Raw genomic sequence first — 72,089 nt, forward strand, 5'->3', positions numbered from 1 at the left:
ATTTTAATTGGAGGCTGACATGAATCACCCATGGGTATACATGTGTTCCCCATCCTGAAGCCCCCTCACTCTATCAGACATTGTGGAAATTAACAAGCTCTTTAGGGATTATCCTTTCTTCCAACCACCACTACCTTAGTGTAGGATTTCCTTGCTCTTTATTTGGACTAATGTAAAGATTCTTCAGCTTTTCTCCAACCCACATTTATCTTTCTTCATACAGCTATTCTGCTACTGATGTAAATTTTTCTTAAGTTAAATCTGTTCACAAACTATGCCAGTTTATAATCATTAGTTGGCTTCTTCTTATCATGTGTAGTTTAATTTCCAAAGTCTGCCCCATGAAATAATCATCATTGCTCTACAAAAAACAAAAGTATACTCAAAATAAAGTAGGTTTCCTTTGTCTAGTAGATTGGGAAATGCTGTAGATTTAATCTCTTTTAAAAATATTATGTCAAAAGCATTGGAAAATTGACCCATACAGAAACCTACCTGACTCTGATATAAATTTCTAATGACTAGGTCTACATATACTCTTAGCCTCTTCTCTCGTTGCCTCACTGTGGTGTTTTGACAACATACTATATTTGTTATTTAGTCTCTTTAAAAGCTTTTGAGAAAAATACAGTACTCTTAAAAGCAGGGACTATACTGTCTGCATCTCTTTATCTCCATAACCTATAATGCCCACTATACAGTTGATTCTGAATAAATGTGTGATGACGGAATGGGTGAATGGATGATAAACTTCTTCACGGGTAGACTGTCATCTTGTTTTACTTTGGGTAATGGGGCTGAAAAGCTCTACAGCCTAAGTTTGTTTAAAGGAACAGTCAGTGTAGAGTAACAACAGCAAATGTCTATGGCTTTCTCTTCTGTTTTCATTACTTGCCTAAGGGAATATTGACTCTTCACACCTGAGGTTTTCAGTAGTGAATGGATCCACGAGCCTTGAGGAAGTCATTGGGAGCCTTTCCTTTGGAGAAAAAGAAGGAGATAATTCAAGTCTGGTCTTAAACTTTACTCTCTGGAGAACTTTCCTCTGCTTCCTCCTACTCCTTTTTTTTTTTTTTTTTAATTCAAAGATATAAATTCCTCATTTGAGAATATTTCATATTTCCAAGTATTCAAAATAATTCCTTAAACTCAAGGGATTTCTTTTTCTTTGAATTTTTCATATAGCTCTTTGGGTCTTCTAAGGTTATTTATTCCTTATGGGATAAGAATGGCAAAGATGACTATGGATCAGTGAGGATCAGAATAGTCCTTCATTGAAAGAGGTCTCTGAAGCCTGGGAAAGATTGTTGCAAACTTCTTTTCATAACACTCATTTGATAAGTTGGTTTCTTAATTAATATAACAGAGTCAAGGTATTGAGACACTTAACTCAAATAAGTTGTTTTCTCCCATTACTCTCATTATTATAATATTCATTTTTTAAAACTTTGGGGGAATAGAGTATACAATAGATGTTATAGGACATAAAATGGACTGCTATTCATGTATTCATGATAACATCTCCAAAGTCTTCAAGGAGCCCTCATGGAGAAAATTAAAACTGTCTCCATATAAGCAAGCAATGATTCTGATAAATAGGAGATAATATATATATATAATATACAAATATATATTATATATATAATATAATATACAAATATAATAATAATAATATAAATAAACTGCTAAAGTCTAGAACAGCAGAAAAGCTAAATTGGGTCAGGGAGGAGACTGAGTTGGCTATTACATATATTTGCTAAGAATTGACAGTAAAAGGAGGACATTATATGAGTCATAAGAGAACTCTGATATGATTATTAACTGAAGACTTTTTCAGTAGATGATGAATACTCACTTAACTTGCCCATGATTATTAGAGCAGAAACTATTCCTTGGAGTGACAAAAGTCTATAAAGTTGTCCTTATTGTTTTAGGCAAATTAATATTTGATACAACTGATTTTTTTTATAAAAGAAGATTAACTTGGAGGAAAGATGGTTATTAATTTTCACACAACTCAATGATTATTTGTTTGCTTCCCTCATACTTGGGGTTACCTCTTTAGATTTTAAAAGGATACTACTATTATTGCTCCTCCTCCTCCTAATATTTATATTACAAATATTATTTATGTTTTGATTTCAGACAAGAGGATCCCAGAGGTAGTGATTTTCTGAGTGAGCTAACTCAGTGTAAAGATTTCTTTTAGAATAATAACTACTGCCACTTTATTTTACTCTCTCTACTGAGTCATGCACTGCCTAAGTACCCTACAGATATTTCTATTCCTTATAATGATTGTCCATGAGAAGTATTATGAATGAGCCTCATTTATAACTAACCTAAAGCTCAAACTGATTAAGTGGCTTTCACAATGTCATACAACTAGTATGTTCCAGTCTTACTAAAAGTCAATGTTCCACTTTCTAAACAAGATGCATATAATTTTACACTGAGAAATTATCATCCTGCCTCTACCTGTATATTTTCAGGACTGGAAAATGTTCTGTGTACTTTAGTCTGATGAATTATCAGATATTCTGATCAGCAGTTTCTTTATTGCTAATTAAAATTTCAACTTCATGTTTGTTAGATTCAGTGATTATTTCCAAAGTTTCCACTTCCATAGACAACCTATAATTTCCTATGAGGAGTACTAAAAGACTACAATATTAAATAAAGTAAATAAGAATGCAACTATTTTGCTTAAATTATGAACTTGAACAGGCCATGATGCATCTTGCTTCTGCTGCTGCTGCTAAGTCATGTCAGTCGTGTCCTACTCTGTGAGAGCCCATAGACGGCAGCCCACCAGGTTCCCCTGTCTCTAGAACACTGGAGTGGGTTGCCATTTCCTTCTCCAATGCATGAAAGTGAAAATTGGAAGGGAAGTCGCTCAGTCGGGTCCGCCTCTTAGCGACCCGGTGGACTGCAGCCTACCAGGCTCCTCCGCCCATGGGATTTTCCAGGCAAGAGTACTGGAGTGCGGTGCCATTGCCTTCTCCAATGATGCATCTTGCTGCTGCTGCTGCTGCTAAGTCACTTCAGTCGCATCTTAGCCCTCACTTATTGGCTCTTCAGACATAGTTACATGGCAGTAGTGTTATTCACAATGTGAAAATTTTGGCAAGACAAACTCCACAAGTTTTTCTCATACTTGGTACATTTTTATGGGTTAATTGAGGACCAGTCAAGCCCTTGAGCTTGCAAGTGATTTTAATAGGTCATTTCATCAGACATCTCATCTAATTCTTGAGAACTTTCTAGAAATGCCTTACAAGGAATGTAAGGCATTCTACATTAATCTACATTAATCTAATGTAATCTGTGAATCTACATTAACACATGTGCCAAAACCATACAGTATTGATTTTCTAATTTTATAGATGAGGGATTTGAAACAGATTGATGCAGGTTGCACATCTCAGTAGTTTTTGAGCAAGTATTTGAAACTAGATCTAACTGGTTCTTTCTTGTACAACACATTATCTAACAAAACAAAACATAAGCAAATGAAATTGTTGATTGCTTCTGTTACACAGATTCCGAATGAGAGAAGGCTTTTGTTTTCTAAGTTGATGGTTTTGTTTTATTCTCTGTATATCAGTGAGTTGGAATGAATCATTGACTGAGTAACTCCTGAGTGTCTCCAGAGAACTCTGAATGTTTGACTGATAAAATCAACATATAATGGATGAGTTTAGAAATATATTTAGCCTTCTAAAGGAGAATGAATCGTTCCCAAGGTGGAACAAGACTTGACTCATTGGTATTAGCTAAGTAAAGAAAAAAAATATGTCAAGAGAAAATAAGTTGTCAGCAATGGAAACTCAGAAAACTGCAGAGGGAAGAAAACCAGTAATAGCAGTATATATCCGGACACTGTCCAAGGAAGGAAACATTGAATCTGGATGATGTGAGTCTTGTCTCAGGAAAACTCAGTGCTCTTCTTCAGTCCAAGCCCCTCATGTGAGCTATGCCCTTTCCTAGGAAGAGGATTATTACTGGGAGTGGTCAAGTTTGAAAGCAGTGATTTGACCACGTTTCCTTGGAGATATAGCTTTAGTTTAAGAAAAAGTCTTCACCAGAATAAAAGCCTCTTCTATACTTCCTTGAAATCATTTTCTTTGCACAAAGCGAGCAAGACAGTCCTGGGTCTACTGATTTACCTGAATGGGATCAATGTCAAGCTATCTCTAGGCTTTAGGACAAACTATCTCCTTCACTATGGATAGTATGTTCAAAATTATCTGTACTTTGAAATTGAAGTAATATGACCTGAGACTTAGTAATGGTCTAACTAAAAGACCAGAGTAGACCATTCTGCCTACTATGATGCTAAGTTCTACGTTGCTGCTAGCCTTCTACATTAACTAGAATAGTCAAGATTAGGGTGACAAATACTTGTTGTTAGCTCAACATAACAGAAATTTGCTGTTCATATTAAAGCCTGTTTACATCTTGGCAGAAGAAGGTGGTGGCACTATGTATCCATGGATGCGTGTGTTACAGGGGTGACCGCTTCCCTGCCTTGTCATTCATGAACCAAGACTATGGCAGTTCTGACATCTCCAATTTGTAGCACCCAGGATGGACTTTGGAACCATCTTCTTCCCCAAATTGAAAGGAGAAAAACTCATAAAGGAACAAATGGAAAGATTTTATAGTTATAGTTGGCACACATCACTTTTATTCATATTCTATTAGCTATAACTCAATCGCATGACCAATCTAACTGCAAAGGATGATGGGTAAGGTAGTCTGGTTCTGTGCCCAGGAAGAAGAGGAGAAAAGATTTTGCCAATACCATTCACTGCCAGCTATACAAAAGGGTTTCTACTTGTAAAGTAGCTAAGAGCACAGAAGGAGTATGGCGTTGAGTACATTATTTTCTCAGTTACTCCTAAATGATTGTGTGTGTGTGTATGTGGTGTGTCTGTTGTTGTTCCAGCATTTATTTTCTCCTGTACCTCCCTGTTCTTTTCTGATAAAATTTAGTAGAAGAGACACATGTTTTGGAGGGGATGATCTGAAATGGAAGACCAGCTCTTCTACTTTCCATCTATAAAACCACATCAAGTTTTAGTTTCCTCATCAGCAAAATGAGGATAATGTCCAGGATGTTTGAGGCTGGTCTGGAACGAGATTGGATGCTGGGTAATTCTGTATTTTGGACACATTGTCTCAGGATAGAACAATCTGGTCATTAGAAACATGGGGAATCATCTTTTTGGTCTTGATTGAAAAGAATCACTTGAAATGCCCATTTTTGCTTGTTTGTTTTATTTCTTGATTTTTTTTTCCTTTCATTAGCTTTATTATGATATACTTTATGTATAATGCAATCAGCAATTTTAAGCATATGATTTGATAAAGTTTGACAAATATATACAGTAGTGTGACAGCAATCATTAAGAGAAAATATTTACATTTATTTCCAAATGCTCCCTTATGCTCCACTGCATTCAGTACCTTCCCTTTCCACCTCTGAACCCTGACAACCATTGATCTGACTTCTGTCATTATGGCTTTTCCTTTTCTAGACTGTCATATTAAATCATAAAGTTTGTTTTTATGTCTGGCCTCTTTTACTTGACAAAATAGTTTTGAGATTTATCTACATTTTGTGCAAAGCAATAGTTCACCCCTTTGTTGCTAAGTAGTATTCTATTGTATAGAAATACCAAGTTTATTTATGAACTCTATTCATAAATTGATGAAAATCTGTGTTACTTTTGAGTCTGCTTAATATGAGTACATCTGCTCTGAAGAGTGGAGTGTAAGTCTCTGTGTGGACGCAAGTCTTGATTTCTCTTAGGTAAATGCCTAGGAATATGCCTGCAGTGTCAGTCTTGCTTTGTATCGATGCTGGCTAATTTATATGTGTTTCTTAATCTGGCTTCCTTTATGATTCATTGTTGGGGAGGAAACTGCTTTGTGCAAAAGGAAATAAATTTTGATCACTGAAATGGGGTAAACCTTTATTTAATACCTTGTTTGCTTTATACATACAGCAATCTCTAAAGTCTGGTCAAGTCTGATGGAGAAATAGCAATATAATAGCTATACTTAGCTAAGTTTCTTCCATTTACTAAACACGAAGCTATGGTTGTAACAACAGCAATAAGTATTTAAGCCTTAAGTATTTAACTCTACTACTTATATATTTTCACATCATTTTTTGACATGCAGAAACTAAGATACAAAAATGATTAAGTTTGCCCAAGATCATCAGTTAAAAAGGGGTGCAGACTGGAATTCAAATCCAGATCTACCTGATTTCCAATCCTATACATTTCCCATTTGTCTTAGTATGAATATCATGGACTGGGTGGCTTATATAACAGACATTTCTTTCTCATAGTTCTGGAAACTAGGTAGTCTAAAATCAAGGTGTCAACAGATTTGCTGTCCTGTGAGGTATCACTTCCCAGTTCATAGACAGACTTCCTTTTACTGTGTCATCACGTGTAGGAAATGGGTAAATGCTACCCCTGGAGTATTTTTTATAGGGATGTTGATCCCATGCAGAGCCTTCATGACCTAATCATCTCCTGTAGGCCTTACTTTTAAATATTTTAATATCAGTATTCAGTTTCAAATATGAATCTGCAGGAGACACATTCAGTCCATAGGATTACTGCTCTGTATATTTGAATTTGTAAAACTAAAGGACAACTTTTGACAATGGACATCCACTTACAGCTCTGTCTGTGAGAAGAGCCATCAGCGTGCCTGGCTCTTCTCTTCCTAACAGGTGTCCCCTACCTATGACAGACACGCACGGCAAGTATTGCCCAGAATCACTTTCTGTATTACATAAGGGTCCATTTGGATCTTTGAGAGTGGTTTTCATAAGATTCTTTCTTAATACAAGATTAAAAACAAAAACAGATAAATTTGGTGCTTTAAATAAATACTATTATAGTTTTCCTGGCATTAGAGAAGTTTCCTAAAAGTTAATCACCACTCGAACAAGGCAAGAGTATGTCTTCCAATAGACAAACTCCTCGGCAACAGAAAACAATCCCTAAGACTGCTCCTAATTCTTTTTTTCCCCTTCCTTGTACATATATCATATCAAACCGATTCTCCAACACTTAGCCTCAAGAGCGTTTCAGTATCTATGCAATGACAAAAAGACAATAATGGGAATACTGTGTATCTTTTAAAGTGTCTGATCTTTATAAAAAACATTAAAATCTTTTGGCTATTTTATTTATGCCTTTCATACAAGCCCAAAATAGTGTTTTTTCCCATGAAGAGTTTTCCAATAAGTACTTGTTCTAGAGCACAAGGTCAATTTGTCATTTTTTCTTCCATTAATTTGAATGACACCATCCCAGAATTATGCAATTATTTTCTGTCAGTAAGAACATTTTGTTGCAGCCAATGGCTGAGAGAGAGATTCTGCACAGGTATAATCTGAAATAGTATCATCTAGTCATTTCATAAAATAGATTCAACTTTAAAATATTCCATTAAGTTATTCAATATGTGATTTTTTTATTAAGCAGAGTGGGTGGTCTAAGCAAGCAAGATTAGACTCATTTGACTGGTACTTGAGGCAAAAGTAAGAGTATATTATGCTTTCCTTACTATTTAATAAGTCAACATGCTTTGCTTCTTCTTCCCTATTCTTTCCTTTCTGGTAAAACTTATCAGAAGAGACACAGTCTTTGGAGGAGGAGGATCTGGGATGCAGGTCAGCTCTTCCACTTTCCATCTACATAATTTCTTCAAATTTAGTTTCCTCATCATCCAGATAAATAGGATAATGATATGTACTTACAGGTCAGTCATGAGAACTGAGTGGCTGTGTATGTCATTCCCAATGGTTGAAAACATAGAAGGAGAACAAGTTTAACTGGGGAATAGAAGCTCATTCCTTTGACCAGTAACCATGGGACAGTCATGAAATACTTAAAGATAGTGGACATGCATAGCCCAGCTGAACAGCCAGATCAGAGGCATCGAGACATGAGAACTATCAGATATGGGTGATTTTGAAATGCAGAAAGAGGTAGCTTTGCCCATGGAGTAGATGTAGAGCCACAAGACTTGGTGGATAGAGCAGGAACCCAGAACATCAGCTTGTCAGGAATGAGCAGCCTCAAAGACAATGTAGAAGAAGATTCCAGAGAGAAAATACATAAACATGGTCTCTTGCATTTTGGAGAACTGGAGCTGTTGTGCTGTGTTATTTTTATGGGGCTTTTGCTCAGACTAAAAAAAAAAAACAAACTTTGAAAAAACATCGGAGAACACCATAGGAAATCTATAATTGCCTAAACATCTAAGTTTTTGAAAATACTGGTGGCAGCTGGTGGAGGAGCCTTTTCTTCTACTTTCCAGTTTGGAGGGAAATGCTGCCCGTGATGTCTTGCTGGCAGAGTGACTGACCTGAATGTTCTTCTTATAGAATAGGCTGCTTTGAGAGCAAATGAGAAAGAGACCACCTAGCCTGTCTGACATTAAAGGCTCCATCCCTTGATTGATCCAGCTTTTCTCCTGACTCCATTCGATGATTCTACTTGCTGAGTACTTATCATGTAATGTACGGGTTGGGCAATTAGGATAAAAATATAATTGAGAAGCAGTCTTTGCCAATGGAAATTGTACAAACTGGTATAAGATAAAGCCAAGCTAATTCATGAAGATAATGCAAAACAGAATGCCTAACACCAACTGTCACTTCAAATTTCCTTATATTTTTTTTTACACATTTTCATTCTGTTTCAGGCAATATTTCATTTGCATCTACATTGTGATAAAGGTATGATTATCTCTATTTGCCAATGAGCAAATCAAGCAATGTTAATTTAACTAGCCTGGAACCACAAAGTCAAAAACCAGTGATGACGAAATATTTGCTGGTTTTGCAAAGGCTGGTTCTTCACATGACATCTTATGCTCTCATTGCCATTAAAAATGCAGGAACACTTCATCACAAAATGTTAAATGGGAATGCACTGTTCACCTCTGAAATTCAAGAGAGATAGAGAGTAGGGATAGAGAAGGGAAGAAGTCATGGAAGGAAGGACAAAAGGGAGTGAGAGTGAAATGTAGAAGGAAAGAGGGAGAGAACATGTAGATGGAGTGAAGGAGGGAAGAAAAAGGAACTAAGAGACACAGACAACAATGCTTGCTTGAGCTAAACAACCCTTCCCAGCCCATAATATTTTTAAGAATATTAAAATATTCATCCTCCAGAAAGTGAAAGAAGATTATTACACATTGGGACTTCTCCAAAGGGTGACTAATCTACAATAATTAAGTAAAGCAGGAGAAAACTCCAATGGAAAATTCAACCAAAGATAAAAAGCAAATGATATTACTAACAGAAGGGCTTTGAAACAAACACACAAATGAAAAATACATACATACATATATATATATATGTGTGTGTGTGTATATATATATATATAGGTAAGTCCCCACATTTGAATTCAGGTCCTGCTATTTAATACACAGCAAGCTATTTCACTTCTCTAAGCATCATCCCCTTATCTGTAAAACAGGGTAATAACAGTACCCAACTTACGAGGGGGTTATAGGGATAGTTTGAGAGCATGCGCATCATGTGCCTTGCAGAGTACCCAGTAAGCAGCAAGCTTGCAATAAATGCTATTTGATGACTGTGATGATGATGATGGCAATGGTGCTCTAGAGACAACGCCAGTGACTAAAATGATGCCTTAGGTGGTGAAGATGTAATGCCATTTGGGAAGCCTTCCCTCCCTGCTTCCTGATCCCTGGAGATAGGAATGCCCTCCTCTATGTCACTATATGATTTTTGAACACCTCGCACTATAGATTTGATTACATGTTCCTGTTGCCACTGAATTTTCTGCCTTTCTTTCTCGCTTATCTATGAGCGCCATGAAGTTCTGAGTCTCTTGTATTCCCTCATTGCCTTAGACACATTAGGCTATCAAGGAATATCTGTAAAACAGCTGAATCAATTGAGATAAATCCAGATAGCACACTGTAAACTCTATAGCAGTATAAGAATGCTCACTAGCCTTACTGTGGTTCTTTATATAGATTTTTGCTCCTAGTCAATTATTCTTCCAAATAATAAGCCCTCTGTGTTAGGCAGGTGTCCAATATTACCACACTTGTGACTATGAAAACAGCTGCTCCTTGATATAAAAGCAAAGTAGGAAGAAATCAACTGGAAGCTGGAGGCATTTAACACAACATGAAAGAATAAAAATTCAAACAATATAAACCTTGCTGATGAAATTGTAGTCTTGAAATAATGGCATTAGCATCTCCTGGAGTCTTATTAGAAAAGAAAAATTTCAGGTCCCATCCCAGACCCACAAAATCAGAATCTGCATTTTAAGCAAACCCTCAGGTGATTCCTACACATGTTGCGTTTGAGAAGACCTGCTCTACATCCTTGGGCACACTTGATGGACAGGAAGCAAGCCTTCTTTTTCTGGACTTTCTTTAAGAAAAGGCATGTGATGACGATGAAGGAAACAAATGTTTATAGATCACTTGTTCTGTACCAAGCTCAGAATAGATGTTTTGATATGAAATTTACTTTAATTCCCCCAATAGTTTTGTAGAGTTTGTATTGTTACCTTTCTTTTTTGTTGATGCTCAGAGAGGGTAAATAATGAGCAAGTGGCAAAGTTTGAATTTGACTTGATGACCTTACTTCAAAGCCAGATTTTATAGGAAGCTTGTAGCCAGCTTATCAAGCCCTACTTTGGTCAACTTGTTCTCAAGTCTCCAAAACTCCCTCATAGCACCATTACAAACACATCTTTACCTTTATCTGAAGTCCTGGAGCACCACTTTCTTGAAGGCTAGTCTGAACTTGGGCAGAATTGGTTTAAAATTATAGCTTCCCTTAATTGCTGTGGAACACTGGGATCACCCAGCATTCATTTACCTAAACAGAAATAATACTGTTCAGGAGAAAAAATTTTTCCTCTACCTTTTAGGTTCTTCTGATTGTTCTAAGAGTTAAATTAACATTAGGCAGATTAAAAGGACAGAATAAAACAAAATTCTAATAATATGTATACTTGGGAGAAACCCAGGAGAACTGAATAACTCACCCAAATGGCCAAACCCGTCAACTTAAATGCCCTCTTCAGCTAAAGACAAAACAGGTTTTGTGAGTGGTGTTTTGGAACCTAAAAATGGGAGAAGGCAATTCACACAAAAATACAGAAGCAACTATGTAGTTTAAAATGTTTTCTGTGCCATGCAGAGACAATAGGACACCAAATGGTTATCCATTGTCATCTCTAGTCCTGCTGAGTGTCCCCACCACACCTGGACCATATTCTACGCAAAAAGTAAAAGTGTTAGTCTCTTAGTCATGCCAACTCTTTGTGAGCCCATAAACTATAGCCTGCCAGGCTCTTCTGTCCATAGGATTCTCCAGGCAATGATACTGGCATGGGTAGCATTCCCTTCTCTGGGGGATCTTCCCAACCTGGGGATAAAACCAGGGTCTCCTGCATTGCAGGAAGATTCTCTACTGTCTGAACCATCAGAGAAGCACACAGTCTATGCAGAAGTCTCTGGCAATAGGTTTGCTCCTAGAACAGACCCTTTATCTAAATTTTTAGACAGCTAAAGAGATAAAAAGAAAGACTGCTGAGTCTTTCTGGCCCCTTGGTTGTTTTCAGCTTGAAATAATCCTTGTACCAAAGAGAAATTTTGAGTTTGTAAGTTCTGCTTCCTTACAAAGGGAAGCAAAGGATCTACATCAAAGAACTGCTAAAAGATTTAATATCATGTGCACAGAGCACTTAAAACAGTCTTTGATGTTTGTTAATTGCTCAACAAATGCTAGGTGCTGCTCCAAATAAATTTTTGTCATATAATATTCAATATAAATAACACCCCCAAAAAAGTCTCCCAAAGTATTACTTACTCACTCCTATGTCCTTATAAATAGCCCTTAATTATTTACAAAAACTTGGATATTTTGAGTGCCTCAAGTCAAATACTCAATATCTAATTCCAAACTCATGATTCTCCCCTGCCCTATCCCACTACAGTTGAGACATCTTTGCCATATTAATTATTACACTTGTTAATTTTTACTTGCATTGAAGTATGACTTCCTTAATATTAAAGGCTGCATATCACTTATCTTTTGAATTCCTAGCCCCTAACACAGTGCTTTGCATGTTGAAAAATTACATGATTTCTATATTTGTCTAGACATGTTTTGTTAACCAAACTTTAGTGAGATCAGAGAAACACCATTGTTAGTTGTCCCAAGAGGATTTGTCATATTTACTTTAGATCTTGAAGTCAGTAACTTTACAAACTCTTAATTTGGGAAGCTAGACTATCCACCTCAGAGTCTGGATTTATTATTAATGATGCTGTATTTATAAAATTCTTTTTTAAGACTGAAAAACAAAGTTCCCACTTGTAGAATATTTCTGGTTTCCAGGCCACAGGAAAACAAAAAGACCCACTGTGAATCTGGCTGTTTGGCATGGAGAAGAGTTAGCATAAGGTAAAGGAGAAGCTGCCATTCTCAGGCGGCACAGTGGTGAAGAATCCAACTGCCAATGCAGGAGATGCAGAGACTTGGGTTCAATCCCTGAATCAGAAGATTACCCTGGAGTAGGAAATGGCAACCCACTCCAGTATTCTGCCTGGAAAATTCCATGGGCAGAGAAGCCTGGCAGACTACAGTCCATGGGGTTGCAAAATGTCAGACACGATTGAGCACACACGCAAGCCAGTGAGCACAGGCGCAAGCCATTATGTTAACGGAAATATCAGTTCTTTTGCAAGAAATTCATATCCAACGTTTATTTGACAAGGATTATAGTTTGCCTATTTGTTTCTATTAGTTCATTAATAGTATAGTGTGAAGTGTATTAGTTTGGTTAGTCTCTGAGTAGAGCTTATGTTATAAATCTTGCGGAGGTGGCTCTCTGCTCTGAGTTCATGATTTAGCCCAGAGTCTTCTATTCCACATGGGGGTTACACTCAGTATGTATGAAGGTTCAACATATCTTATTATCAAACAGAAATGGAGACTCTTCGGACTACAAAATTCAAACTGAGGATCTCAACACTTAAGAGTGTTGGTTTGTGTTTTCTAAAAGGAAGAATATCATACACATTCACAAGCATTACTATTCAACTGTCCTAGGGTTTGAATCCCAGATCAAATACTTTCTAATTGTGTGAAGTTAAAAAATTCTGTAACTTGCTTAATTCACTCTTTAATCTGTAAAACTAACACAACAATCTAACTTTCAGGGCTATTGTGAAAATTAAAATGAGGTAGCATGCTTCATAAGTAAAAGGTGTTCCTAAATGGTAACTATTCTACTTTTTTCAAAGTGAATCTCTAGACTCTGGTCAAATTTGATACACTATAAAAGAACATCAATATACAGCATAAGTTCACATTGGGAGCTCTATTTTCTCTCTGTCTTGGATATATAATAAATATAATTCTCTTATTATTAGGTGATACATTTCCCTCTGAGATTTAGGTTTGCAAAATCTATACATAACGTTTTAGATTAGAAGTTGCCTTAAAGGATAGAATTCCACCCAAATTAAATCAGGAAAGTAGAACCTGGAAATTTAATAACAATATACCTAAAATTAAAACTTTACATGATGATCATGATGAAAATGGTGGTAATAGCCATTGTTTATTGAATACCAATTTTGTACTAGGCTCTCTAGTAACTATCTTATATACATTATCTCTAAGTTTTGAAACTGCTTATAAAAAGTAAAAAGTGTTAGTTGCTCAGTCATGTCCGACTCTTTGCAGCCCCATGAACTGTGGCTCACCAGGCTCTGTCCATGAAATTCTCCAGACAAGAATACTGGAGCGAGTAGTCATTCCCTTCTCCAGGGGATCTTATGACTCAGGGATCAAACCTGGGTCTCCTGCATTGAAGACAGATTCTTTACCATCTGAGCCAGAAAATGTCTATAAAAGAGATGTTGTTATAATCCCTGTTCTACAGAAACTGAAGCTCAGGGAGCTTAAATGGCTTGCTTGGAGTCAAACAACTAATAACTGGCAGAACAGTGACTACAATTCAGGTAGTCTCTGACTCTACAGCCGGTAGTAGTAATAGACTACAACTCTACTCGAATGGGAAAAAAATGTAACAAAAATATTCTTCCAAGAAATTACCAAAAGGAAATGCAAATATTAACAAGAAAATCACCAGAACACCTCCAACATTATTCAGAAGAAATTTCAGTGCCCTGACAAACTGGCACAAGTATTTTGGTCACTTTGCAGGTGATCCCTATGTGGATCCAGGTGCAGCTGGCAAACATGAATTTTTCATTATCAAAAATAAACTTGGTTGCTATGACTCAAATATTCATGAATTTAATCATCATTGGATATTCTGGCCAAGTCTCTGGATTCACAGAGTTGAATTTAGTCTCAAGATCATGTTATCCCCGTCAGACTGGTACTATATTGAGCCCACTGTCATTAAATCCATGCTAGAACACTTAGCTGATTTTCAGCTACAACATTACTATATTTTTATGAAATAACATCTCAAAACCAAATGACTAACGGGGGAAGGTTGGGGGGTGGTAAGTTGGGAATTTGGGATTGACATATGCACATTGTTATTGTCACTGTTTAGTCGCTAAATCGTGTCTGACTCTTTGGGTACCCCAGGGGCTGTAGCCCACAACGCTTCTCTGTCCATGGGGTTTTCCAGGCAAGAAAGCTGCAGTGGGTTGCCATTTCCTTCTCTAGAGGATCTTCCTCACCCAGATATCGAACTCCCATCTCATGCACGCATCTTCTGCATTGCAGATGGATTCCTTACCACACAGCCACCAGGAAAGCCCCATATATACACACTGGGTGTGTGTGCATGCTCAATCATTCAGTCCTGTCCTTCTCTCTGAGACTCCATGGACTGTAACCTGCCAGGTTCCTTTGCCCATGGGATTTTCCAGACAAGAATACTGGAGTGGGTTGCCATTTTCTTCTCCACGGGATCTTCCCAACCCAGGGATCAAATCAAGGTCTCCCACATTGCGGGCAGACACTTTACCCTCTAAGCCACCAGGGAAGCAGATAATCAACAAAAACGCACGGTAAAGCAGATGGAACTCTTCTCAAAATTCTGTAATAATTTAAACGGGAAAAGAATTTGGGAAAGAATAGATATATGTATATGTATAACTGAATTACTTTCGTATACACCTGAAACTAACACAACATTGTAAATCAACTATAGTTCAATTCAAAAATTTTAAGTGGATTTTATATGGGCATGTTATAACAGACTTTATGACATTTGGCATGTAGGTAAAGTATCCAAATTAAATATCTGGCTGCAGAGAGGATCCATATTTACTTTTCATTTTATTTTTTTTAAATCTCTCTTTATTTCAATAAAAGCAGGGAAAAATTTGCTAAATGACAAATATCATCTTCATAAAAATTAAGTAACTGGAGTCTTTAAACCATTCCTATATGCCCATATTTCATGAACACACTTGGAGAAAACACAGTCACTTCTCCAGAAGGTGACTCAACTTCCAAGTGCCAAGACCTCCTGACAGGTGCTACCAAGCAGCTGCTACCAAAAAGAGATCAGTCCTTGGATGTCTAAACTGGTTGCCAGTCTATTTGTTCATTGAAATGAAGTGTCATGGTGTTATGAGATGAATCTGTCAAGATCCATATGCAAACCCTGGCCCAATTACCAAGTGGCAGGAGGCACCTGGCTGGTGACAGAGGAGAGTGACTGCACACATCAGACAGCCCCACCTCATGAACACTTAGAGGGAACTCACAGGGTGATTCAAAGCAGCAGAATGAATTAGCCCGCTAGGGCTTTCGCCTGGTGGAGTTTTATGTCCTCTGTGCTCTATTCCTGTCCATTAGTTTAATGAAAGCAAATTAAGTTAATTATTTAATAAAAAATTTTCTTTTTAAATGAAATCCATTGCTGATCAAATTAGATAAAAGACACAAAGACAGTTTGAAAGCACAACGCATAATGCACATTGTTATTCTGAAGCCTTGGACTAGGCTCATCTCTGGGATTGCACAGGTGCCCCATGACAGTTTTCATCAACATATAGGCTGTTTTCTGCAGATGGTCCTGGAACCTTGGCAAGAGTTCACAGTACATCACCCTGGATTTATGCACCAAGAAGCAGACACCTTGGTAGTGAAAAAGAGCCAGAGTTCCAGCAGGAGCTGAGTCTGACCTCATAAAAATCAATTACCAGTCTATAATCTTTGCCAAATCACTTCTTTCTCTGAATCTCATATTCCTCATCTCTATAGTGGGTACAAAGGTCTATTTCATACAGTTATAGAAGAAATCACATTGAAGTCTGATATATAATGTTCATTATAGGTTCTTCAATTCCACAAAGTCTACCCTATTCTGCCAGTGTTCTCAGCCCTTTAGATAATTCCAGGCAAGTGGGTTTGGAGCAGTAGTAAAGATCATAGTGGTAAAAGTTCAGAGACCTCCTAATTCAACTTTTTACAAAGAGTGTCCATAAAACGTATGTGCCCCATCCTTCACTCATTTACTCCTTTCATAAAAATAATTTTTAACATGAAAATTATCAAAATAAGTATGAGGTTTCTAGTGATGTATCTGTATAAAGCTTACTAACTCACACCTGTTTTCTCACCCATGTATATTATTCAGGACTTTTCTTCTTTCTGAATGCATTTCAAGAGACAGACAGGAAGACATCCTTGAGTTTTGTTAACTCCTTAGCATCTTGTTCATATTAGGCTTTTGAAAGAAAGATTAAAATTGAAAATATTGCACTTATAAATGGAGAGGTTCGTGCTTTATATTTAAGCTATAGTTTTATTCTTAACTTTTAGTACCAAGCATAATTCCTTTTCTTGCAGAATTGAGCTGAAAGACAGATGCAATTTCAATTCTGCGATTTATTTATTGCGATTATAGGCATGAGTCTCAATCCATATTGAAATATCAATAATAACATATTAAGTTAGTCATAACAATCTAAAGGTCATATATTTTAATTGATCTTTAATAAAAAAGCAGGATAACAATATATCATTTTCTAGAACATTTATTGTGTACTTCCCTAGAATATGAGCTCTTTGAAAGCACAATCTCCAGCACAAAGTCACTTCCTAGCACATATTATGCATTGATTAACATAGTAATGAGCTAATTAACAGGTGAATGAAGAAACTAGTTCATGAATTGTTTAGGTCATTACTTTTTTTTTTTTTTTTAAGTTTGGAAGTTGGCTTTTATTTTAATTATTTATCTATTGGCTGTATCACACAGCCTGTGGGATCCTAGTCCCCTGGGCCCCTGCAACAGGAACATGGAGTCCTAATGACTCATCAGTTCAGTTCAGTTGCTCAGCTGTGTCCAACTCTTTGTGACCCCATGAATTGCAGCATACCAGGCCTCCCTGTCCATCACCAACTCCCGGAGTTCACCCAAACCCATGTCCATCGAGTCAGTGATGCCATCCAACCATCTCATCCTCTGTCATCCCCTTCTCCACCTGCCCTCAATCCCTCGCAGCATCAGGGTCTTTTCCAGTGAGTCAACTCTTTGCATGAGGTGGCCAAAGTATTGGAGTTTCAGCTTTAGCATCAGTTCTTCCAATGAACACCCAGGGCTGATCTCCTTTAGGATGGACTGGTTGGATCTCCTTGCAGTCCAAGGGACTCTCAAGAGTCTTCTCCAACACCACAGTTCAAAAGCATCAATTCTTTGGCACTCAGCTTTCTTCACAGTCCAACTCTCACATCCATACATGACCACTGGAATGACCCATCAGGTCTTTCTAAATCCCTGATCAGGTCTTCCTTGTTAAGGAAATGTAAGCTTTTCATTTTACAAAGTAAATCAGCTGCTAAGTCACTTCAGTCGTGTCCAACTCTGTGCGACCCCATAGACAGCAGCCCACCAGGCTCCCCTGTCCCTGGGAATCTTCAGGCAATAACACTGGAGTGGGTTGCCATTTCCTTCTCCAATGCATGAAAGTGAAAAGTGAAAGTGAAGTTGCTTAGTCGTGCCCGACCCTCAGCGACCCCATGGACTGCAGCCTTCCAGGCTCCTCCATCCATGGGATTTTCCAGGCAAGAGTACTGGAGTGGGGTGCCATTGCCTTCTCCAAGTAAATCAGCAACTTGGTATAAATGAAAAATACAGGATAGAATTTGGAAGTCTATAGTTCTTAATTTCAAATCCATTTGAGACAGCTAGCTTGTAGATAGATTCCAGATAGAGAGATAGAGAAGTAGATAAAGGGAGAAGGGAAGTATTTTGCTCCCAAAGGAATGCTGAATGCCAATAGGTAAACATAGGTGGAATGCTGGAGTTAGAAAATCAGCATTTGTATTCATCAAAGAAAAGAATATCTATCTATCTATTATCTCCAGAGAGATTCATCAAAGGATGCCAAATCTAGAGGAACATTCTGATGAGGAGCAGGGTATTTGCATGGTCTTAAGAAATCTCCCCATAGACTGTGTATTAGTTGCAAGAGAAAAGAAAATAGTAATTATCAGTGGGAGACATTTGTCAACGCTTGGACTAGGTGATCCAAATTAATATCACCAGTAAGAAGGCCACTGTAAGTCTCCAGATGTGATACACTGAGATGGATAAAACATCATGTAGAAGCTGAATCTAATCATGAGGAAACATCAAATAAACCATAAATAGGGAGCACTCTATTTTTTTTCAATAAAAAGATACACCATTTATTAATAAAATGTATTTTATTAAATAAAAAATGTAAATGTCAAAAAAGTAAAGAAAAAAGGCTAGTGGAAATATTCTAGATTAAAGAAGATAAGGAGGCATGATAATTAAACATAATATCAACTCAACTGACTATTGTATTGAAGGGGAAAAATACTATCAAGGACATATTTGGTCAATTAACAAAGCTGGAAAACAGTAGATTGAATAAAATATTGTATCAATATTAAATGTATTGATGTTTTAAAATGTACTGTAGTTGTATCAGAGAATCTTTCTACTTAAAGGAAATATACTGTTGTCAATATATTTAAAGTTCCATAAATTATCTAATTTATCCATAAGTGGTCCAGAAAATGTGCAAAACAAATTAAAGCGTTAACAATAGGTAAACCTATATAGAGTATTGAGTGTTGTACTATTTTTTTCTTGCAACATTTCTATAAGTTTGAAACTATTTCCAAGTAAAAAGATAAAACTTCTTTTTAAAAAATGACTCCATATCAGAGACAAATAATTTTCAACATGGCCTTTTTGGATCAACCTGCTATATGGAGAATAAAGAGGAGGCAGCATGGAAGTACTAGGTGTCAAATTCTTTGCAAGACTTCATAAGTGGTAATATTCTTGTCCCACTAAAATCTTACCTCACATTCTCAGAACATAATTACTTTCACTCCTTTTTCTTCTCCGAGAGTCGAAACTGTAGCTCTCCTGCCTCAGAACCCATGCTTTTTGACCTGATGCCATGCTGTCTCACACAGGATGTCTCCTATCAGAACTTCTTTTGAGACCAGGCAGCAACACAATAAGTGTTCCTCCAGCTCAGAAAGGAGCTGCCCTGGGACCTCCAGACCCTCTTGCCCTGGTGATCTGAAGGAGGGAACCCAGGCCAAACTCAGAGATCTGCCGAAGAAAATCTTGAAGTCTGGGTTACACAGCTCCACCTCAAAAGTCACAGGCATTTTATGCAAAACTGCATCATGAGATTTGTGGCTGCAACTTAAAAATAATATAGATTTTTAAATTCCTTTTGGTGTATAATAGGAGCAGATTGTTCAATTGGAGGAACAGAGGAGGAAATTTTGTTTCTCTTTTTTGCCCCTATTTTGGGAATATCAAATAGTTATTATAAATCACTCAGGCATGACAAGAATGACTGCACTAAAGTTATAAAATAACTTCAATTAAATAAGTAGCAAAACCTGTGTCGTACAGGACACTAGTATATTATAAGAATTGCTCTGCAATTGAGTGTTTAGCATTCAGATCCTCAGTCAGGTGACATAGGGAATTGCTCAAAAACTTGATCTCATAATAATGTCTACTTTCACTGTATAGTATAGAATGTCTAAGTGGAACCATCAAAAATATGGTCATCTCTTTAGCTAAATAGGAAAAAATTGAAATTGAGAAAAATTAGTACCTGTGCTAGAAAAGGCAAACAAATCTGATTCTAATTTCATAGCTCTGCCCTTTATGCCACTTGAACTGGATTGTGACGTGTTCAACTCTAACCCTATGAGGAAACACAGCTACAAAAGAGGGGGAAACACCTATTTTCAGTTGATTTAACTGAGTGAGTACTGGGAGAGGTAAGTCCGGGTCATTGATGAGTTGCTTTTTCTCCTATACTAATCATACTGCCCAGCAATGAGTTGGTTTGTTGAATGAAGTATTAACTGAACACAATGCTATCAGCCCACCAAGCATCTACTCTATAACTACTGTGTGTTAGACACTACCACGGGTTCTACATGATCTGTAAAACTACCATTCAAGGAGCTCACAGTCTACTTGGGACATTATGCATGTAAGCAGATAATTTCAACACAATATGATGACTTCAGCTGTGAAGAGGTAACCGGGAAGATGTTATGAACCTTTCAAATGGAGAAATTAAAAAGAAATAGGCCTCATATATTACAGCCTAAATAAAATCCAGTTCAAGTAGCATACTAGACAGAGGTATGAATTTGTGATTATCATTTTTTTTCAACTGGAACTACAGGGATATAGCATACTCTTCTGTATAAGGATGAGGTAGTCCCCAAAGGAAATAGATATCCCTAAAATCAGTCACTCAAGGAAAAGCTCAATTCTCTGACAGAATATGGGCACTAAGAAGAGAGATGTTATTGGCTAACCTGTGTTCCCATAAACTTCATATGCTGAAGTCCTAATGCCCAGTACTTTAGAATGTGACTGTATTTGGAAGTAGGACTTTTACCATGTAATGAAGGTTAAATGAGGTCATTGGGGTAGACTCTATTCCAATAAGACTGACACTTTTCACAAAAAAAGGAAAATACGACATAGACTGAGGGATGGCCATGTGAGGACAAAGCAACAAAGCAGCCATATGGAACCCAAGAAGAGACATTCAGAAGAAGGCAAACGTGCCAATACCTTGATTTTGTACTTCTGCCCCTAAGAATTGTGAGAAAAAGAATTTCTGTTGTGTAAGCCACTCGGTATGTGAGTTTTTTTATGACCATCTTAAGAAATTCATAGCGAAGGCTTTAGATGAAAAAGAATTAAAATTCTTAAATTTGAATTAAATATGATACTTTCTATGACAGTTTAATAAGTTTTAAAACATGCAGCTGACATGAGACACATAAGGTAATCTGAGTCAAAAATAATTATATTTAGAAAGACAATTATGGTTTTGGTACTCAAAATACTTCATTAAATGTCTGTGAGACACATAGATGGTAAAGACTAGATTTCCTTTTACATCTCTGTAGGGTTGTGCAATCTGAAACTCCTTACATATGTTTTCAGATGATTTGCATCAAATCCTCTTGAAAATAGGCATGTTACTTCTCACATCTACTTTTTGATATATCACTTTCAAATGGACAGAGAATTTACCATCTCTTCTTTAAAGTGCAAACTCAACTTTCTCAAAGTCACACAGTGAAAGAGAAGGAACTTCTGATCAAGTGATCTGTTCTCAAAGTCAAAGTGTTCTCCCTAAGAAAAGCCTCTAGCATCAAGAAAAGTTGAATTCATTTCAGGAAGACATATTCCAATGCTATATTCTGCAACACAACTTCAGAAAGCTAATGTTGTTTTGCCTAATAGTGATTTTCCTTCCTTCATCTATTAATGAATCACTAAATAGTAGTTACTATTTATTTCAATACAAGTATTCCCAGTATAACTCTCTTTTCAAAATTAGACTTAGTTTTAAAATTGCTTTAGATTTATAGAAAATATGTAAAGATAGTAAAGAATGTTCCTATATACCCCACATACAGTCTCTCCTAATGCTAAAATCCTAGATCAGTATGGTATATTTTCTACAACTAATGAATTAATATTTAATAGTGAATAAATAATTAATATTTATTAATAATAGCTAAAATATGTATTTTGTTCAGAGTTCCTTAATTTTTATCCAATTTTTTTTTTTGGTTAATTTGCTTGTTTGGGGGTTGTTTCTGTTTGTTTGTTTTTTCTGTTCCAGGGCCTCATCCAGGACACCAAATTACATTTAGGTTTCTCTTTGGCATGCAAATTTTTCAGCACACCTAATTTTTGATAACTTGGAGAGGTTTATGGAATGCTATCAGATACTTTATAGAAGGTCCCTTGATTTGGATTGTCTGCTATTTTCGCAGCTACACATGAATTATGGGTTTGGGGAAGGAAGACCACAGAGGTAAAGTGCATTCTCATGACATCACATCAAAAAAAGTGAAAATGTTAGGTTCTCAGTCATATTTGATTTTATGACCCCATGGTCTGTAGCCTGCCAGGCTCCTCTGCCCATGGGATTTTCCAGAAAAGATTACTAGAGTGGGTAACAATTCCCTTGTCCAGAGGATCTTCCTGACCCAGGAATTGAGCCCGGGTCTCCTGATTTGCAGACAAATTCTTTACCACCTGAGCCACCAGGGACTCTCGTCATATCAAAGGTACATGTCAATGTGACTTATCACTGTTGATGTTGACCTTGACCACTTGACTGGGGTATTTGCCATATTTTTCCACTGTAAAATGACCCTCCCCTTCATGTCATAATTCCTATACTATTGTAGAGGTATAGAACTAGATTCCCCCAAAATCTGTTCCCATTGTATGAGGATTATTTTGAACTAGAGGTAATCTTCAAGTGCATTGAAGAGAAATGACTGTTCCTCCCTAATTACCTAGAATAATTTTTATTGGGGATGTTTCCCAAAAAGAGTTATTAATGGAGATAAATTTTATCTCAGTAGCCCTATTTATTTGGCAGGGCTAACATCTAATTATCAAACATCTATCACTTATATGTGGAATCTATAAAAAAACACTGATGCAAATGAACTTGTTTACAAAACAGAAATAGACACACAGATTAAAAAAAAAAAAAAAAAAAAGACAACTTATGTTTACCAAAGGGGAAATGGAGGAGAGACAAATTAGGAGTTTGGGATTAATATATACCCAGTACTATATATAAAATAGATAATCAACAAGCACAGGGAACTCAATATTTAATAATGACCTATAAGGGAAAAGAATCTGAAAGTTGGTGTGGGTGTGGGTGTGTGTATGTATTTGTTGCTGTTTAGTGGCCAAGTTATGTCCGACTCTTATGATCCCATAACTGTAGCCTGCAAGGCTCCTCTGTCCATGGGATTTCCCAGGCAAGAATACTGGAGTGGTGGAGTGGGTATATATAAAGGCTTCCTAGTTGACTCAGCAGTAAAGAATGATGGATACATGGGTTCAATCCCTGGGTCAGGAAGATCTCCTGGAGAAGTGAATGGCAACCCACTCCAGTATTCTTGCCTGGAAAATCCCATGGGCAGAAGAGCCTGGAGGGCTTCAGTGCATGGGATTGCAAGAGTTAGACATGACCTAGCAACTAAAACCATCACTATATATATATATATATATATATATATATATCACTTTGCTATACATACATGACTAACACATTGTAAATCAACTATACTTGAATGAAAATAAATACTATCATCACACTCAAAAAATAAGAATCAATCATCTGTTTTTCTTCTTATCATCCTGTGACTAACCTCCTGTTCTTGGAAGCTTTGGCCCTTATTTCATTCCTTAGCTCAGGATGGCATATATACTTCATTTTACCTTTCTGTCTCTGAACCTTTCTTGTATGCAAGAATTCTGTGCATATAGGATTAAATTTTATTTTCTCTTGTTAATCTGTCTCAGGTGTGGGGAATTATTGTACCACTTCCCTGAGCACAGAGTAGTTACTAAAATAAATGGAATTCTTCTGCATGAGATATTTGTGCTGCTTTCTTTTTATGTCTAAATATTCATATAAATGAATTTTCACATGTATTAGAAAATACAAAAAAAAAATTTTGTAGAACCACAAAAATACCTCTTTATCTATTAATGGAGAAAAATGACATTTCAGAAATAGATACACCAGTTTCTTCTGTAGTTTTTGGTTTGAAACACCAGAGTTTGTTACCTTTCTATCTAAAATCCTTTAATATCTTTTTTCATAATCAAGATAGGGCTCAATACCTCTGGCCATACAAGAGGCTTACAATTTCCTTTATACTAACTTCATCGTCTGTTTTACTCTCATGGTATTACATAATATCCATGCTTTGCAGTGTTGTTGTGAAAAGTAGAAATAAATAGCTTATGCAAAATTCCCAGTGTAAAGTAGGTATTAAAAAAAATACAATGATTTTTAAATACTAAAGGAAAGAAGAAAAATATTAATACATTTACTGGTGTATAGTAGGTGAGAATAAAATTCAGGTACCAACTGAAATGGAGAAACGATGTCCAGGAAATGAAAGGAAATAAAGTTACTTTATATACTGATAACATTTTCTAGTTTTGTAGTTGTATAGAGCACCATCTTTATCTTACAAGAGTAATAAGAGCAGTATAATGATGAATATTGTATTGTTCACATAGTCAAGAAATTTTAAATTTATTATATCTTACTTTCTTATAATTAACCAAACAGATAGCCTAATATAAGATCAGAAACCTTATGACTATTGTGTTACTTCCAATCATTAGAACCATGGTTTGGATATGTCACTTTATTATTTATTGAATATTTTCTAAGGAACAAGTGATGTACTCAGCACTGGGGAAGTCAAGGCTGGAGAAGACAATGTCCTTGATTTAGAAAGGTTCATCAACTAATAAAGATAATAGACCTGTAAGTAATTATAGTAAAATGGGATGGTTGTAAAAATAGCAGAAGTATTTGTCTGAGAATAGAAGGAAGCTTCACAGACAACGTGTGCCCTAAGGAGCAGGTGAGATGGGAGTCCAAGAGTTCGGAGGAAAGGAGGGTAGTCTGGACATGCAGAATGGCTTTCATGTGTAGACATGTACAAAAGAGAACTCATAGCCTTATTCAGCCCTTGTCCCCAATGCCATTCCTCTATTTCTTGTGCATTTTTAGCTCCAGAGCTAGGATCATTTTTTGACGTTTGACTAGCTCTGCTATTTTTCAAGCCCACCTCAGGACATATTCATGCTCTTGTTAAATAAAATAATGTTAAATAAATAATGGAAATAGGGAAATATTTTCTGTAAAAATATCATTCTACCAAGAAAGCCGACTCAATAATGGACTAAGTATTTCAGCTCTTTTAGTTGAATTTTTCTGTTCAGATTCTATAATATACAGATGATTATTAAAGTAATAACAATTATGGTCACTTAATAGCATTCCATCCCCCTATTTCTTTGGTGAGGCAATTTATTTTCAAATGCATAAGCTGCAAATGGAGAGTTATTATTATGGTAATGGCCTACCTAAAATACAAAACAAATATAGTCAGGACACATAGAAAAACATTCTTGCAGTGCTACGAAGCAAAGATTTGCACCTCTCTAGATATTAAAAAGGCATGTTCCTTTAACAACATGCCCAGCCATTTATTCCACATGTACTTCCCAGGGTTTCCTGTGTTCTAGCCATTGTGGTACAAGGATGGAGATGCGGGGTTCTTGAGTTCAAGACTCTGAGAGAAGAAAACTAAACACTCTATCTTGGAGCTATTTTTTTTCTTTGTGTATTTATTTATTTTAATTGGAAGATAATTACTTTACAATATCGTGGTGGTTTTTGCCGTACATTGACATGAATCAGCCACGGGTATACATGTGTCCCTTCATCCTGAACCCCCTCCCACCTTTGTCCCCACCCCATCCCTGGGCTTTGAGTGCCCTGCTTCATGCATTGAACTTGTACTGGTCATCTATTTTACATATGGCAATGTACATATTTCAATGATATTCCCTCAAATTATCTCACCCTCGCCTTCTCCCGTTGAGTTCAAAAGTCTGTTCTTTATATCTGTTTCTCCTTCGCTGCCTTGCATGTAGGATCATCATTACTGTCTTTCTAAATTCCATACATATGCATTAGTGTACAGTATTTGTCTTTCTCTCTCTGACTTACTTCACTTTGTATAATAGGCTCCGGCTATTTTTCATCAGACTTCTGCAGAGAGCTATGCCTAGAGGACCCACCTACGTTTGCCAGGTGAGGGTGGAGAGATGAGTAGGAGCTTGCCAGATTTATGGCTGGGAAGATAGCATCCCAGGCAAAGAAAACATCTGCAGAGACAGAGAGCACAGAGGTAGTCCAGCCTGCAGGTTGGTGGGAGTAGCGGGGAGAGGAGAGCTAAAGGGGAGACGGGTTTAGAGAATCAAAATGGAAAGTGAAAGTGAAACAGACAGGTCATTTTTGCAGTTCTGAGGCTGCAAAGCCACAGCTGCAAATTGTGTTCCATTTAGAAACAGGCTTCTTGGAAAACATAATATCCCACTGCTGTGTTTCTATCACATATCTCAAGTTTCAACCTGTCTCCTGAGTTGCTCTTCTCAGTATAAGCAAGAAGCAGCTTTTCCCTGCTGTCTCCCAAGACTGTAAGTTTTGAGAGGGCAAAGATAGCTCCTCCCTCTAGTAACCAGTACAACATCTGGTTCAAAGTCTGTACTTATTGAATATTTGTGGATTGAATGAAGAAAAGAATTACTGGTTATGACCTCATATCACCACAGCTCTGGCAGATATTATCTGTACAACCTCAAGAAAGTGACTTAGCATCTCTGAGCATCATTTTCACCTGGAAAATGTGCTAAACTACTCTTGAAATGTCAGGATTAAATGTGAGAATCTTTTTAATGGTTAATACATGGTACATCCATCCCTTTGTTTTCATTTGTTTTACTCTGATGTAAAAATCCCAAATACCCTATTAAACAACAGAGCTGAAGAAGCAACCCAAACAACAATCTCTTTCTACCCTGCTTGTCTCTCAGACTTCAACCACCTTGGTTTATTTTATCACTCTCCAACACTTCACTGTTGAACATCTGGTAAAAATAATTGACAATGAACTTCTTAAATACCATGCTTCAAATCTTATCGTTCCGTCTTTACCTCCAAAATTCTACTTAGAATTTGTTTTTTTTTAATTATGATGGGACTCCAAATGTCCTAATCCATTCACCTCTTATCAGAACGTCTAACAAGAACATCTTTCTCTCTTTTCATATAAATTTTATTTTTATGACACTTTATCCTCCCAGTCTCTTTCTAGTTCATGAGAAACTGGAAGCTTAGTGTTCCCTCGTCTGTCTGTTCTTAAATATAGACAATTCTTAAAGCAACATCCTCACTCTTTCTTCTCTTCTCCTGACTCCATGTACTTTTGGTTTCATAGTTTTGTTCTCATCCTTCAATAAGTTCAGTTCAGTTCAGCCGCTCAGTCGTGTCCGACTCTTTGCGACCCCGTGAATTGCAGCACGCCAGGCCTCCCTGTCCATCACCAATTCCCGGAGTTCCCTCAGACTCACGTTCATCGAGTCAGTGATGCCATCCAGCCATCTCATCCTCTGTCGTCCCCTTCTCCTCCTTCCCCCAATCCCTCCCACCATCAGAGTCTTTTCCAATGAGTCAACTCTTCACATGAGGTGGCCAAAGTATTGGAGTTTCAGCTTTAGCATCAGTCCTTCCAATGAACACCCAGGACTGATCTCCTTTAGAATGGACTAGTTGGACCTCCTTGCAGTCCAAGAGACTCTCAAGAGTCTTCTCCAACACCACAGTTCAAAAGCATCAATTCTTCAGCGCTCAGCCTTCTTCACAGTCCAACTCTCACATCCATACATGACCACTGGAAAAACCATAGCCTTGACTAGACAGACCTTTGTTGGCAATAATCACTGACAATTAGCCTTGGCATTACCTGTCCAGCTGCCGCTAGGACATCTGTACATCAGTCAGGTTTAAATCATTCTCCTGAAATATGGTGGCTAATTATAGGTCCTTCTCTGCCCATCTTTTCCAATCTGATCTTTCTCCTGTATGCATAAGAAATGCCATTATCTTCTTTTTGGAAACTTTAATCATTTTGTTATTCCCAATACTTTTTAATTTCCATAAACCATTACTCTATGATTCCTGGAATTTGGGGGCTTCCCAGGTGCACTAGTGGTAAAGAATCTGCCTGGAATGCAGGAGACTTGCAGGAGACATGGGTTCAATCAATGGGTTGGGAAGATCCCCTGGAGTAGTCAACCCACTCCAGTATTCTTGACTGGAAAAATTTCACAGGGAGAGGAGCTTGATGGCCTACAGACCACGGGGCTGCAAAGAGTCAGCCATGATTGAGTGACCGAGCACAAACAGCCACAGAAACTCTTTCACATCCTTACTGTAAGGACTACTGCCTCCCTCTAGCCTCATTTTCCCTCTGTTTGATAATTATAAGTTTCCTCATTGTCTTCAATATCTATCTTCTTGAGCTCAGGTTACATTCTATAGCTACAGTTGCTCTGTATTAAGCACAGATATATTCATGTCATATTCACTTGGGCCACTTTTAATTATTCTTGTTATTAAAAAAAGAAAGAAATACAATCAAGGTATTTTATCCCTGGAGCCAAATCTGTGACACCCTTCAGGCAATCTGCTAAAAGTAGAGTAGGAGAAGGCTTGCTTTCTCCTCATCAATCCCCATTTGAAATGTGAGTCACATAGACTGCATTGCTATTCCCAGGGGGTTTCCTTGGCTGACTTGGCTTCTGCTGACTCCATTTCTGCTCTTTCTTCTACCTGGAATGTCATTAGTCTCAACCTGCTCAACTTCTTTCATTTACCTAGGCTCAAATTCTACCTCTCCCCAAATTGTTCCAGTGCCTTGAATGGTATTTCTAATATCCGAAACATAAACCAACTTCTCTTTTCTCAACTTTGAAAAGAGTCTTCCTCATCAGTGTGCGTTAAACTCACACCCAGAAATAATTTAGAGTGATGGCTATCTTTCACTTAGTCTGTTATTTTAGGTCTCTGCATTATCATCATTGTTAGAGGGGGACCGTTGACTTTAGGTGTAAGATTAGGTAGAAGGTTTATGACTCCAAATTAGACCTTCTGATGAGATTCTAATTCTCCCATATAATTATTGCCAGCAAGAAATGATCCAACGCCATACATTTAATTGCAGGTTTCTTTTTTTTTTTTTTTTTGAGGGGGAGGTGGTGGTTGGATGGGGAGTTCGATTCACTGAAGTGAATCAGGTAAACATTATTTAATGCCAGGGGATTTAAAGGTTCATCTGTTTCTATTTATTCCTGTAACTTAAAGAGCCCAATTAAATATAATGGGTTAAAGTATTAAAAATCTGTTTGATTATCACTACGTACTCAGTGAGACACTGATTAAAGCTTAGGGAAGAGACAATTCTATTCATAGAGCTGAGACAGGGAGAAAGATCAGAAATGGTTTATAGGCACTTTTCACCTTATATTCTTCAAGGCCTTTAATGAGGGGAAAATTGGAAAGTCTGTTCTACAAAGGCTGGGTTTAAAAAGTGGAAGATGCAGCAGAAATGCTGTGTTACTATTGAGGATGCGATGGCATTTATTTTCCAATTGTGCTAGCTGTCCTCCCTTCCAGCTTGCCCCATCTATGCGCCCTGAGAGGTGTGATCTCCTACAAAAACTCTTTAAAGCACTATTTTTTTCTTTTCCTTTTTTCCTCCCCATTTGAAATCATTTTAAGCAATAACATCTTCAGTGGAATTAGTTTAAGCAAGATGTCTGTGGAGTGACAGAACAGTATATTGAAAAAAGCACTGATTGTACAGTTATAGAGTTTTGGTCTCAAATCTTAATTGTACCTCATTCTTTCCTTCCTTTTTTTTCATTCAAGAAATGTTTTATAAGCTAGTTATGGGACCTTGGCCAAGTTAATTAACCGCACTAAGATTCAGTTTCCTCTCTGTATAATATAGATATAACCATTATGGCTTACCTCATAGGGTTGTTGTGAAGATCGGAGAATATTATTAAAGTGAAACCACTTGTAAACTTTAAACAGGATGTAAATTCACACATTTTTCCTGACACAAATAGTGCAACAGGGAAGCCTCAAAGGTCTCCCAAAAGTCTCTTGATAGTGCAGTGTTTCACACAGTCCTGGCCAGGAAGTATTTATTCTGGAGTAGGCACACTGGGAGCTGCAGTGATGCAAAGAAGGATTCTGCCATAATTGTTCTCTGAAGGGAAAGGGACAGGAGAGGGAGAGGAGAGGAGGTATCAGGAGGACAGCAATCCAAGGCAGCACAAGCCAAGAGTCAAATGATAGATGCAGCCAGTAATAAATGAGCTCAGAGGGAGGATAATGTGGGGAAGGCTACAATACTGCCTTCCTGGGCTCCTGTGTTTCTGAAAGGGACACATTTCCACAGGGCTCTCACTGGTAGGTTGGTGCAGCCAGTCATTGACTTGGCCTGGGCTGTCTCCCTGGTCTAAGGTACTTCTTCTTACCTTACTGCAAGGTAAGATACAGGAAATAATCATAGTAGAAAATTCTCTGCACTAATAGAGTGAAGAAAACACAGTCTGCTAAGAGGTCAAGATCAGAAGACTCTGTTTTTCCCTGCATTTATAAAACCCATTCCTCCTCTCTATGCTGGGAGAAGGAAATGCCTACCCACTCCAGTATTCTTGCCTGGAGAACCCCGTAGACAGAGGAGCCTGGAGGGCTACACACAGTCCATGGGGTCACAAAGAATCAAACACAACTTAAGACTGAACTCTTCTCTACCCTAATTGCCCCCTCTATCCCCTACCCTCCTTTATCCTCCTTCTTCCTACATCAGCATTTCTTTGCTTTTGTGTATTCTCTGGCTTGGGATTAAAGAGGAGTGTTAGGTAGACAGAAACATAAATAGTTGTGGGTTCTAGCTTTAGACCTAGCTTATTTTACAGCTTACTCTTCTAAACTTGCTACAACATATTGAATAATCCTCTTAAACCCCCTGTATCTCTGTTTTACAATAAGCAGGGTAACATTTACTTGGCTGTAAGACAGACAATGCTTCTAGAAAAGGTGCTTAACAAATTGACACACTCCTTCAACTTATAATAGGTACTCAGTAGATATCTCAATAAATATTACTAGTAACTTGTAGCTCTATTACCCAGACCTTGCTGGGTGGCAGAGAGACAATCCTAAAAGGTTTTACAGTAATATTCTTTTTACATACAAAACTGTTGTACAGCATCTTTTCATGCATGCTAAGTCACTTCAGTCATGTCTGACTCTTTGTGATCCTGTGGACTGTAGGCCACCAGGCTTCCCTGTCTGTGGGATTTCCCAGGCAAGAATACTGGAGTGGCTTGCCATGTCTTCATCCAGGGGATCTTCCGGACCCAGGGATTGAACCCACATCTCTTAAGTCTCCTGTATTGGTAGGTAGGTTCTTTGCCACTAGCGCCATCTAGGAAGCCCCTAGAACTTACCTCACTTCAAAATTCAAAATTTGAATTTTGTATACAAAGTCTAAAGCTGACCAGAATATTTCACACGTTTTATACAAAATCAGTAGAAATTTTATGCAGTAAGTTGCATAACTGGATCATTTCTGGATTCCTAGTGTTTTCTTATTATTATTTTAGTGGACAAGAAAAGGAAACCATTTAGTTTGATGCAAACAGAATAATGACTCACTTTTTAAAATATTTTCTTTTTCCTTCCTTAACTGCTAGGAAGCTCAGAAGCAAACCCATCAACTTCATAAACTATTACCAAATTCCTAGCTTCCTTTTCCTCCTACAATTTTACACACTTTATTAAAATATATACTTTGTATAAGTTGCTTTACACTAGCCCAATATCCTTAAAGGGATCCCCTGTGGATCCTTGGCTATTACTCTCCACTGACAGACCTCTGAAACCCTGAAAAGTTCATTTTATGACTGAAAAGCAGAATGCTGTCATCATAGAAACAGTACAAGCAGCTAATCAGTCTAAATTCAAATAGCATGTATGTATGCAAATGATGCATTGTTTACACGGAAAGGGATGGTTCTGAAATGATTTACCTTGAATATAATTTAGCCATTTAAACTATAATTTTTTTAACCATTTGACTAAGCATACCATATGCCTCTCTAGTTCATAATAGTGCACAGTGCAGAAACTTCAGACCCTTATCAGAATGTACTTATATCTTTATACATACTAATTCACTGACAGAAGCATCATAATTTAAAAGAGCAGTGCCACACACTGGTCCATTTCATCTTGCGAACCACAGTGTGGAAGCTAATTTAAGAATTTGGGATTCACTTTCCATTCCCCCCTACACAAATTAATTAAATGTGCTGTATTTCTCCCTTAATTCAGTTTTAGCATTTGTGAAATAGACTTTGACATAAGATTAGCTTACAGTTAAATCTTGACTCCAGCATTGATTCCTGGGAGGTTTAAAGCATGTCTCCCAAATTCAATGACACTGTTTCTATCAAACAGCGGCCATGTGGATGAACCATGTTCAAAGAAGATTCACCAAATTCCAGGTTAACTATCTCCTCAGAGGTCTAGTGGATGAGAGGCAAGCTGTCTCTACCCTGCTGCTGCTGCTGCTGCTAAGTCACTTCAGTAGTGTCCCACTCTGTGCAACCCCATAGATGGCAGCCCACCAGGCTCCACCATCCCTGGGATTCTCCAGACAAGAACACTGGAGTGGGTTGCCATTTGTGAGTAAATAAATGACTAATGGTATCTTCAGCCATTTGGTTTAAGGTGGTTAGCTATAGAAGATAGTTGGCTGGAACTGTAGAATAGTGTTTTGGTTATTGTGTAGAAATAGCTACCATTATGTTGTTGGGCAACATCAGAAAAATTTCTATAACTTATATAAATGTTACCAAATTATTTTGTTTAAAATTTAGCCAATTCAAAAATTTGTGAATTCTAAACAACTTTATCAGTCTTCATAAATAAGATGAATAATAATAGCTATTATCTATTCGATAGCTTTGTACTAGACAGCAAATGAATACATTATAGATTTTCTGATTTGATTTCATAATAATTCAATAATAATGATATGAGCTTTATATTGATGAGAAAACTGAAGTTTAGGGAAGTTATATAATAATGCATAGCATGATCTAGATATTAAGAAGAGGTGGCAAGAATACACAGAAGAACTATACAAAAAAGAACTTCATGACCCAGATAATCATGATGGTATGATCACTCACCTAGATCCAGACATCCTGCAATGCAAAGTCAAGTGGGCCTTAGGAAGCATCACTATGAACAAAGCTAGCGGAGGCAATGGGATTTCAGCTGAGCTATTTCAAATCCTAAAAGATAATGCTGTGAAAGTGCTGCACTCAATATGCCAGCAAATTGGGAAAAGTCAGCAGTGGCCACAGGACTGGAAAAGGTCAGTTTTCATTCCAACCCCAAAGAAATGCAATGCCAAAGAATGCTCAAACTACTGCACAATTGCACCCATCTCACACGCTAGTAAAGTAATGCTCAAAACTCTCCAAGCCAGGCTTCAGCAATATGTGAACTGTGAACTTCCAGGTGTTCAAGCTGGATTTTAAAAAGGCATAGGAAACAGATATCAAATTGCCAACATATGCTGGATCATCAAAAAAGCAAGATATTTCCAGGAAAACATCTATTTCTGTTTTATTGACTATGCCAAAGATTGTGTGGGGATCATGACAAACTGTGGAAATTCTGAAAAGATGGAAATACCAGACCACCTGGCCTGCCTCTTGAGAAATCTCTATGCAGGTCGAGAAGCAACAGTTAGAACAGGACATGGAACAACAGACTGGTTCCAAGTTGGGAAAGAAGTACATCAAGGCTGTATATTGTACCCTGCTTATTTAACTTATATGCAGAAGATATCATGAGAAATGCTGGGCTGGATGAAGTACAAGCTGGAATCAAGATAGCCAGGAGAAATATCAATAATCTCAGATATACAGAAGACACGATGCTTATGAGAGAAAGCAAAGAACTAAAGAGCCTCTTGATGAAAGTGAAAGAGGAGAGTGAAAAAGTTGACTTAAAGCTCAATATTCAGAAAACAAAGATCATGGCATATGGTCCCATCAATTCATGGGAAATAGATGGGGAAACAGTGGAAACTGTGACAGACTATTTTTCTGGGTTCCAAAATCACTGTAGATGGTGATTACAGCCATGAAATTAAAAGGCGCTTACTCCTTGGAAGGAAAGCTATGACCAACCTGCTGCTGCTAAGTCACTTCAGTCATGTCCGACTCTCTGCGGCCCCATAGACGGCAGCCCACCAGGCCCCACCGTCCCTGGGATTCTCCAGGCAAGAACACTGGAGTGGGTTGCCATTTCCTCCTCCAATGCATGAAAGTGAAAAGTTAAAGTGAAGTCGCCCGGTCGTGCCCGACTCTTAGCGTCCCCATGGACTGCAGCCTACCAGGCTCATCCATCCATGGGATTTTCCAGGCAAGAGTACTGGAGTGGGTTGCCATTGCCTTCTCTGATGACCAACCTAGACAGCATATTAAAAAGCAGAGACATTACTTTGCCAACAAATGTCCATCTAGTCAAAGCTATGCTTTTTTCAGTAGTCATGTATGGATGTGAGAGTTGGACTATAAAGAAAGCTGAGTGCCAAAGAACTGATGCTTTTGAACTGTGGTGTTGGAGAAGACTCTTGAGAGTCCCTTGGACTGAAAGGAGATCCAACCAGTCCATCCTAAAGGAAATCTGTCCTGAAGATTCATTGGAAAGAGTGATGCTGAAGCTGAAACTCCAATACTTTGGCCACCTGTTGCAAAGAACTGACACATTGGAAAAGACCCTGATGCTGGGAAAGATTGAAGGCAGGAGGAGAAGGGGACGACAGAGGATGAAATGGTTGGATGGCATCACCGACTGAATGGACATGAGTTTGAGTAAACTCCGGGAGTTGGTAATGGACAGGGAGGCCTAGCGTGCTGCAGTCCATGGGGTCGCAAATAGTTGGACAGAATTGAGTGGCTGAACTAACTGATGATCTAGATATGCACACTGATGGGTTAAGGCTAAATACAATAGTTTCCTTCTGTTTCATGCTATCTTTCATGTATATAATTGAAAAGAGAGTAAATTTTCAAATCAATATGAAAACAGATACCAAATGTGCCTAGAAAAAAAAAAGGAAAGAAAAAGACTTTAGTAAAACTCTGTTTGCTTAAGTTAATTAAGTGGTGGATTAGACAGTGCCTTTTAGACAGAAGGAACAGAAAAACCAAAGGCTCTGAAGCATGATGTGCAAATTCAAGGATACTGCATATATTTTAGTATTGCCGGGTTCTGAGTTTGGGAAAGGAACTGATTGAAAAAGGAGACTGGAACAGTAAGCTAAGGAGGGCTTAGAGAACCATGTGTGTCTTTGAAAGGAAACTGGACTCATCCTTGAAGGCTAGAGAACCACTGATTGTTCTGAGGCAGATAAGTGATACGGTAAAAATGCATAACCAACCTCTTAGGTATGTTCATTGTATGCCTAACAGTGTATTTCAAATTCCAACATTAAATTGGATCTTTGATTTCTGATGACTGGTTCTTCTACTATTAAGGTTTTCACCTAACAGGTCCTAAGAGACCCTTGGGGATTATGAAATTACTACAAAGGGCCTAAGATTTCTTATGCCTATAAACTTCACAGCATGAGAGTCATACATAACACTTTCCATGTTGAAATTCCTTTATATTAGTGAAGCTGTTAAACCTGGTAGCTTTGCATCATCTGTGATTTTCAGAATCAAGAGAAAGCCTAGATTTGTGCCTTGGGGCTTAGATGAACAGGAGGGAGAGCTACAGGGACCAAAGACAGTTTCAACCAGCTGAAAGGAACTGAAGAAGCAGCAGAGAATACTGCTCTGCAGGAAAGGGCAGCAGCTGCAACAGATAGGAATTTGTGAAGAATGTCCATCTTCCTCAGAAACTACATGAGGGGTCAAACAGACTTCCTAAGATGATTGGGAAGTATTCCCAATCTTCAAGTATTGAAGACAATTAAGGAAAGTGTACCTGAGAAGCTGGAGGGTTTGAAGTCTTTTGTGCGATCTATATTGATTTTTTTGTTTTTTTTGGTATGGTCTTCCTCTGGGTTCTCAGAAACTGTTGGAGTGGGTAGCTATTCCCTTCTCCAGATCTTCCCAACCCAGAGATCAAACCTGAGTCTCACTCATTGCAGGCAGATTTTTCACAGTCTGAGCCAGCAGGGAAGTCCCAAAGTGAAAGTAGTATTAGGTTGCTTAGTCGTGTCTGACCCTCTGTGACCCCATAGACTGTAGCCCACCAGGCTCCTCTGTCCATGGAATTCTCCAAGCAAGAATGCTGGAGTGGGTAGCCATTCCCTTCTCCAGGGGATCGTCCTGATCTAGAGACTGAACACATGTCTCCCACATTACAGGCAGATTCTTTACCTTCTGAGTTACCAGGGTGGTCCATTATAATGTGTTTTTTTGTTTTTGTTTTTGTTTTTTTTAAATCTAGTCTTCCTCTGGATCCTCAGAAACTACATGAGGGGTCAAATGGACTTCCTAAAATGACTGGGAATGCTTTGAGACAATTAATGAAAGGGTATCTGAGAAGCTGGAGGGTTTGAAGTCTTTCAAATGATCTGTATTTATTTTTTCACATGTTCTTCCTCTCTTTCAGCTATGAACTCCTCAGTAATAAAAAACACAATTGATGTTTCTCTGTACAGGTCCAACTTCTACTGAAGTGTTAAGTGTTCAAAGGTCTTCAAAAAATGTGCTATAAATGAATGAATCTTCATTTAAAGTCCAAATTTTAATAAAAATTCTCCCAAGACTACCTTAATATCTATCTCCCATTTCTTTCAAGTATTTGTGAGAAAATAAATCATTTCAGGTACTAATTTAAGAGTTTTATTGTACTTTGACCAATTTTCCACTAGTAAATATTTTATAATTATCTGGATAGTTTATGTCAATATCAAGTGGAGGGTAATTCATGTATAGATGATTTGGGTTTTGTTGATTTGTTTGTCTTTTTACTTGCTTCTTATTTCAAAATACCTGTATGTATTTTGGCATGAGATACAGCTTATGTCTGGTTCAAGTGTGAGAGGGAAGGCTTACCTATGCAGACCAAGAAATCTCAACATGAAAGGGAGTTAGAAATAATCTTCTAACAATTATTTCTCTTTTTTAAACATAATTTTAACCATTAGGAAACTAAAAGCTGAGCTTTTAGTGTAGTGGCTAGAACTCAGCATAAATTTCATAGAACTTCTTTTAATTAATGAAATAGCCAGAACTGATCTCTATTACTAAGTTTAGGAGGCATGACATCATACTTTTTCACTACCAATTTAGAGATGAATATGTCAATATTTCTGCTTTATTTATACCTTACAGTTTCATGAAAAAGTAAAATCTATCAAAAAGCATTTTCAATAAAGCCAAGAAAATGTTAAAAGGAAAAGAGAAATCATGAATGAGACAAAGGGGGAACTCAAATATTCTAATTCTAGGGGTTGACATCATAATGAGATTAAAAATCACATTTGATACCTTTCTATCCCTTTGTCTGTTTTCTTTAACTGTGTATGTATTATATAACATCATATATTCTCCTTCTTATATATATATCACTGCATCACAAACATTTAGTTGCACTACTAAAATTGTTCAATTAAACATCATTTTGATGGCTTTATAATAAGTGAAAACACTTTAGGATTAAGCCAAGCCATGTGGCTTACCCCAAGCCTTAGTTCCCTCATTGACCACCAGGGCCTTATACCACCCACCCATTAATATCTACTTTGCAGGAGAGTAATGAGGATTAACTGAGATTATGCAAAGGGGTAAAATGTCCAGCTCAACAACCAACTCATTGCTACAGACTGAATGTTTGTATCCTTCCAAAATTCATATTCTGAAATCCTAAACAGCAAGGCAATGGTACTAGGATGCAGGGACTTTGAGAGCTGATTAGGCCATAAGGAAGGAGTCCTAATGAATAAAACCAATGCCCTTCAGGAGACTTCACAGAGCTCTCCAGTCCTTTTCACTGTGGGAGGGCACAGTGAGAAGATGGCTACCTGTGAAGTGAAAAGCAGACTCTCATCAGACACCCAAACTGCTGGTGCCTTGATCCTAGACATTCCAACCTCTAGAACTGTGAGAAATGTTCCTGTTTACAAGCCACACAGGGTATGATATTGTGTCATAGCACAATATGGACTAAGAACCCATGTATTGAGATCTTTGAATTTGGAAAATCAGACCAGATCAGATCAGATCAGTCGCTCAGTCATGCCCGACTCTTTGCGACCCCATGAATCACAGCAGTCCAGGCCTCCCTGTCCATCACCAATTCCCAGAGTTCACTGAGACTCATGTCCTTCGAGTCAGTGATGTCATCCAGCCATCTCAGAGTACTCAAACACGGTGCCAGTATTCATCAACTCAAAACTTTTTAAAAAGTAATCTCAAATAACACCCCTGGTGGCTCAGATGGTAAAGCATCTGCCTACAATGCGGGAGACCTGGGTTCAATCCCTGGGTTGGGAAGATACCCTGGAGAAGGAAATGGCAATCCACTCCAGTACTATTGCCTGGAAAATCCCATGGACAGAGGAGCTGGTAGGCTACAGTCCATGGGGTGGCAAAGAGTCAGACACAACTGAGCAACTTCACTTTCACTTTCACCAACAAACATATTTTCGATACAAATAATGTTTTATCAATAGTGCATAAAATGTGAATAAAGTATATGTAACATGCTTTATTGGAGAAGGCAATGGCACCCCACTCCAGTACTCTTGCCTGGAAATTTCCATGGATGGAGAAACCTGGTAGGTTGCAGTCCATGGGATCACTGAGAGTCAGACACGACTGAGTGACTTCACTTTTACTTTTCACTTTAATGCACTGGAGAAGGAAATGGCAACCCACTCCAGTGTTCTTGCCTGGAGAATCCCAGGGATGGCAGAGCCTGGTGGGCTGCCCTCTATGGGGTCGCACAGAGTTGGACACAACTGAAGTGACTTAGCAGCAGCAGCAGCAACATGCTTTATCATATTCATCAGTCTACAACATATAATTTCAATATAAATATTGCCTGATAAACAAACACAAATTTATTCAAGTACCTAATTCTTAATTCCAATCAAATGGTTGACCTCATTCTACTATTTCGGTTCAGTTCAGTCGCTTAGTCATGTCCGACTCTTTGCGACCCCATGAATCGCAGCATGCCAGGCCTCCCTGTCCATCACCAACTCCTGGAGTTCACCCAGACTCACGTCCATCAAGTCAGTGATGCCATCCAGCCATCTCATCCTCTGTCGTCCCCTTCTCCACCTGCCCCCAATCCCTCCCAGCATCAGAGTCTTTTCCAATGAGTCAACTCTTCGCAGGAGGTGGCCAAAGTACTGGAGTTTCAGCTTTAGCATCATTCCTTCCAAAGAAATCCCAGGGCTGATCTCCTTCAGAATGGACTGGTTGGATCTCCTTGCAGTCCAAGGGACTCTCAAGAGTCTTCTCCAACACCACAGTTCAAAAGCATCAATTCTTCAGTACTCAGCCTTCTTCACAGTCCAACTCTCACATCCATACATGACCACAGGAAAAACCATAGCCTTGACTAGACAAATCTTTGTTGGCAAAGTAATGTCTCTGCTTTTGAATATGCTATCTAGGTTGGTCATAACTTTCCTTCCAAGGAGTAAGCGTCTGTTAATTTCATGGCTGCAGTCACCATCTGCAGTGATTTTGGAGCCCAGAAAAATAAAGTCTGACACTGTTTCCACTGTTTTCCCATCTATTTCCCATGAAGTGATGGGACCAGATGCCATGATCTTCGTTTTCTAAATGTTGAGCTTTAAGCCAACTTTTTCACTCTCCACTTTCACTTTCATCAAGAGGCTTTTGAGTTCCTCTTCACTTTCTGCCATAAGGGTGGTGTCATCTGCATATCTGAAATTACTTACTGTAAACCAATTCTGAAGGCAAAACTGAGAGATCTGGATATATGAGAATTTAAAATAATTTTATATGTGGTTACTCTATGATAATAACTTGGCTAAAAGATTTCTAAATTAGGATGAGGAAGACCTGAATCATAGCCATGACCTTTGTCCCACCGAAAGGTTATGCATCACTCAAATGCCATTATTTTCCCTGTCATGGCTATATTGGAACTATCTTGTGAGGATCAATACTATCACTTTATTATTTAAATAACAAGTATAGAAGTAGCAGCAGTAGCAAAAATAGTAATATTTATCACCAATATAATGCCATCACTTCTTCCAGTTGACCTTTACTGAGAGCTTGCTAGATGTTAGGCACTAGTGTCTGCTTTTATATACATTATCTCATTTAATTTACAGTATGAGGTATATCATCATTCTTCTTCACAATTATTATGCTATCTTCCTAGCATAATAATACACTTTAGATATAACATTAATTAAGTTAGGCCAGAAGCAATACATGGTGTTAGCATGGTCTTTACCATATAAATTAAAAATACAACAGTCATTAAACCTACAATGAAGGAGGTGAGAATATACTATGGAGAAAAGATAGTTTCTTTGGTGCTGGGAAAACTGGACACGTAAATGCAAAACTTGCTTCCCTGGTGGCTCCGACAGTAAAGAATCTGCCTGTAATGCAGGGGACCTCTATTTGATCCTTGGATTGGTAAGATCCCTTGGAGAAGGGAATGGTTACCCACTCTAGTATTCTTGTCTGAAATATTTCATGGACAGAGGAGCCTGGAAGGTTACAGCCCATGGAGTCACAAAGAGTCAGACATGACTGAGCAACTGACACTTTTCACTAAATGTAAAATAATAAAATTAAAACATTTTCTCACACTGTATACAAAAATAAACTCAAAGTGGATTAAAGACCTGAATATAAGACCAGAAACCATGGAACTCCCAGAAGAAAACATAGGCAGAATTCTTTGACATAAATTATAGCAATATTTGTTTTTGACTCTCTCTCCTAAGGCAAAGGAAGCAAAACAAAACTTTTAAAAATAAGACCTAATTAAACTTTAAATTTTCTTCCCAGCAAAGGAAACCTTTGACAACAGAAAAAGATAACCTACTGAATGAAGGAAAATATTTGAAAATTATCTGAATGATGAAAAGTTAATACCAAAATATGCAAATAGTTCATACAACTTTATTTTAAAAAAAGAACCCAGTTAAAAATGGTTAAGAGGACCTGAATAGACATCTTTGCAAAGAATACATACAGATGGCCAACAGGCAAATGAAAAGATGCTTAACATCACTAAACATCAGAAAAATGCAAATTAAGACCATCCTGAGATATCACCTCATACCTGTCAGGGTGGATACCATCAAAAAATCTGCAAATACACGTTAGTGAGAATTTGGAGAAAAGGAAATCTCAGTATACTGTTGGTTGGAACATAAATTGGTGCAGCCACTATGGAAAAATAATGGTTTCTTCCAAAAACTAAAAACAGATATACCAAATGATCCAACAATTCCTCTCTTGGGAATATATACCTGAGGAATGAAAACACAAATTCAAAAAGATACATGCACCCAATGTTCATAGCAGTATTACTTACAGTTGCTGAGATAAGGAAGCAATGTAAATGTCCATCAAATATGAATGGAAAAGAAGATATGGTATTATACATACAATGGAATATTACTCACTCATGAAAAGGGATATTTTTCTCCCCATCTGCACCAATATGAATAGCCCTGGAGGGTATTAAGATTTGTGAAAGAAATCAGACAGAGAAAGACAGATATTGTATTTTATCACTTATATGTAGAACCTAAAAAATAAAACAAAGAAATACAAGAAAAGAGAAAAAGACTCAAAGATACAGAGAATAAATTAAGAGTTACCAATGGGAGAGGCAGGAAATACTAGGGGTAGGAGATTAGGAGGCACAAAGTGTGCATTTTCTACTGTGTAAGCATAAAATAAACTTAGGGATGTGTTGTGAAACATGGGCATTATGCTCAATGGTTTATAATAACTTTGAATGGAATATAACCTATACAAATATTGAATCACTATGTTGTGCACTTGAAGCAAATATAATATTGTAAATCAATTATAGTTCAATAAAAAAAGAGAAAAAAGTATACAGGAAAATGAAGCTAGGAGAAAATATGTCTTTCAAATCAAATAAAGTATCATCTCTGTCTTTGATCTCTCCCATGCAAAGACAGACTAGGTGACACTCTTTAGTACTCCAACTATGGTTCCCAGACTTAGCAAATAAAAATGCAGGGTGTCCAGTTAAATTTAAATTTCATATTAGCAATGCATCTTTTTTTAGTATATGTACTGATTATTTCATGGGACACTTTCATGCTTAAAATTATGTATGATTTATCTGAGGTCAAATTTGATCGGATATTCTGGCAATTGTATTTCTAACAATATCTTACGGTTATAGCATATTTAAAATTTTAAAGTATCAACTTTAAAGGCAGGGTGAAATTCCAGCTCTGATACTTCCTTGCTTATAAAAAAGCAGGTTTACCTCTCTGAGTTTCACATTTAATAAACTAGAGATAAATAATCATACCTATCTGCAAACTTTTGGAGAAAAGTAAATGAGTTAAAAAATATAACTCACTAGCAGAGGACTTCTAGCATCAAACTGTAATTGTCTATTCATCTTTCTTTCTCATAGACTAAGAGATACTTGAGAACAAAATGAGGCTTCCCAGGTGGCACGAGTGGTAAAGAACCCAGCTGCCAATGCAGGAGATATAAGAGTTGCAGGTTTGATCCCTGGGTCGGGAAGATCCCCTGGAGGAGGAAATGACAATTGACTTCAGTATTCTTACCTGGAAAATCCCATGGACAGAGGAGCCTGGAGGTCTATGGTCCAGAGGGTTGCAAAGAGTCAGATATGACTGAAGTGGCTGGGCTTAGCATGCACAAAGGAGAACAAAATAAGTCTTTTCTTTAACACCACATCTAGCTTTATAGCATTGTTCTTGACACATAGTATATATTCAGCAAATACATGTTGAATAAATGAAGCTTTAGCAGATTTCTCAGTTCTCCTGAAATATGATTTATATTACTCTGTTCCACAGCATGACCTTCATTAAAAAAAAAAGTAAAGCCCATTACTGTCCCTATCAGAAATCATCTAAGAAATATCATATTAGCAGACGTTAGGTAAATTTACCATTCTATTGTCTTCCTAGGTTCACTTTTCTTGCCTTTGAAATTTGGGAGACATAATACGGGAATCCTTGCTTCATAGACTAGACTAAAATCCCTCAAGTGCCAAGGTAAGACTCAGAGTGGATGGTTTCTCTGAAATGGCCTGTTCTGAATATTATTTTCTGTTCTTGTTGCTCCTTTGTTTATGATGGTGATAGTTTCTGCACCTTTTCCTTCTTAAACTGGACACTTAGGTAATGCCATGATCCAAAACACAATTTGCATGGACTCCACTCTTACATCCTATTCTGGGTCAAGCTTTTTCAATTTTATTTTCTTAGCCATCTTCCATCTACCAACTATCTAAAGTCTAATTGGAATGAAACTGAAGTAGGGATTATTAGCCATGGTTCTAACCTAATACTGGTTCACTCTCCTTCCCATATGCCTGGAGCATTTTCTAAGGTTGCAAAAGCCTCACAGAAGACTTGACAGTTACTCTAGTTAGAAGCAATTCTGTTTATTCACTTGTTTCTCATTTCAATATCTGCTTGGAAAAAAAAAACAGGAAAATAAAACTGGAAACAAGTTTGTGCTTCCTATTTTTTATACTTTTGTATAATAGAAGGTGTCCTATTGACTAAAACTCTCATTTATTACTACCATGATGTTTAGGTGGTTTAGTCACTCAGTCATGTCCAGCTCTTTGACCCCATGGACTGAAGTCCACCAGGCTCCTCTGTCCATGGGATTTCCTAGACAAGAATACTGGAGTGGGTTGCCATTTCCTTCTCCAGGGGATCTTCTTGACTCAGGAACTGAACTCGGGTCTCCAGCATTGCAGGCAGATTGTTTACCTACTGAACCAGCTATGAGGAGCCAAAATGTTTATAAATGGTCTCTAAATGTTATGTTCTCATAACATACCTGCTGTGTGAGTATTTTTCCTCATTTTATGTGTAAGGGAAGAGTCAGATAGTTGAGGTAACTTACCCCTAAAACACAGTCCTGCTAAGTGTCTAAGAGATAGAGTCAAAATACACATTTGTTATTTGAGAGTCCATTTTATTTGACCCTATGAGATTTTAAGGACAGTATTATTGTTTAAGGAAAAACCTGAGTCCAATTCCAGGTTCTGTTGTTGGTTTCTTGAAGGCACTGGGTCAACACAATTGATTGAATTCATTTTAGTTCAGTTGTGCATTTCCTAAATACCTGCTTAATACAAGGATCTGCATAGAAATAAAAGTTGAAATGAAATGGTTTAAGTTCTTATTGAATTGAGAAGGTGAAAGAGGAGATTACACACACACACACACACACACACACACATCTTCACTACAAAATAAGATAGGACAGGTCCTGTAAAACAGGCATACACAAATAGTGATAGAAACAGAGGAGAAAGAGAAATTTTTTACAGGGAGAAAGAGGAAGAAAGAATTTGGGCAAGACATTCCCCCAAAACGGTGGTTTATCTTAAAGCTTTAGAGACAGAGTTCTTGGATTATTAATAGAGGAGTCCGGAATGCAAATTTTAGTTCTACCAACAAACAGAAAGATATAATGACCATCGGCAACAGTTTTGACCACTGGCAGCCTTGGTTTCCTCAACTTCAGGAGGGGATAATAATATTTATTTCCACCTAGTAGGACGATTCTGTTATGAGAAGCAGATTCCTTAGGTAGCATATATCAACCGAGTACATCTTCTGTATGCTCTCAAGAATGTGTGCACTCAATAAAGACTAAAATGTAAAATAAAAGAATTAACATTTTGGATAAACAGCGTATAGAATGAGAGGGAAGATTCTAAGTCTTCATAGATGAGGGGGCAGAAATCATGGGAGGGATACATTTTTGGAGAAGTATATAATTGACAGGAGGATGTAAACTGGTCAGAAAGAAAGGGATTATGATTCTGAGTGTCAGCTTGGTAATATGAGAATAATCCAAGGGAGGAGTGACAAGGCAGACATGATATGGGAACAGCACACTGAGCTGGAGGGAGCTGGTCGAAGGGAGACCAGCAGATCTTGGCAACTACAGAGCTATGGTCTGGAAAGGGAAGAGATTAAATATAGTCTCATTCATGTTTTCACTACCCCTGTAACAGAGAGCTTGATAATGCCCTTCACAGAAATAAAGAGGAAAAAAAAAAAAAGAGGTGATGATTTTCAAGAAGAAAATCTTCAGTTTAGGACAAAGGAAACTTTAGTACATGAGTGTGTAGTTGGAGAAGGAAGTTAAATACATCAATAATCAGTTCAGTGCAGTTCAGTTCAGTCACTCAGTCATGTCCGACTCTTTGTGACCCCATGAATCGCAGCATGCCAGACCTCCTTGTCCACCACAAACTCCCGGAATTCACCCAAACTCATGTGCATCGAGTCGGAGATGCCATCCAGCCATCTCATCCTCTGTCGTTCCCTTCTCCTCCTGCCCCCAATCCCTCCCAGCATCAGGGTCTTTTCCAATGAGTCAACTCTTTGCATAAGGTGGCCAATGTACTGGAGTTTCAGCCTCAGCATCAGGCCTTCCAATGAACACCCAGGACTGGTCTCCTTTAGGATGACTGGTTGGATCTCCATGCAGTCCAAGAGATTCTCAAGAGTCTTCTCCAATACCACAGTTCAAAAGCATCAATTCTTTGGTGTTCAGCTTTCTTTACAGTCTGACTCGCACATCTATACATGGCCACTGAAAAATGATAGCCTTGACTAGATGGATCTTTGTTGGCAAAGTACTGTCTCTGCTTTTCAATAAGCTATCTAGGTTGGTCATAACTTTCCTTCCAAGGAGTAAGCGTCTTTTAATTTCATGGCCACAGCCACCATCTGCAGTGATTTTGGAGCCCCCAAAAATAAAGTCTGACACTGTTTCCACTGTTTCCGCATCTATTTCCCATGAAGTGATGGGACCAGATGTCATGATCTTCATTTTCTGAATGTTGAGCTTTAAGCCAACTTTTTCACTCTGCTCTTTCACTTTCATCAAGAGGCTTTTGAGTTCCTCTTCACTTTCTGCCATAAGAGTGGTGTCATCTGCATATCTGAGGTTATTAATATTTCTCCCAGCAATCTTGATTCCAGTTTGTGCTTCTTCCAGCCCAGCGTTTCTCATGCTGTACTCTGCATATAAGTTAAATAAGCAGGGTGACCATATACAGCCTTGATATACTCCTTTTCCTATTTGGAACCAGTCTGTTGTTCCATGTCCAGCTCTAACTGTTGCTTCCTGACCTGCATATAGGTTTCTTAAGAGGCAGGTCAGGTGGTCTGGTATTCCCATCTCTTTCAGAATTTTCCACAGTTTATTGTGATCCACACAGTCAAAGGCTTTGGCGTAGTCAATAAAGCAGAAATCGATGTTTTTCTGGAACTCTCTTGCTTTTTCCATGATCCAGCGGATGTTGGCAATTTGATCTCTGATTCCTCTGCCTTGAACATCTGGAAGTTCACGGTTCATGTATTGCTGAAGCCTGGCTTGGAGAATTTTGAGCATTACTTTACTAGCATGTGAGATGAGAGCAATTGTGCAGTAGTTTGAGCATTCTTTGGCATTGCATTTCTTTGGGATTGGAATGAAAACTGACCTTTTCCAGTCCTGTGGCCACTGCTGAGTTTTCCAAATTTGGTGGCATATTGAGTACAGCACTTTCACAGCATCATCTATCAGGATTTGAAATAGCTCAACTGGAGTCCCATCACTTCCACTAGCTTTGTTTATAGTGATGCTTTCTAAGGCCCACTGGACTTCACATTCCAGGATGTCTGGCTCTAGGTGAGTGATCACACAATTGTGATTATCTGGGTCATGAAGATCTTTTTTGTACAGTTCTTCTGTGTATTCTTGCCACCTCTTCTTAATATCTTCTGCTTCTGTTAGGTCCATACCATTTCTGTCCTTTATCGAGCCCATCTTTTCATGAAATGTTCCCTTGGTATCTCTAATTTTCTTGAAGAGTTCTCTAGAGTAACTCTTAAAAGTGGAGTGAGTGTTCACACTGATCTAAATTCTATACTTTTTCTTATATAATCCTCACCACATGCTCTGTCATGAAAATTATAATTTTCATTTTCCAAATGAGAAAATCAAGGTTACTGAGGCTTAAGTAACATCTAGAATCATGAAGCTACTCTGTGAACAGCAAGAATTCAAGCCTGGATGTTATTTCAACAGCCATTATTTTGTCTGCTACATGGTACTGTCTCCAAACCAGTCTGAATAAATGGCATCGATTGTAACCAGCTTAGTGTGCCACAGTAAGTAGCAAACTGGATAAGGATATATAGTGGTGCCTGCAGTATGTTGTAAATTAGTGTAAACACATTAGTTACTGTTTTACTAGTGGGAGTTTTGCTAATCATAGAGGTTAATCTCCACTGAGCAGCCCACATTTCCCCATTCAATCTCCATGAGGATCAGCTCATTTTTTCAACAGTTAAGCCCTTAAATAGTCATGACTTGACTCTGCAAGGATCTGAACCAGGAAAGAAGCTTTTGTAAGGTTGTGGAGTATAAGACAAGAGAAAGTGTTTTGCCTATGTTCTCCTCTAGGAGTTTTATAGTTTCTGGTCTTACATTTAGATCTTTAATCCATTTTGAGTTTATTTTTGTAACAATAACCCTGTGTAGGAGACAGCAAAAGAGACACTGATGTATAGAACAGTCTTATGGACTCTGTGAGAGAGGGAGAGGGTGGGAAGATTTGGGAGAATGGCATTGAAACATGTAAAATATCATGTATGAAACGAGTTGCCAGTCCAGGTTCGATGCACGATACTGGATGCTTGGGGCTGGTGCACTGGGATGACCCAGAGGGATGGAATGGGGAACACATGTATACCTGTGGAGGATTCATTTTGATATTTGGCAAAACTAATACAGTTATGTAAAGTCTAAAAATAAAATAAAATTAAAAAAAAAAGAAAAAGAAAAAAAAAGAAAAAAGAAAACAACTAAGAAAGAAGAAAACAAATCAATAAATTCAAGAACAACAAGAAAAAATTTCTATGGAAACATGGAAGAATAGCTGCTATATTTTTATGAAAGTGTTAGAAAAAGCTTAATAAATTATTTTATATCAATCAATCAACTTCCTACTCCAAAGAAAGTGAGTAAGGCGTTGCTAATCTACGGCAACCAGTATCACAGACTCTCACCTTAGTGTACACAGTATATTGTTGACTAAAAATTGCTAAAAAAAAAAAAAAAGACAAGAGAAGATTATAGAATAAAAATGCTTGACATCCCCACATAAGGATGGAAAGTATGGTATCAACCTGGTTGGACCTGTCTTCTCTTGCACTGAGAAGATCAGATTTACATGTCAGATGATACATTTATGAAGGCCGTTGTCAGACTCCCTTAATCTGAAAGAACTAGAAATTCAGCTTTTCCAAAGGGGATCATGGCAAATTTTTTAGCTATCCAGAACTACTTCTTTCTAGACAGATGCCATATGTGTGTGTGTGTGTGTGTGTGTGTGCATCTATGTAGACATAGACAAATATACATGCACACATATATATACCTATAGACATATACACACACATATATATGCTGTGTGTGTGTGTATATATATATATATATATATATGCACACACATACACAGACACACACACATATATATATATATATATATTTATATATGTATATATACACACACACATAGACACACACATGGTATAGAAAGGAATCAAACCAAACACAGATAAACTCTCAATGTATACTTCAAACAGAAATTAACCTGCTTTGGGGGGAAAAAAATACACAAACACAATATTGTCAGGGAATTAAAATGAACATCTAATTCATTCACCCACAATTATTTAGCAAGAGTTAATTGGATGTTTACTATGTTTCAGACATTGCACCAAGTTCTTTTACAAATATTATGATGGATTATAACAAAACCCAGACAAGCTGAATGTTATCTTACTTTTACAGGTGAGGAGACAAGTTTGGCAGGCTTTTCCAAAATCATATAGAACAAATGTTAGAATATGATTTAAATCTAGGACTATTTGATTTCTACTCTAGAACTAAGTGCTAATGATGAAAAATAAACAAGACAAGATCTTTATTTTCAGATAAAAACACAGACTAGCTGAAGAGTCTGATTCATAGAAAGATATATTGCAATGAAATGGAAATGAAATAGAAGGTGTAACAATTGAGTTCACTTGGAGGAGACTTTACACAAAAGCTCAAATGTGATGGTGTAATAGGAGCTTGTCAGACAGAAGGAAGGAGAATGTATTATTATTTCAGACAAAAATAATGCAGACTCCAAGGCATGCTATCCTGAAGGATACGTACTGATGATATGGAGACTTTCATTTCTCTTTATGCAATAGGAACAGAGATTGAAAGCAGGTGAGAGGCTACAAATAAACTGGACTGTCAAACCAAAGTTCTAAATATTATCTTGGTGATGAACAGAGAAAATAAGGAAGTTGAAGTGTATAAATTCCAGAATTCTTAAACTGTATGGCTGTAAAAGGAGGCATGGCTTAAAAGTTGACTGCTTATAGGAAATACAGAAATATGCTGATTCTCCTTTTTAGTTTTCAAGACTGACATGAGTAAATGTAAAACCATCACACAAAGATGCAGTAGTAAAAATGTCACTGCCTTTCCAAACAATTAGGGAAAGGAAGCAAGAGATATTTTTAGTTTCTGATTGTACTAGATCAACTATGAAGCAATTTGGTTCTCTAGTTTCACTACTTCGTGGAGCCATAGCAGTCCCCACTTTTAGCTATCCCCTCAAAGATGATGCACTTTCAATGCTGAAACTATGGCTAAGAACTTGGTCTCTTTCTAAGGTAACAAACTGAATGAGTGGATTTTAATCCATAGTGTAGCTGTCTCAGGAAAGCTTCCAAGGCAAAGTAATTTTCATTAATAAAAAGGAAACTATGGTAACTAAACATAGAAAAATGAAAACATGTAAGCAGGAATTCAAGAGGTACTTATCATTGATGATGGTTGGCATATAGATGCAGGATACTTACAGTAGATCCCAGAACTTATTCAAATACCATAAAAAGTATGTCCTCTGGTTTGAAAGAGCTCTTGTCCACATTGTAGCATCATCACATAAGCTCTCATAGAATTAGAAATGTGCTTAGTATGTCCTTGGAAGATAGTCTGCTAATTCAGTGACATTCAATTGAAAGAATGAAGGTGAATAAAAGAAAAAAAAATCAAAGAACAAATTTGAGAAGTTAGAAAAAAACTAGAGAACCAATGAATAGTAATTTTAAATAGACAATAGTTTTCCATGGTCAAATGCTGTATAGACTAGAACACCCTAATTTTCCAGTTAATAGCCAATACATAAGAAAGATAAAATATTGAATTTTAGTATATAAAACTGTAAAAGCAATGAGTCTAGAATTTGTAGAAAAATGTTTACTGTCTATATAAAGTCATCATTATTTCTCTTGGCTGTATCAAGCTCCCTCTTTTTTTCAAAAGCATAAATAATTAATAACATTCAAAAGTCATCTCTCTGGCAAAAAAAAAATCTATTTTTAATGCTAACCAATCTAAGTGAGCAAAAACTACTCTGTTGGGTTAGAAGAAAGAGACTACTGGGGAGGAATGGAATTGAGATTCCTGTTATGCTTTCTGTAAGCTAATGCTTCTCAACCTTTGGAAAAAACATCTTAGAGTCATGGAATCTGGCATTTACTCTGTTCTTGATTAAAACACATTTCAATTATCTGAATGTCATTTCACCAATTACACTGAGTTCTGCATTAATAGTGGACTTCCCTGATGGCTCAGAAGGTAAAGCCTCTGTCTACAATGCGAGAGACCTGGGTTCAATCCCTGGGTTGGGAAGATTCCCTGGAGAAGGAAATGGCAACCCACTCCAGTACTCTTGCCTTGAAAATCCCGTGGATGGAGGAGCTTGGTGCAGGCTACTGTCCATGGGGTTGCAAAGAGTCGGGCACGACTGAGCAACTTCACTTTCACTTTCTGCATTAATAGCAAAACTGGCATTACCATCTCAGCATCTCTGGTGCTATCTAAGCCTGTCTCATCCTGAAGTTGGTGCATATAGGCATGGCAAGGCCTGTACCACAACCACCCCCCTACTCCCAGATATATTACTCTTCAGATTGAATGAGACTTTCATCTCTTCTTTCTATGGAACTGTGCTATATAGGTTCAAATGGTATATAGTTCTGAATGTACATTCAGCTTGGGAGTACTCTAGTACCTGATGTTAAAAAAAAAAAAAATATACAAGATACAAGAAACCAAAATTCATAGACATTCTGGATGCAGTGAGTTCAACACAAGCTCATTTACAAACAAATCTCATATGCCAGCAAATTAAAACTCTTTATTTCTTGAAAAGGATATTTACAAATTTATATGTGAGTTCTTAAAATTAGCCATTAAGACCTTGGAAATATGGACTCTATTGCTGTGGCCTTTATATAGGCCTATTAATTCCTTCTTTACCAGCTTAAGATGCTTTATTTTCATTCTTTTTCTACCTATGCCACAAGAATATTGGAAAGAGTATAGGTTCTAGGTACAGACAAATTACCATTGAGTAGCAAAATAAACACTACCAACTTAGTTTGCTAACCTGTGCCTCACTTTCCCCACCTGTAACCCAAAGAAGTCTGAGTGCCGAAGAACTGATGGTTTCAAATTGTGGTGTTGGAAAAATATCTTGAGAGTCCCTCAAACAGCAAGGAGATCAAACCAGTCCATCCCAAAGGAAATCAGCCCTGAATATTCATTGGAAGGACTGATGCTGAAGCTGAGACTCCAATACTTTGGCCACCTGATGCAAAGAGCTGACTTTTTCATCATTGGAAAAGACCCTGATACTGGGAAAGATTGAAGGCAGGAGGAGAAGGGGATGACAGAGGATGAGATGGATGGATAATGTCATACTCAATGGACATGAGTTTGACCAAACTCCAGGAGATAGTGAAGGATAGTGAAGGCTGGGGTGTTGCAGTCTGTAAGATTGCAAAGAGTCAGACACAACTTGGCAAATGAACAACAAAATCTAATGAAAAGAATTCTGTCCACATATATTGTTATGTATGTTAACTTCAGTTCAGTCACTTAGTCGTGTCCAACTCTTTGCGACCCCATGAATCGCAGCACACCAGGCCTCCCTGTCCATCATCAACTCCCGGAATTCACACAAACTCATGTGCATTGAGTCGGTGATGCCATCCAGCCATCTCATCCTCTGTCCTCCCCTTTTCCTCCTGCTCCCAATCCCTCCCAACATCAGGGTCTTTTCCAATGAGTCAACTCTTTGCATGAGGTGGCCAAAGTATTGGAGTTTCAGCCTCAGCATCAGTCCTTCCAATGAACACCCAGGACTGATCTCCTTTAGGATGGACAGGTTGGATCTCCTTGCAGTCCAAGGGACTCTCAAGAGTCTTCTCCAATACCACAGTTCAAAAGCATCAATTCTTTGGTGCTCAGCTTTCTTCACCGTTCAACTCTTACATCCATACATGACCACTGGAAAAGCCATAGCCTTGACTAGATGGACCTTTGTTGGCAAAGTAATGTCTTTGCTTTTGAATATGCTATCTAGGTTGGTCATAACTTTCCTTCCAAGGAGTAAGCATCTTTTAATTTCATGGCTGCAGTCACCATCTGCAGTGATTTTGGAGCCCAAAAAATAAAGTCTGACACTGTTTCCACTGTTTCCCCATCTATTTCCCATGAAGTGATGGGACCAGATGCCATGATCTTAGTTTTCTGTATGTTAACTTATCTTCTACCTGATCATTGCTTATTTAATGTCAGTTTTCATTTCAGTGCTAAAACGTAGTATTTTTCTACTATCTGAACCCCGATTTGCTAAGGTCTCTAAAAGAAATTTATGGATGTTAGGAGCTTGTCTATAGAACTTGCCAATAAATCCAAATAATGTGAAACAGTAGAAAAAACATAGACTCACAATCAGACAAATCTAGATGAGCACTCTGCCCTCTCTCCATTTCTTAGCTATGACTGTTAACATGCTTTTTAGCCTTTCAAACATTTAGCTTTCTTATCTCTAAAATAAGTAGTATAGCACCATTTAAGTTTACTTCAGGCATTAAATGAAAGAGCAAACAAAGAAATGTCTAAGATTGTTAATCTCTATCATTTTATGGCTTTCAAAAACAGCATAATTTTATAACTAGAGTAGATGCTACTAAGAAAATCTTTCTCAAGTTTAATGCTAGAAATTGAACTTAAGGAAATTTACAGGGATGTCCCAGAAGTTGATGAGATTTACTGGAAATGATTTTAGCTCTGCTTTATGGATTTGGGCAGTGTTACAGACTCAGAAGGCATTAAAGAACCCACAAACAGAAACAGACACAACATTCCAGGATTCCAGGGTTCATGCAACCCAACCATCAAACATATTCTGAGAGTAAGGCTGTTCATCCCTGTTGAGTCTGGCAGAGGAACAGAGAATTTGTGAGATATCAATGCCATAGAATTAGAGTCTAAAACCTGGAATTAAGTCAACAATGGTATTTAGTTCTTTCCCTTTCTACTGAAACTCTATACTTGCACTGGAGATGAGACTATTATGATGTCTGTTTTGTTCCAAATCCCAAAAGAGATTTCTGGGAAAAAATAGATTTCAGGGACGTGGACAATGACTGGAAGACTGCAACTCGCTTGGAAACTTTCCGCTTAATGCTAAGTGCCTGCTTTTTCCAGCCATCCGCGTGTACCTTGCCAGGTTTTCCTTCTTCCTTTCCTTTATTGTGACTTTTAACAACTGATTTCCATTAGATCAGTACTGGTGGATCTAGATTACATCACCCCATCTAACACCTTCAATCTTTTTATTAGCATGCATCCTAATCCCCTTCCTGAAGGAGATCAGCCCTGGGATTTCTTTGGAAGGAATGATGCTAAAGCTGAAACTCCAGTACTTTGGCCACCTCATGTGAAGAGTTGACTCATTGGAAAAGATTGATGCTGGGAGGGATTGGGGGCAGGAGGAAAAGGGGATGACAGAGGATGAGATGGCTGGATGGCATCACTCACTCGATGGACCTGAGTCTGAGTGAACTCCGGGAGCTGGTGATGGACAGGGAGGCCTGGCGTGCTGTGATTCATGGGGTTGCAAAGAGTCGGACATGACTGAGCGACTGAACTGAACTGAACTGAATCCCCTTTTACTGAAAATAATATAAGTGAAAGTGAAAGTCGTTCAGTTGTGTCCAATCCTTTGGCACCTCATGGACTATACAGTCCATGAAATTCTTCAGGCCAAAATACTGGAGTGGGTAGCTTGTCCCTTTTCCAGGGGATCATCCCAACCCAGGGATCGAACCCAGGTCTCCTGCATTACAGTTGAATTCATTACCAGCAGAGCCATAAGGGAAGCTCAAGAATACTGGAGTGGTTAGCCTATCCCTTCCCCAGCAGATCTTCCCGACCCAGAAATTGAACCAGGGTCTCCTGCATTGCAGGTGTATTCTTTACTGACTGAGCTATCAGAGAAGCCAAAAAATTTATATAAGAGCTTGGTAATGCTGTGAGCAACTGCTTTGAGTAAATACAACATAGGGAAACTCTCCAAAATAAAATAATGTATTTTATTATTTTCCAGTACCTCACATTTTAGTGGCTTCATTGAGGTACAATTAATATATAATTCACTCCCTTAAAGGGTATGATTAAATGGTGTTAGTTCATTCACAGAATTGTGCAACTATCACCATCATCAATTTAAAATATTTACTTCACCCTCTTTCTTCCCATAAAAATGCCCATTAGCCATTACTCTATCTTCCAATCCCCCACTGCTGCTGCTGCTGCTAAGTCACTTCAGTTGTGTCCACCTCTGTGCAACCCCATAGACAGCAGCCCACCAGGCTCCACTGTCCCTGGGATTCTCCAGGAAAGAACACTGGAATGGGTTGCCATTTCCTTCTCTGATGCATGAAAGTGAAAAGTGAAAGTGAAGTCTCTCAGTCGTGTCCGACTCTTAGCGCCCCATGGACTGCAGCCTACCAAGCTCATCCATCCATGGGATTTTCCAGGCAAGAGTACTGGAGTGGGGTGCCATTGCCTTCTCTGAATCCCATACTAGGCAACCACTAATCTACTTGCTGTCTATGAATTTGCCTACTACATACTTTTAATAGAAAAGGAATCATATACTATCCAGTCTTTTTAAACTGACTTATTTCAAGATACATCCCATTGTATTATATATCTGCATTACATTATTTTTGTTGACAAATATCCTATTGTATTAATATACCACATTTCATTTATCCCTTAATCAGTTGAAAACAGCTGAGATTGTTTCCATTCTTTTTGATATAACAAATAGTGTCTAAGTTTTTCAGTGGACATATGTTTTTATTTCTCCTGAGTATGTCCTTTGGAGTTTAATTGTCTAGTACCTCTATGTTGAACATTTTGAGGAACGGTAAAACTATTTTTGAATTGCTTTTGAAAGCCAATACTTTATTTTTGATGGGAAAGATATTAGTTTTATGGTCTCAATTAATTATATTTTCTATTGTTATTAGGGAAAAGTGGCTCAGAGGGATCAAGGGCCAGCAAAGCCACATAATGAGTTAGTAAGGAAGCCATGTCCAAAGTTAGAATCCATTCTGCGACCTCTAGGCTTACATTCTTCCCCCCATACTTCTCTGGACAAGTTACACTGCACTGTGTGATATTGTGGCCTTTGTCATTTCATCTTCTCCTTGTCCAGAGCCCCACCCAAACTATGTGAATAAAAGAAATTAGTCTGATATAGCAATTATGCAGGAAAGAGGACAGCATAGTGAAGTTCCAAGTTATGAAGCAATAAACTGAAATGGTATTTCTCTCAAATTCCATCTGAGAGAAAAGCAAAACAGAACCTCTGAGATACAGTGAATGAAAGTCAAATTTGTAGCTTTTTGTGATAAATTTGAATACCTATGGTGTGTCTTACAGAATTTTGAGAGAAAGAAGGAATAGTCAAGTTAAGGTGCACTTAATCCTAAAGGAAATAGACCCCGAATATTCTTTGGAAAGACTGCTGCTGAAACTGAAGCTCCAATACTTGGTCACCTGATGTGAAGAGCCTATTCATCGGAAACGACCTTGATACTGGGAAAGATTGAGGGCAAGAGGAGAAGGGGACGGTAGAGGATGAGATGGTTGGATGGCATCATCGACTCAATAAACATGAGTGTAAGCAAATTCTGGGAGATAGTGAAGGACAGGGAAGCCTCGCAGGCTGCAGTCTATGGGGTTGAAAAGAGTCAGACCAGACTGAACGACTGAACAAGAAGTTGCTGCTATCAAGCTTCTGTGTGCATGACTACAACCTGGAGCTAATGGTTAAAACTTTACATCTTTGACACCTATTTCACTCCCCAGGGATTCTTACTAAGCTTGTGTGGGGTGGGGCCTGGGCAGTTGAGCAATAAACAGGTACACAAGGGAAAGCCAAGAGCAGAAGGTCTATAGACACTGTTTTGACAACACTGGTACAGACTGAGCTTTAAAATTAATTAAGGAAAATTAGAATCCTACCACTGCCTGTGCAGTGCTGGGTAATTTCCTAGGGTCAGTGTGTTCATCTATTACATGGGACTAAAACCAGCCCCTTCACAGTGCTTCCATGAAAATGCAATAATACAAAAGATCCATCTCTAACTAATGTTGCCTTCCTCTTTGCTTCCCCAAACCAAAGCCATAGGGACTGGTAAACATAATGACTTGTACAACTGATGTATAAACAAGCGTTGCTTTGTTCCACTATCTCTCCTTGAGGCCACCTCTTCCGTCCTGCGGCAATGTCTCTATTGTGAGCTTCCTGCCTCAACACATGAGAAATATGAAAACACTCTCTTTTGACTGAACCAGTTGCAGCTGCAAACATGACGGCAGAAACAAGGTACTATATATGCCCAATGTTGATTAGCATCACCACAACTCATTATTCTGATCAGCCAGAAGCAATTTACAATCATTCTGAAGCAAGTGCACATCATTTTCATAATTGACTTGCAAGAGCTTTGACACAACAACTTGTTGTAGCCGTCAATCACTGTCAAAGGATACAGAAGAAGGAAGTTCTTCTGGAAAGAGGAAAAGTACAGTGCCTGTCCATAGTGGGCAGCTATGATTCCTTTTCCAGGTTGCTATTTTCTGGGCCTTAGGACAGAATCTCTTCCAGATGGAGAAAAGAACTAAAATGTCATTGTGTGAAACACAATGATGCTAAAATTATTAAAGAAACCTGGAATAAAACTAACAATTTTGAGTCATATGTAAGCCCTCTCAGAGCCCAGGGTTTTAAATTTTTCTGTAACTTTTATAACACTGCTAGCTACAGTGAAAAGAGTTGACTTCCAAATTCAGTCTCTAAAAAATGCATATTTTTGGATAATCTCAAATATACCTTACAGCATCTATGCAGTAGATGGATCTAGATGGATATATAAACAGATATTTCCATCTTTTCCCAACCAAATAGATGTAAAATATTTATTTACAACTTGTATACTTAATACTTATTTAAATAATTATAAATGGGAACATCACCTGATTTTTATCTCCATAATACCAAGAAAGTAAAGAGTACAAGAATTAAGTAAGTAAATGGCCTTGAAAAAATATCAATCAAAAATGAAAGAGAAAATCAAAACAGGAAACAACTGGTATTAAATGCTAATTCTCAAATTTATGACTATTTTGGCTCTTGGTAAAGTGAAATTAATAACATTTTCATGCATACTATTAGACACTGAGTGCAAAAGAACTTCAAAATGTAGAAACTTTGGAACACAGTACAATATATATATATAAACAGGACTCTTGATGACAAGTTGGATTGTATTCTATTTCTGCCAAAATTGAGCAGTGAAGATTAAATCACCTATTGATGCATATAATATGCAATATTATATATGACCCATATGATGCATATGACAACACATATGATGTGCATTGGGTTATTTTCATGCAATCAATACACAAAAATAATATTTGCTATATTTATCTGGGGGGGTACCTTTCACATGAGCTAGTAGGAAAGAGAATCAAAGATGTTTAGAATGTCTTGGGCTGCATGGTAGACCAGTCTCAGTGTCAAAGATGTTCAAGGTGGCAGTGATCATCCAAGCTGAGCCTTTTTTCATTTCCTCCTTTACCTGGATGATAAACATTGAGTGGTGGCTTGATTTTCTCAATGCAAAGTCATTAACTATGTTTTTACAGACATTCTATAGCTGGCCTGGTACTGTATAATAAAAACCTGCTAAACTGTAGTTCCATGAGGGCAGAAAGCACTGCTCTTTATTCTCGTCATTTATCCTGGAGGGTCACATACAGCACTTTGAATATGAGAAGCCCTCAGTAGCTATTTACGAATGTGTGAAAATCACTAAAATTTAGAGCACTGTATAAATTATACTTCCATATCCTTGGCTCTATCTTTTGACCATCACCTATCGCATATTACTGCATTGTTCTTTTTTATGAATTTGTCAGCATTTCCTATATCTAGTAAAGGCTAAGAGGATAGGAGCTTCATTTGCTTCTTTTTACCCTCAGAATCCTACTCAGTGATAGATGATTATGACTTTTATTTTGTTGTTGTTGTTAATAATCTATCTTTTCCTTCTGATAGATTTTTAAAAATTTACTAAGTACCCTTTATATACAAAATTTCATTGTGAGGTGTATGTGTGTTTGTTTTGCACTATTTAATATACTAGAAGAGTTGGACTGTGAAGAAAGCTGAGCATCGAAGAATTGATGCTTTTGAACTGTGGTGTTGGAGAAGACTCTTGAGAGTCCCTTGGACTGCAAGCAGATCCAACCAGTCCATTCTAAAGGAGATCAGTCCTGGGTGTTCTTTGGAAGGAATGATGCTAGCGCTGAAACTCCAGTACTTTGGCCACTGAGAAGAATTGACTCATTGGAAAAGACTCTGATGCTGGGAGGGATTGGGGGCAGGAGGAGAAGGGGATGACAGAGATTGAGATTGCTGGATGGCATCACCGACTCGATGGACGTGAGTTTGAGTGAACTCCGGGAGTTAGTGATGGACAGGGAGGCCTGGCATGCTGCATTTCATGGGGTTGCAAAGAGTCGGACACGACTGAGTACTGAACTGAACTGAATATACTAAGATCTTTCAGTCTGTAGACTCATGCTCTTTATAAATTCTGAAAAATTCTCAGCCATTATCTCTTCAAATATTGATTATCCTCCATATTTTCTGTCTTTTCATTTTGGAACTCCAAATAGATGTGAAAGAATTCTAGATCTATCCTCCATAATTCCTCTCTTTTCTCCTATACTTTCCACTTCTTTCCTTTGTATGGCTTTCTAGGAGAATCCTTAACTCCATCTTTCAGACCATTAATTCACTACTTAGCTGAATCAAGTCCACTTTTTAGACATCTATTTCCTTTTTTATAGCTGCAGTATTTTTCATTTCCAAGATCTACATTTGTTTTGTTCCATGACTACCTATTTTTTATGTCTAATTCTTCTAATATAGATTTGACTTATTCATTATAGACATGATAATACTTCTATTTTGGATATTGTCACATTTGCCTTCTATGAATCTTATGTTATCAATTTTTTTTTGTATTTTCAACCCTTTTCTCTTTACCTATGTTCTTCTTATTCACATTTAAAGATGCTAGAGTTTTTTCATCTTGAAAAATAATTCTCCCTCAACCACACTCTTCATCCAACCCTGATCTCTTCCTTTTATATTGAACAAATTCCCTATACTTATAGTCCACATATTCTCAACCTACCTTCATTTCAATCTGCTTTTCCTCCCATTGTCAATTACCTAATAGTTAGATAGAATTTATTTATTCAGATGTCATTTTGCTTGGCTCTATTCCACACTAATCACGATAACAATTCTCTTTTCTTAGCCTCGTTTATGCTACTGCTGTTTTTTTCTGCTACACCTCTGAATTTCCCTTTTTAGTTCTATTTGCAGGCTTATATTTGTTTACTGGGCCATGCTACGTTGGAACTCCTCCTCAGGGATTTGTCCTCTTCTCACATTCTAATTTTGTCCTAGAGTATCTAACTTATGCACCTGGATATGATGACATCTCCACATACAGAGCTTCAGGCCTCTCTCCAGCACTAGCTTCTTATCATCTCACTTGGATATTTCAAAAGCACCGCAAATTCAGCAATACCTAAGACTTATCTTCTGATCTCCAAACCCAGGCCTGTTCTGGTGGTCCTCCATGCCACAACCATCCTTTTGGATCAGCCAACCAGGTATTTTAGGACATTTTTTGGCACCTACCTTTCTCTTACCATTTCTAATCCAATTCATCATCATTGCTTACCAGGGTCACTTCTAAATGCCTCACAAATCTATCATCACATATTTTCTTCCCAGTCCTACACACATATCTAATGTCTACATTCCCACTGTATCTCCATTTAAATAGGATTTAAAGCAGGCTAAATTTCTCTCACTCATAGAGTATTAGGAACCTCCCTTATATACTTTCATAATACAGCATGCATTTTCCACATGACATTTACCAGTTTAAATTGTATACTTTTGAGTGGTTAATTGACTGATGACTACATATACATCTAGATAATAAAATGCTTGCATAGACCCTATTTTGGCTCAGTCTTTGGAGCAATGAGGAGGCACTTAAGGTATTTTATAAAAATATTTGAATGGAATATTTGTAGGGTTCAATGTTAGCTATAGCAGTTGATCCCCTTATAGTTTATGTCTGTCGCCACAGATCGGTTTTGGATAGACCAGAAGATACTTTAGGATCTCTGTGCATATCAGCAGAAAAGAGATGATGTATTAAAATTAAGCAATTTGAAGAATATTTAATAAGAAATGATTTGCCAAGGTGTGATATGGATATAGGGAAATAACAAAAGATACAGGAGTGCTTCCAGGTTAGTGTCAGCAGGGGGAGTGGAAAAGAGACTGTCACTCTCCTCCTTCCCTTCAATTTCCTGCCCATTTCCCTCCTTGGCTAAAACCACCTGGAAGCCAGAGGAAAAGGGAGTCTATTATTCAATTTGCGCAGACTACCTTCCTTCTGCAAAAGGAATGTGGAGAACATATCTAAAGGAACAAACAAAAGTATCCAGTACATTCTGCAGTCAATTAAACCGGAAACAACATAATTTTTAAAATTTCTTCTTTAGTTAAAGGCTAAAGTTGATTTCTTTTTGTTTTTTTTAAATATAAATTTATTTATTTTAATTGGAGGCTAATTACTTTACAATATTGTATTGGTTTTGCCATACATCAACATGAATCCGCCACGGGTATACACGTTCCCCATCCTGAAACCCCCCTCTCACCTCTCTCCCCATACCATCCCTCTGGGTTGTCCCAGTGCACCAGCCCCAAGCATCCTGTATCCTGCATCGAACCTGGACTGGTGATTCATTTCATATATGATATTATACAAGTTTCAATGCCATTCTCCCAAATCATCCCACCCTCTCCCTCTCCCAAAGAGTCCAAAAGACTGTACTATACATCTGTGTCTCTTTTGCTCTCTTGCATACAGGGTTATCGTTACCATCTTTCTAAATTCCATATATATGCATTAGTATACTGTATTGATGTTTTTCTTTCTGGCTTACTTCACTCTGTATTATAGGCTCCAGTTTCATCCACCTCATTAGAACTGATTCAAATCTATTTTTTTAATGGCTGAGTAATACTCCATTGTGTATATATACCACAGCTTTCTTATCCATTCATCTGCTGTTGGCCATCTAGGTTGCTTCCATGTCCTGGCTATTATAAACAGTGCTGTGATGAACATTGGGGTACACGTGTCTCTTTCCCTTCTGGTTTCCTCAGTGTGTATGCCCAGCAGTGGGATTGCTGGGTCATAAGGCAGTTCTATTTCCAATTTTTTAAGGAATCTCCACACTGTTCTCCATAGTGGCTGTACTAGTTTGCATTCCCACCAACAGTGTAAGAGGGTTCCCTTTTCTCCACACCCTCTCCAGCATTTATTGCTTGCAGACTTTTGAATCGCAGCCATTTTGACTGGCGTGAAATGGTACCTCATTGTGGTTTTGATTTGCATTTCTCTGATACTGAGTGATGTTGAGCATCTTTTCATGTGTTTGTTAGCCATCTGTATGTCTTCTAAAGTTGACTTCTATTTACTCTTTTTTTTATATATTGAAAAGTTATTTAAATGTTTTTTTTAATTTTATTTTATTTTTAAACTTTACAATATTGTATTGGTTTTGCCAAATATTGATATGAATCCGCCACAGGTATACATGTGTTCCCCATCCTGAACCCTCCTCCGTCCTCCCTCCCCATACCCTCCCTCTGGGTCGTGCCAGTGCACCCGCCCCAAGCATCCAGTATCATGCATCGAACCTGGACTGGCGACTCGTTTCATACATGATGTTATACATGTTTCAATGTCATTCTCCCAAATCTTCCCACCCTCTCCCTCTCCCACAGAGTCCATAAGACTTACTCTTTAATAAATTATGTTTTCCTATTAGGCTATTAGAATGTTCTCCTATTAGGAAGACTCAGGCTTTCAAAAGCAAATGTAGGAAAAAAAAAAAAATGCTAAGGAAGCTATCTACCCAAACCCTTTAAAGTAGGCATGGCCACACTAATAAGACATCCATCTGGACTGTTTTCTTCATTCTTCCTTATAATTGTGGAATTGGATGATTCAGATGTTTCTTTGTAATTGTCTTGGTTGTCAGAGAATTCTGCCTATCCTCATCTCAACCTCTAGAGAGGAAGAGGAGTACTTGTTTTTTTTTTTTTCTCTCTTTGCCATTCTCATATTTTAGATAAAGTTGCCTTTCTCTCAAGTACCAGATATTTTCCAAAATATTTCTCAGATTTGCCTTTTAATTCAAATGATGGTAGAACAAACTTATGGATAGTATGTCTCTTATTCCCTCTGGAAATTTATAAAGGATAATAGATAACACAAACCAAAGGAACTCAATACAATACTTTATCTTTTTTTAAAGGCGGAAAAGTCTCACAATTAGCTTCAGATTAAGCTATCATTAATTAATTCACAATTGTTCCCCATGATCATCTTATAAACTTAATTTAAAAGCTGGCAACACAATTAATATGTATTTCCTCATATATATCATGAGATTTGCCTTAAACTGCACCCTACTGATATAGATCTACAATGAATGGATAAGAAATTCAAGTAAGAATTTCACAGATTGAATGAATCTTAGATACCCCCTCATCTAGCTACACATCCAGTGTTGGTTTGTCGTCTTTAATCCATTCAGTTTCAATAAGTGCCATGATGGATTGTTTCAACTCTATGATGCCAGTTTCTATTCCACTCTGAGGCAACTCATTCCAACCTGAGATACCTCTGACTCTGTGTACTTCTTTTCCCTCTTCATCTAAAAATCGACCTGATCCAGAATGATAAAGCTATAATATACTGAGAAATTACTATGGGTTTGGATTTATGCTTAGGGGTTTACAATTATTACTTGTTTAACCCTCACAATATGCCCTTAAGTAGATATAGTATTAATAGGTTGCTCAATGACCACACTTAACAACCAATCCTGATGACCACACCCCTTGCAATTTGACTTTTCTGCCTTTCCCATGCAGAGGTGGAGACTTTTTCCTCACCTTCTTGAATATGAACTAATCTCATACCTTACATTCAAAAATATAACATAGTGGGAATGACACTGCACATGTTTTGTATTCCAGATCTCAAAAGTTACAGAAGGATCTTACTTTGTTCTCTTGGAACGTTGCCCCGAGGCTATCAAACTAGGAAGCCAATGTAGATTTCCTGGAGGATGAGGGGCTGCATGAAGATCCAAAGCACCTCAGCTGATCGTCAGCACAACTTGTTAGACCTGTGAGTGAGTACGTTTGAGAGCTTCCAGCCCAGCTGAGGCTTTGGCCAAATGCAGTCATGTGAATGAACAGGCAAAGCCAGCAGAAGGATTGCCAGGTTAACCCATAGACTTGAGAGGGATAAAATACTGTTTCTTGAAGCCACCGAGTTTTGTTGTAGTTCTTACATTTGTAGTTCTTACATTGTTTCTTTAGTTGCTAAGTCGTGTCTGACTATTTTGCAACCCCTCGGACTGTAGTCTGCCAGGCTCTTCTGTTCACGGTATTTCTCAGGCAAGAATACTGGAATGGGTTTCCAATTCTTTCTCCATGTTTTCACATAACAAAGCTTAATTCAGTCAATAGGCATCATAATTATCTTTACTTTATAAATGGATGAATAAGGCAGGGCAATGTCTATGATATTGTCCAAAATATTATACTTGTTATGTGGCAGAGCTGGAACTTGACTCCATACCTTTATGACTCTCATATCAATACCTGAAGATGCAATGATACATTGCCTTTCTAAATATATTTCATATTTTTCAGTAATTTACTTCCAAATATTGGAAGGTAGCAACCGTGCTGTCCAACGTCCTTTTCCAGACTACGCATTCTATTTGCATTTTACATTTCTTCATGCAACAGTGTCTTTCCGTCTTATCTGCTTGGTATTCATTTCCATTAGAAGGTCCAGCAATGTATGCACCTCTGTGTGAAAGGGCGGTGCTGCACTAACCTCTTAGCAGGATCAGACAAGAGAGCATGCAGCAGGGTTTGCCAAAATTTGGCCCTTGGACAAGCTTTGGCCAACCACCTCTTGGAGTATGGCTGATGAGTCAAGAATAGTTTTTGCATTCTCAGTGGTTGAAAAACAATAGGAAAATAATATTTTATGAAAATTATATGAAATTAAAATTTGAGTGTCCATAAAATATTTATTAGAATGCAGACACATTTGTTTACATATTCCTTATGACAGCTTTTTCATTACAACAGCATATTTGAGTAGTTGTAACAGAGTTTATGGCCCACAAATCTGCGAATATGTACTTATTCTTTTCAGAAAAGTTGACTGAGCCTTGAAATAAGGCAACTACAACCTTCTTCACTTTGGATACTCCACTGCTGTTATTTCACCCTTAACTTAAATTTTATGTGTATTAATGTCACTCTTGAATGATACTGAACCAAATACAACTATCTTATCACTCATTTACCTTTAGCCACAACTCCATTTCTTTCATTAACCTTTTGAGCCCAAAGGCATGTTATTATATTTAGTTTCATCAAATTGCATTTTATGTGGTTCAAACCACATTCTTGTCTTTATTTTGTTATTTAATTTTTATTTTCTATCATGATATAGTAATAGTTTACTTACAATGCTGTATCAGTTTCAGATGTACAGAAAAGTAATTCAATTATACATATACATATGTCCATTTTTTCAGTTTCTTTTCCCATGTAGTTTATTACAGAATATTGACTGGAGTTCCTTGTGCTATTCAATTGGTCCTTGTTGATTATCTATTTTATATATAGTAGTGTGTATATGTTAATTACAAACTCCTAATTCATTCCTCCTCCTCCTCACCATTTCCCTTCGGTAACCTTAAATTTGTTTTTGATGTCTGTGTGTTTTTTTTGTAAATAAGTTCATTAGTGTTCCTTTTTAGATTCCACATATAAGTGATATCATACATTTGTCCTTCTCTGTCTGACTTACTTCACTTAGTACAGCAATCTCTGGGTTTACACATGTTGCTGCAAAAGGAATTTTTATTCTTTTTTATGGCTGACTAATATTCCATTGTTTACATACAGCACACCTTCATTGTACATTCCTCTGTTGATGGACGTTAGCACACTTCCATATCTTGGCCACTGTAAACAGTACTTCAGTTGAACACTGGGGTGCATGTATCTTTTTTGAAGTATGATTTTCTCTGGGTACATGTCCAGGAGTGGGATTACTTGATCATATGGTAGTTCTAATTTTAATTTTTTTAAGGAATTTCTACACTGTTCTCCATAGAAGTTAGACCAATTTACATTCCCACCAACTGTGTAGGACGGTTCCTTGTTCACCACATCCTCTTCAGAATTCATTGTTTGTAGACACTTTGATGATGATCATTCCGACTGACATGAGGTGATACCTCATTGTAGTTTTGATTTGCTTATCTCTAATAATGAGCAATATTAAGCATCTTTTCATGTGCTTTTTTGGCCATTTGTATGTCTTCTTTAGACAAATGTCTATTTAGGTCTTATGCATATTTATATACACACACATATATAGAGCTACATGAGCTGTTTGTACATTTTGAAGGTTAATTCCTTGTCAGTTGCTTCGTCTGCAAATATTTTTTTCTATTCCACTGGATGGCTTTTTTTTGTTTTTTTATGGTTTCTTTTGCTATAAAAAAGGACTTAAGTTTAATTAGGTCCCATTTGTTGATTTTATTTTATTTTTTTAAATTTTCATTACTCTAGCAGGTGGATCCAAAATGATATTGCTGTGGTTTATGTCAAAGAGCATTGTGCTTATGTTTTCCTCTAATAGTTTTACAGTATCTGGTCCTAAATTTAGGTCTTTAATCCATTTTGAGTTTATTTTTGAGTATGGTGCTCTAATTTTCATTCTTTTACATACAGCTGTCCAGTTTTTCCAGTGAAAGTGAAAGGCGCTCTGTCATGTCAGACTCTTTGCTACCCCAAGCACTGTACAGTCCATGGAATTCTCCAGGCCAGAATCCTGAAGTGGGTAGCCTTTCCCTTCTCCAGGGAATCTTCCCAACCCAGGGATCAAACTCAGGTCTCCCACATTGCAGGCAGATTCTGTACCAGATGAGCCACAACAGAAGCCCAAGAATACTGGAATGGGTAGCCTATCCCTTCTCCAGTGGATCTTCCCGACCCAGGAATCAAACTACCTGAATTTCAGGTAGATTCTTTACCAACTGAACTATCAGGGAAGTCCACTACTGAAGAGACTGCATTTTCTCCATTGTACATTATTGCCTTGTTCATTATAGATTAATTGACTGTAGGTGTGTGGGCTGATTTCTGGGCTTTCTATCTTGTTTCATTTATATTTATTTCTGTTTTTGTGCCAATATCATATTGTTTTGCTTACTGTATCTTTGTAGTATAATCTGAAGTCAGGGAGCCTAATTCCTTCAGATCTGTTTTTCTTTTGCAAGATTGATTTGGCTATTCAGGGTCTTTTGCATTTCAATACAAATTTTAAAAATTTTGTTCTAATTCTATTAAAATATTAAAATACTATTGGTAATTTAATAGGGATTTCACTAAATCTATAGATTGCCTTGGGTAGCAGAGTCATTTAACAATATTGATTCTTCCAATCAAAAAACATGATATATCTTTCCATTTGTTTGTGTCATCTTCAATTTTTTTTCCCATTGGAGTCTTATAGTTTTCAGAGTACAGGTCTTTGCATCCTTAGTTAGGTTTATTCCTAGGTATTATTTTTTTATTCTGATCTTTAAACATCTTGTTGGATATTTATTCTGTCATCCAGCATGTTTGACCTTTCTCCAGGTTGGACTTATCCACAAACTTAAAAAATAATGATTGTGATATTTTTGATGAAGTGATTACATAAATGTAGAGAGAACCATATAGCATAGTACTAGAATCCCCTGTTTTGAACTCCCATTCCTTAGTTAAAATACTCTTGTCAGTAACCCCCATATTTCGACAAACTTTTATCCAGGGTTATTATTCAATAATGCACAGGCATATTGAATCTCTATTACACCCTGGGCTTGGTGCTGGGGAGACAATGGTAAAAAGGCCATACAGAGATTCAGCTGGTTAGAATACTCAGCCGAGTTATTGTAGTAAACAAGCAATCATCCTCAAAATATGTGATTACAAGCTATGATGTTATGAATAAAATTGCCTTGAATTACTAGAGTGTGTCAAGACATATGTATGGAATTTATCACTAACATCTCCCTTGACTCCTTAACAGTGTCTTTGACAACCCCATAAAAGAAGGAGCTGAGGGTAGACTAATGTGATTTGTTCTTGGTAAATCAGTGCTGTGCCTAGTGATCAGTGTTTCTCTGAAATATGAATCAGAACCTTTTCTCAGTGTGCTTCCATATCACTTGGGGTGGGGGATCATGTTAAAATGTAGATTTTGATTCAGTTGGAGCCAGGGATTCAGCACAGTCAACAAGCTCTAAGAAATGGTACACTGCTGCTTTCCCACCTCATTCCTAATAACCAGACCTTAACCAGATGCTCACAGTCCAGATTTTTAATAATTATTTCCTGTCGTGAAAGGGCATGCCCTTTTAGAGAAGAATTACAGGAACTTTTTGAGCAGAGAAAGGCAAACAGCCTAGAGAAACAACAGCTTTGGAATCAGACACATGTGGATTTATACACAGACCTGCACCCTGACAATTACGTGACCTCAGCCTGGGTCCTTCTCCCATTGCACCACAATTTCTTCAGCAGTGAAAATGGAAATAATTGAGGGGGGATAATGATAAGTTTTCCATTTTGCTGTGGGGTTATTTGGAACTCAATCATGAAACGTAGTAGATGTTAAACAAACAACAGATTTTACTGTGTTTATCAAAATAATAAAATAAGCAGAGATGTGCTTTGAAAAAGATTAATCACAAAATAAGATGTAGTTTGATTTTTTAATGGGGAGATACTGGGACACTCGGATAAATCAGATGTTGCTTTAGTTTAACCATTTTTTAATTAAGATATAGTTAGAAATTATGCTATATAATGGGGGTTAAAGCTAAATCAGTCATGGTTTTCAAAGAAGTCAGTCAGAGAGACAGATCAGCAAATAGACATTAGACCTAGAGGCTTGATAAACTTGGATCCATGTACAATACGAATGCCAGGAAAGTAGCACTTGGGGTGAGGAAATGGAAATAGGTTTGTTATCTATATTATAGTGGTTAAGGTGATAAGATATTATTATAAGAGAAAAACAAAAGTGTTACTGATAGTTCTGAGACTTCAAAACCTGGGAGAATAGAGGTTTCATTAACAGAAATAAGCAATATGAAAGAAAAATAAAATAAGAGAGGAACAAAATTGATTTTTCTTTTGCACATATTGAGTTGAAGAGTTCTTAGGTCATCTCAGTGTAAATGAATTCAAAGACATTTTGAAATAGAATCACCATGGGTAGTAATACGTGTAATTGAAGCTCATTTACAGAATTTGGAGAAAACGAACTTGCACTTTCTGGTTATTTTTATAACAATATAATTTGGATCACATGTTTGTGCATCTACTGTGTATGTACTGATATAGAGAAAGGCATGTATGTTTATGTTTGGTGTTTACCCTACATCAGCAGTTTTAAAAAATTACTATGTTGTTTCTACTCTATTAATGACAGTCTGAATTTGGAAGGCTTGATAAGTTGTTTACAAGGAAGTTCAGAAGGATAAATCAGTACATGTTTGCAGAATATTGTGAAAACATTTTTCTCAGGATGTGTCATTGGAAATGGCAATCAGTCAATGTAGGGAAACTGATATAGCTTTAGACATCAAGTCACACTAACACAAACATCCAGGCCAATGCAGTTAAGGTTCTAAGAGAAAAAAATGAAATTATGTTGATATATATAAGTTTTACACAATTCATATTTGTTACCTGTGAATTCTTATTAGAGTTCTCAGAATGAGATAAAAGAGAAGATTTCATTTTCATGTGGTATAAACAACTCTAGTGAGGAATGGGGAAATGAGAGACTCTGAGACTCAGGGACTAGAAGGTGCCTGAAAAGTTTTATAGTGATGTCTGCTATAAGCCAGATACTGTGCTAGGAACTTTTGCTTTTTTGTTTCTTCCTCACAATAATCCTGTGCACAAAGTACAGTGTTATTCTTGTCATCTTGCAGGTGAGATAGTGAAACAACAAGTTAAAATAATCTGATCAATGTGTCAGGTAGAGCATTTATGAGTCACCTTCATGTCAACCACTTCTCTCTTTCCCTAGTACAGTAGCTACAATTTCTACTTAGTGAACTGAATTCAGTCCTGGCTTCACAAGTGAAACATAAACTAATACCATCAGGGTGTTATGTTACTCACAGAGTGGCTTTGAGATGGGCATGCCATCTAAGCTCCTCCAACCAAGAACCTAGAACTTGTGCTGAGAACATTGACACAGATGTCATTCTTTTCCACTGGCTGTATGAATGGAAAGACACTGGTAGCCGTTTTAGGATCACATAGTTTCAAAGTGAAATGAGCAGGTAGAGAGATGGAGGCAAACGGGGTCATTGGTTAATCTGCTGGCCACCTTGTAGATGTTGGGGAGGTTGGAGGGATTCTGACATTTCAAGTCGTTGGGTCCATCATTAATCTCCAACATTTAACCACATATGAAGATTCCACTTGTATCAACATCCTAACTGCTACAGACATTACCTAGACCAGCTCCCTTTTGCCAGAGATAAGGTGATCAAGCTGAAAAAAGAAGACAGTTGTCCAAGATGGCATGGGCTCACTCCAGATGAAGTTAAGCCTAGAATTCAGGAGTCTTTATGCCCAGTCTAGGGATCTTTTCAATGCAGCAAGCTGACATACCAAGGCTGCACAAAGACTGAGTAAAAACTAAGATTTCTTGATTACTTAGAATGCATCATTTCTCAACGAACTGTGGTTAAATACAAATTGTTTTAAATACTCAAGGAGAAAAGCAGCAAAGGAGAAAAAAATACACTTTGTAATCATGTTTTCACTTTTTGTCAGGAAATGAATTTGACTGTTTTGAAAACGGTGTGAAGCTGGTGCTTTGACTTACGTGTGCCTTCATACCCCTCACCGTGCCAAGGACAGCATTACTATATTAGGTACTCACATAGTTCTTTGCTTGATATCTGTCTTCCTTACTAGGTTATATATCTTGATAGCAGGGACCACGCCTGCCTGCTTCAGTTCGGCATTGTCAGTGCTTTGCAGTGTTTGATACATGGTGGATCCTAAATAAATATCTGTTAATGATGCTAAATAGTGTCATCCTCTATCTTGCACCTGAGGTTCAACTCAACATGAAGTCATAACTTGGCTCATAGACATAGTCTACCTAGAACAACACTGTCCAACAGAAATACAACATAGGTCACACGTGTGAGGCATGCATGCAATTTTAAATATTCTAAAGTGAAGTTAAAAAAGTAAATCAGTGAATTTAAAATTAATCCAATATGCCCTAAATATTGTCATGTAAAATAAAATCAACAAAAAATAATGAGACATTTTACATATTTTTTGTACCAAGTCTTCAAAAACAGATATGTATACCTTATCCTTAAAATACTTTTTAGTCCAGACCACTACATTTCAAGTCATTAGAAGCCACATTACGGATATGTTAATATAGTGACTTATATTGGACAGCTCTGATATTATCTATGTCTATGACATTATATAAAGATAAATCTCCAAGAGCTAAATTATAATAGAATTTCAAGTGAAAAACAGTCAGAAATTTATCCTAAAATTTTACAGTACTCTATATCTCTATCTATCTATGTGCTAATGTCACATTAAAGTCTCCAAAAGTAGTCCTTGACACAAAAAGTTGTGCTTTCACAATGCCTAAACACTAAGATGTTAGTACCATTATAGAACAAACACCTAGTTAGTACTTAACATTACTGTTTTTCCTGTTTTGTGGGGTTTTTTGTTTGTTTTAATCATATAATCCTAACTCAAGGCAATTTCATGGCATACATGATTCTAGTTAGGAATGATCTCAATTAATTATCTTACATAAATTTGAATGGCCTGTAAGAAAACTTCCACATATGATTTCTAATAGTGGGATTCAGGACCCCTTGGGTTTCCCTGGTGGCTCAGATGGTAAAGCATCTGCCTGCAATGCAGGAGACCCGGGTTCAATGTCTGGGTCAGGAAGATCCCCTGGAGAAGGAAATGGCCCCCCACTCCAG

This window comes from Bubalus kerabau, chromosome 5 (genome assembly GCF_029407905.1).
Source record: "Bubalus kerabau isolate K-KA32 ecotype Philippines breed swamp buffalo chromosome 5, PCC_UOA_SB_1v2, whole genome shotgun sequence".
In the NCBI taxonomy this organism is placed as follows: domain Eukaryota; kingdom Metazoa; phylum Chordata; class Mammalia; order Artiodactyla; family Bovidae; genus Bubalus; species Bubalus kerabau.